Source organism: Sorex araneus, chromosome X (assembly GCF_027595985.1).
Source record: "Sorex araneus isolate mSorAra2 chromosome X, mSorAra2.pri, whole genome shotgun sequence".
In the NCBI taxonomy this organism is placed as follows: Eukaryota; Metazoa; Chordata; class Mammalia; order Eulipotyphla; family Soricidae; genus Sorex; species Sorex araneus.
Window position 1 is genome coordinate 327,635,106 of NC_073313.1, and position 60,948 is coordinate 327,696,053.

Genomic DNA, 60,948 nt, shown 5'->3' on the forward strand with positions numbered 1-60,948 from the left:
TAATGCTTTAAAAATTAAATTTGGTGAGACCAGAGCTACAGTACAGCAGGTAAAGCACTTGCTTTGCACTGGGTTGACCCACATTTGATATCTGACAACCCATGTTGTCCCCAAGAATGCTAATAGTGATCTCAGGGAACAGCGCCAGGAGAAAGCCACAACCGGGGGTAGCCCAAAATAACAAGGAAAATACAAAAGGAAACCAAAAAACCCGAAACCTGAAGTTGATGTGTTAGCCCAAATTTAGGGGTATCTGAAAGAACATAAATGGAAGTTTAAGTTGTTTTGTTTATTTATTTTTTTAATTTTATTGGGCCAGGAGCTAAAGCAATAGCACAATGGGTAGGGCATTTGCCTTGCACGTGGCTGACCCGGGTTCGATTCCCAGCATCCGGTCCCCTGAGCGCCGCCAGGGGTAATTCCTGAATGCAGAGCCAGGAGTAACCCCTGTGCATCGCCGGGTATGACCCAAACAGCAAAAGAAAAAAAAAATTTATTGGGCCATACCCGGCAGTGCTCAGGCAGCTACACAGGTGAGCACTGTGGCTGAATCAAGGACTTAACTAAATCTGAATCCCAAAATAGATTGAACCCACTAAACCACACACACACGTCTCAACCCATTCGCCATGTTTCACGTGTCACCCATGTGAGATATGAGATGTAACTTGGAGAATCAAGTTTGCTCTTTAAAAGACCCTAATGCTTAAAAAGAAATTTTAAACGTTTTGGATGATTTTACCCCTCAAACATCTCACCCATTTTCTTGCCGTCTTAAATAGGTCCTATGGCACCTATTCTTCCCTCTCCATCATCACTTTGAATGTGCCTCGGGACAGAACGGGAAGTCTCCAGCCACTGTCCTCACATGGCTCCATAATGCAGTTCATTCCCACATCCTCTTCCTTTGCTCCCTCTCACCACAGTTTCCCCCTTTTTGATACCCTCCTGTTTTAAGATTTTCTTCTTCCTGTAAGCAACTTAATCAGTCCTTAGGCTTTCGCTTTGTTTGTTTCCACACTCCACAAAACCACAGCAGCCTGTTTTGTTCCTCTTCACTGTAAATGTATTTCCAGGACCATCACCGACTCCAGGATCCTGATGCAGGAGTGGGGTTTGTCCCCGGCTCCATGAGAAGAGCTCACTGGCTTGTCAGTTGAATGGTAAGTGCTTTGTCTGGGTTCCCTATGAAAGGGTGTAGTCTGCCTGATTATCAAATGCCTTTTTTTTTTGCCTGAGTTAAAATCGTATTTATTCCTATATTGGTTTCTACTGCTTCTGGAACAAGGAACAAATTAAGAGACCTAAAGTATTATGTTACTATATAAGACGACTGGAAGTCAGAGGTGAAAAATAGGTCTGACTTGGCTAAAACTGAGGAGTCACAGCAGGGTATGCTCCCTTTTGGAGGCTTAAGAAGAATCCCATCTTCCTGCCTCTCTAACAGCCCTATAGGAACTCCTTTCCAGCTTCAAAGCCAGAACTAAGCTTGTCTCACATCCTTCTGTGGTGTGGAAAGCCCCTGGCATTACCTTGGATCCATGTGGGATAAACTCTCAGTTGAAGATGAACCTATTAGCCTCCTAATTCCTCCTGCTGCTCACCTTTCCCCCCTTCCCTCCTTTTAAATTTTTTTTCACTTCTTGGGTCACACCCAGCAATGCACAGGGATTACTCCCGGCTCTGCACTCAGGAATTACTCCTGGCAGTGCTCAGGGGACCATATGGGATACTGGGAATCGAACCTGGGTTGGCCGTGTGCAAAGCAAATGCCCTACCTACTGTGCTATCACTCCAGCCCATCACCTTTCCATTTTTAAGGCTAAGAGACACAGGTTTTGGAGATTTGGATTCAAACCTACTTGGAGGCTATTATTTAGCCTACCATACTTCTTTTATTGTTTGTTTGTTTGTTTGTTTGTCTGTCTGTCTGTCTTGGTGTTTGGAGGCACACTCCACTGTGCTCAGGGCTTACTCCTGTCTCTGTGCTCAGGGATCATTCCTGGCAAAACTCAGGGAACCATAGGGGGTGCCAGGATTGAATTCAAGCCATCAGTGTGAAAAGCAAACACCCTATCCACTGAACTCTGGCCCTACACTCCTCTTTATGATAAGCATCCTACAATGAACCTTTTCTATAAAAAATAAAATATCGCAAGGGCCAAGTGGAGGGGAGATGTAATGCCATCTTGGGGGGCTACTGAAGAAAAGGATACTGCCCTTCCTCTTCCTCATGGGGAGGGGGGAAGCCAAGCATGTACTGTACTGTAGCAGTTGTCTTTGATCGTCACTGCACACAGCCTATTGATCCCTGTGTATCCTAACAATGTCACAGGGCAGTCAGAGACTGACTAGTCGCCTCCAGTTGCCCTAGTAAGTAAACAGTACCTTGTGTTTCCTCATGCTGGGTCTTTCCTCCACAGGCTTTCTTCGGAATGGGTAATCTCTCTGCACAAGCTCTCGAGATTTTAGCTTGAGCAATGCACCTCACCTCCCAATCAGACTCCACAGGCCCTCATTTGAGGCACCTATGAAATCATTCAGCCTTTTGCCTGTCCTCTCTCAGCAGGAACTTGAAAACAATATGATGCCTGTCAGCCTTTATAAACTTTCTAATTTTCTGCTTTTTAAAAATATTTGATTAAGTTCAACTTAGGAAATCAGGCCATTTATTCTGGACTTGTATAAAAAGAGAGAATAACAGATATTTGCACAATGCTCACGAAGTGCCAGGAGCTGTTCTCAGTGTTTCCTGGCTGTGCGTCCAGTGTCCCCAGCCATGCAGGTAGGTGTGTCAGGTCTGTTTTATAGACAGGGAAACTGACATTCAGAAAGGTACTGCTGCTTATCCATAGTTGTTTTTTTTTTAATTAGCAACAAAAGCACAATAGTCTTTGACAGAAGAACCTTCCTATAATGGCATTCACACTCAACCCATAAACTAAAGTACAGTGAACACAGCTTTGGAGAGAAGCCCAAGTCTCCAGTCCCCAGCTAAGACTGGATGGAGGTGGAGGAGCCCTCTGTCTTCGGTAGACTCTGTTGAGTGACAATTCACCAGCCCACTTCTCAGTCCCACTTGCATTTTCTCCCCAGAGTTTGGTTTACTTCATCCTCCTCCTGGCATCAGGGAATGATGGCTTTGGACTGCACTATGTTTTTCTTTTCTTTAAAAAAAATTTTTTTAAATTTTATTGAATCACTGTAAGATAGTTACAAGCTTTCATGTTTGGGTTACAATCTCACAATGATCAAACACCCATCCCTCCACCAGTGCACATTCCCCACCACCGATATCCCGGGAATATCCCCCCTCCCCCACCCTCCCCCTGCCTCCATGGCAGACAATATTCGCCATACTGTCTCTCTACTTTTGGGCATTATGGCTTGCAACACAGACACTGAGAGGTCATCATGTTTGGTCCATTATCTACTTTCGGCATGCATCTCCCATCCTGACTGATTCCTCCAGCCATCATTTTCTTAGTGATCCCTTCTCTATTCCATCTGCCTTCTCCCTTCTGCTCATGAGGCAGGTTTCCAGCTATGGGGCAATCCTCCTGGCCCTTGTATCTACTGTCCTTGGATGTCGCCTCATGTGATTTTATTCTATACTGCACAAATGAGCGTAGTCCTTCTATGTCTGTCCCTCTCTTTCTGACTCATTTCACTTAGCATGATACTCTCCATGTCTATCCATTTATAAGCAAATTTCATGACTTCATCTCTCCTAATGGCTGCATAGTATTCCATTGTGTAGATGTACCAAAGTTTCTTTAACCAGTCATCTGCTCTAGGGCATTTGGGTTGTTTACAGATTTTGGGTATTGTGAACAGTGCTGCAATGAACATATAGGTACAGATGTCAGTATCCATGTGATAAGGGATTAATATCCAGGATATGCAAGATACTAGTAGAATTGTATAAGAAAAAGACCTCCAACCCCATCAAAATATGGGGAGAAGAAATGAACAGAAGTTTCCTCAAAAAGAAATACAGGCCCATCTGCATATAAATGATCAACATGAAAAGTATAAAGTTGAATGAAATGAGTCAGAAAGAGACAGACATAGAAAGATGGCATTCATCTGTGGAATAAAAAGTAGCAGAATGGGAGCCTAATACTCAAGAGTAGTAGAGATAAGAACCAGGAGGCCTGCCCCACAGTTTGGAAACTGGCCTCACAGTCTGGGGGAAAAGGCAGCTGAGATAGAGAAGGGAACACGTAGTAGAGACTGTTAGGAGGACCCACTCGGGTTGAAAGCTGCATCCCGAAAGTAGACTATAGACTGAACATGATGGCCACTCAATACCTCTATTGCAAATTACAACATCCATCAGGAGAGAGAACAAAAGGGAATGCCCTGCTGCAGAGGCAGGGTGGGGTGGTGGGGGTGGGGGTGGTGGGAGGGATGCTGGGAACATTGGTGGAGGAGAATGGGCACTGGTGGAGGGATGCAAATGAAATGCAAACATGAAAGTTCATAAGTTTGTAACTGTACCTCACGGTGATTCACTAATAAAAAATTTTTAAAAAAGAAATACAGGCCCAGACCAGACCCTGAGCAGCCCCACACAAACGGCTCCTCCTCTCCTGAACGACCATGATCCCAGAGGCCCATTAACTAATTTCAGAACCCAGCAACTTCTTGCAGAAATGCCTCTAGTCTATGAACTAAGATACGGCCCCAGTTTTTGTCCCTCTGCCTTTCCTTGTGGTGGCAGTGGCAGTGTGGCAACTGCCATCTTTTAGAGCCCACTAAATAGAGGTACGAGCTTGCAGTGATGCGACTTCTGGCAGAAATTTCTCTGGAATGAATTACTAAAACACCAGAAATCCAAAATTTCATATGATCTTCATTCTCAGCAATGGAAAACAAATTATCAAATGACACTTTTTTGGCAGGTCTGATTATTGGGCGGAAATTCCAAATAATAAGAGTGAGTTTTCTGTTGAAAAATGAATGTAATCAAAGTAAAGAGAGATTAAAGTGAAAATCATCAGCCACACAGGTGGGGGTGGGGGTGGGGTGGGAGATATACTGGGTTTCTTGGTAGTGGAACATATGCACTGGTGAAGGGATGGGTGTTTGATCATTGTATGACTGAGACTTAAACCTGAAATTTTTGTAACTTTTCTCATGGTGATTCAATTAAAAAAAATACAAATGGCCAAAATGCACTAGGTTTTTCATAGTCAACTCATTCCAAGGTTTCTAAATACCAGGTGTCAAAAGACCTAGATATGATTGGGACTTATGCGATATGCGATGAGGATGAAAGTGTTTCCAGGAAGGTTTTCCCTGTTTTCAGAAAGGAACAGGTGATAGAATGTGACACTTCCTTTATCTGACTTGGATGTTGCTTTAGCACATGTGATCTTGTCACTGAAGAGTCAAGCTCACAAACCAAAGTCAACCACTGAGCAAGGCAGAGTAGAAATACAAAGAGAAACTGGGCTCTGGAAGGTGAGAGGGGTGGGGTGTCGCTGCACTTCTAAGCTAAGGCCAGAATTACCTCCAGAATTCTCGTTATAAAAGAAAGTCATAAAGATCTTACCTTAAAGCCAATTTTCAATGGATTTTCTGTTTCTGACAGTGAACATGAGCCTATAAGTTAATTCAACTTTCCAGAAGCAAAATGTCTTTTCAGAGTAATTCGGTGACTTTTCTGGTACAGAAATGTTCTTGGCACAAGATGACACAAAATGACCTTGATTTAATCACTTCCCAGAAAATTGGTTTGTTCTGCTACCTTGGAGTTCCAAATGCAGTAAAACCTAGCTCCATCGCATTCAAGTTCGAACAACTAGGAATATGCCTTTAGAGTGAAACGCAAGGCTGCAGAACCTTCACCATGACATCAGCAGATTTTCCTTTCAAATGCTGAGTTCACAAAGAAAGATCAAATAAAAGAGGAAGTGATAGGTTGAATGAGCATGGCTGGCATGCACCTGGCATGCACCCGTTCCACTCCTGGAGACTGGTGCGTAAGCTGCAGGTCAAAACAAGATACAGTGCCTCAGGTGGCTTTTGTTTATCTGATGGATCCTGTTACCTGCTCACAGATTACTTTATTGTAAAATTTTAGAGGCCACGAGAAAAGAGCAGAGAACTGAGTGCTTACGTAATTCTGCCTTTAAAACCAACAAAGAAAACATTATTACTGACAAAGAAGCTAGGCTAATTGAAAAGCATATTAGGGGGCTAAGGAGATGGCTCAGAGGGCTGGAGCACATGCTTTGCATGAAGGAGCCCTAATTTCAGTCCTCAGCAATGCATGTTACTCCCAGCACCAGCAGGAGTGACTCTCAAGCACTAACCCCCAGAAGGAAAGTATTTTATAAAATGTCTTATCCAAAGGAATTCTAAATATTCCCAAAATAAACATTGAGTTTATATATCAATTTGGAAAAATGCATGATATGGAAAGTGAAATAAATATAGTTGCAGAAGAATCTATAATGTAGGGTGACCGATGGCCCAAGTTCTGCAGAAGAAGTGCTCAGGATACAGAAATTACATTTTTTTTTCTTTTTGGATCACACCTGGCGATGCACAGGGGTTATTCCTGGCTCTGCACTCAGGAATTACTTCTGGCGGTGCTCAGGGGACCATATGAGATGCTGGGAATTGAACCAGGGTTGGCCGCGTGCAAGGCAAATGCTGTATCTGCTGTGCTATCGCTCCAGATAGCACAAAATTCAGAAATTTGAATTTTAAAGCTGGGGAAGTCCTAGGCAAATGAGAATAAGACCATCAACTTCAAGAAGGGGCTCCCTTTTCTGTTATTTCCACCACCACAACAACAATAGTAATAGCAACAACAATAAAAATACATTGTCTAATGATCATGATGTCTCCAAAAGCAAATTACAAAAAATCTTTGCTTATTTGATTTAAACAATGAGAACATCTACCATCATGTCATAACAAGAATTCCATATTCATCATATCATCATGATTTTCTGGCTCACTGTCCCATGAACAGAGATGGCAGCAGTGGTTCTGAATGTCCAGTTCAGAGAAGGCAATATCTTGTGGAGAAAGAGAAGCTCCTCTACCTGGGGATGTAAGATGTGTACCCGGAGACCCCAAACTGGCATCTCAATGCTCACTGTCCACAACTGAAACAATAAAAAATATTGCTTGATTAAAATACTTGACTAATAAAATTCTTTCAACAAAATGAAGTTGTTTAGAAAAAAAATAGCATGTTGTGCAGATAACAACATATTCTATATATACATTTTTCAGGAGTAGGGGAGGCAAACCCAGCAGTGCTCAGGGGCTATTTCTGGCTCTGTACTCAGGAGTGACCCCTGGGGGTGCTCAGGGATCCTGATGTGGTGCTGGGAGTTAAATTGTAGGCTAAAACTTGTTTTTTGAAGCTAAAAGTGGGTATTATTAAAAGAAATATTGAGATAAAATTTGGGGTTTCTTAATGCAAAAATACCTGTCATTTGAAATAAGTTATTTCTATAAATTACGTCAGAGTTTCCTAAACTGTGCTCTGAAGAAATGTGATATATATAAGAAATAATTGATACAGATGTTTTTTTTTTGTTGTTTTTTTTTTGCTATTTGGGTCACACCCAGCGATGCTCAGAGGTTACTCCTGGTTCTGCACTCAGAAATTACCCCTGGCGGTGCTCAGGGGACCATATGGGATGCTGGGGATCGAACCCGGGTCGGCCGCGTGCAAGGCAAACACCCTACCTGCTGTGCTATCACGCCAGCCCCACAGATGTTATTTTTTAACAAAAATTTATTCTAGAAAAACATGTGTGTAGGAAAATGAACAAACAAATATTATTTTAATTATGTAATGGTCTGCCGTTAGCAGAAACAGCTGGAACAATCCCTGGAGGACATTACTGTGTGCTTTGAGGCAGGGAAGGCCATTTATAAATGGACTGGTCAGGGCACGTTGACAAGCCCTGCCATTATGGCCACAAAATACCCATTTTCCCTGCCTCTCTTACCATAAAACCCTGTTTTGGAACAGAGTGCCTTATGGCCAATGTCCAAGATTTTATTTTTCTTCATAGTAGTGGCCATGTAATGAAGTCTGGGTCAGTGAGATTCAATAAATGGACTTTCAGAAAAAAAAAACACTTTTGAAAACTGGGAATAAACTCAGTTATTGTGCATCTTTTTCTTCCTTGTCATCTTACCTCCTGTCTGAGACCTAGGTTTGATAACTAGAGCTATAGCAGCCAACTCAAGACTTTGAGGAGAAAAGTCTGATTCAAAAATGGTGATCCTCCAAGTATAATGAGGTCGGAGGCCATTCGGGGGAAGGGTGATGCGGGCTGAATGTGGTCTAGAGACTGAACACGGTGGCCACTCAACACCTCTATTGCAAACCACAACACCTAATGAGAGAGAGAGAGAACAAAAGGAATTTTTTTTTACCACAGTGGCAGGGTGGGGTGGGGGGAGACAGGATTGGGGAGGGTAGGAGGGATGTTGGGTATACCGGTGGTGGAGAATGGGCAATGGTGAAGGGATGGATTCTCAAACTTTGTATGGGGGTAACATGAGCACAAAAATGTATAAATCTGTAACTGTACCCTCATGGTGATTCACTAATTAAAAATAAATAAATTTTAAAAAATGGTGATCCTGGGGCTGGAAAGATAGTATAGCAGGTTCAGTGTTTGCCTTGCACGCTGCACGGGTAGTCCTGGGTTCGATCTCTGGCATCTCACATGGTCCCCTGAGCCCACCAGGAGTAATTCCTGAGTGCAGAGCTGGGAGTAACCTCTGAGCACCATGGGTGTGGCCTAAAAACAAGAGAAAGAATGGTGACCTATGTAACCAAATGAAGTTATGGTCCTTGTTAGCATCATAGTAGGGCTCCATTCTTAGTCTCTAACATCCAAATTCCATGCTATGAGGGGCAGATTGGGGGGTAAACACCATTCAGTCAAACTATTGCTGTCAGATTCCTGTTACATGCAGCAATCTTATTGTATTAGTGGGTACTGATATTACCTCATTGATTATCATCAATGTCACATACCTTGGATGTGAGGGTGATCTGGCTGTGACATTTATCACACCATTAATTTTCCTGGTTGACTCGGCTGATCTGGTTGGCTGGGCAGGTGTCCCCTTCATCCCTCACCCCTCCATGTTCATTCCTCCTGAAGTTGCACACTCGGTTGAGGGGGAAGAGGATGGTCTTCCCGGAATAGAGATGAATGCTTTTTAAGTCGAGGGTGTACGAGTAGCTGTGCTCCCCTGCTAGTACCTCCAAACAAGCTCTCGTGGTCACATATCTTGACACAAAACTTCTGCATTTGTGATACTAAGCAGCCTTTATTCAATATCAATACAACACTAACCTGTCTTCCTGTGATCAGTGGCTAAGAAAGCTTTCCATGAAAAGAAGAACCTTAGGCTTCTAAATAATATTTGATTAAACATAAATTTAAAATATTTTAACATGAGGATAAGCAATATAAACTTTAACTTTCTTAAGGAAAAAAGTCTAGATGCATGCTGTTAGAGACAAAACAATAAATACCATTTGGAGCAGACTACCTTAAGAGAGCATAAATAGGGCCCCCGAGAGAGCTCAATGGGTGAAGCACATGCTATGGATGCAGAAAGCCAGCTTTGGTCCTCAGCATCTCACTGTTAGGAGTGAGCCTTGAGTACCACTGGGTATGGCTCAAACACACAAACAAAGGGAAATAAATACTGCAGAGTATATAACTCACACCCCCTTTCATCTTTGCTACAATGCATCCGAGAAAAAGAGACCTTCAAACACACTGGAAAGCCGAGTCGGGGGCCAGATTTTCAGCCATACATAACGAGGCTATTTTCAGGAAAGAGCTGATTTTAAAGTCACAAAATATCATATACTAAATATATAAAATACTTAAAATATATGGAAACTACTTTTAAAGTTTTATAAAAGGGCTGGAGCAATTGCATAACGGATAGGGTGTTTGCCTTTCACGCAGCCAACCCTGGTTCAATCCCCAGCATCCCACGTGGTCCCCAAAGTACTGCTAGGAGTGATTACTGAGCACAGAACAAGGAGTAACCCCAGAACGTCACTGGGTGTGACCTAAAAAAGCAAAAATAATTTTTTTAAATAAATATTTTTAAGAACATACAAGTTTAAAAGATATTTGCCTTTTATCTCTAAGGAAGCATCCACGAGGTGCTTTACTCCTACCATTACTCACACCATCTTGCAGTATAGTGGATCCATGGCATTCCCCTGGTCCCCATCAATATATTACCATTTCTAATGCAATCCAAGATCAGATCACAATTTCTATTCTAAATTGATCAACATTTAGACTAACTTCAAAATCTTAAGAATCATAATTCAAGAATTGGAATTGGTGTGACCTAGGAAGTCTGAGCTAGCATTCATAAGGAGAATATGCCAGTATTCATTTTCATTCAGCTTTTGTTGTATTTTCTTATTCATTAAAAAATCAGACTATGAAAGTAGGTCATATTCATTGGAAGAAATTCCTACAATGCAGGCATAGAAAGCCTGTCTTGCTGGACTGTAGACTTTGGAAAGTCCAGTCAGGCCCATTTCTTTCTACCCTTACATGGTAATGGTGGCACCCCTTTTCCATGGTTAGCACTCAAAGGAAGTTGCATTGCAGACCTCTTTTATGCAGAGGTAAGAGAAATTAACTCTTTATTTTGGATTGTCTTTTGCTTACAGAAAAAAAATGTGAAGATAACATAGAGTTCCCACATACACGCATGCCCTGTCCCTTATTATCAGCATCTTACTTTATTTAGTGGGATACCTTTGTAACAATTAATGGACCAATATAGACACTTTTTTTTCCAGATTTCCTTATTCACTTACTACCTGATGTACTTTTCTGCCCAGGATGCTATTCAGAACACCACACTATATTTATCCCTTCTCTTTAAGCTTCTCTCAGTTGAGTTGGTTTAATCAAGACAGCTTTGAAGAACATTGAGCAGATATTCTGTGGGATACCCCTCTAGTTGAACTGGTCTGATGTTCTTCTCATGATTAGACAGAAGTGATAGGTTTGAAAGAGGAAAACTACAGAAATAAAGGGCCGTCCTCCATATATCATATAATGGCAACAGGACTTAGTGCTATTGATGTTGACCTTGGCTCCTCTGCAGACTCAACAATTCTTCACATGCTACTAATTCTTCACATCCCTCTGCTCTTGTGTCCAGATAGAAATCTGTTATGCTTCAGTTCATAACAATGTCCCCAATTGCCCCTTGGACTTGGGCAACCTAAACCCAGTAATAAATCAGAAGAGAGATGGGTGACCTTGTGTGACTTTCACACTGGCCCCAGGGGTGGCTGGAAAGGGCAGGGTGGAGGGGAATGAGGGTTTCCATACCCATGGGGAGGTTGTCAAGGACCAAGGTCAGCTTCCAAACAGGGCCAAAAGCTCTGTAGGTTCTGTTCACTGACAAAAACTTTTGTGGTGCAGCCTGAATTTTTCAATCCACTCTTGTCTGCATCTGCCTTCTGAGGGGTTCTGACTCATTCCACAGAACTTTCAGAGGCAAAAGAATCCAAAAATTAATGCCAAAGTACTAGGGGAGGGAAAAAAATTAAGGAGTGAGGAACTATGCACAAATCACTTTATTTTTTAATTCAATTTAACTTTTATAAAGTTGTACATAATAATTTATTACATTCAATATTCCAACACCAATTCAACCACCATTACACCTTCTCAGCACCATTATTTAGAATTTTACCACCACCACCCAAGTCTGCCCCAAAAGCGGGTCCTAAATAATTTATTCTGTATTGCTTGTTATGAATACTCTGCTAAAAATGATCCAAAAAGTTTCCCTAGAGGAAACTGTGTGAACATTGTTGTATCTTACCCTGGAGCCAAAAAGCCCTTTTATAAGAGATTACTAACATTTTGTTACAGGTTGAGCCTTGTGTGTTAATATATATTTAATTGAGATCAGTTTCTTTCTACATTATACCCCATCAAATGTGGCATGCTACTCTTGGTACATCAGTGTGATTCACGCCCAAGCATTACAGAAATTCTAAAATTTAAGTAGGGTGATACCGCTGGAGTTAAATTGTTAACTGAATGGTGACTTTGGGGTCTGGAGGTATTTCTGCAGCTTATTGCCCTCTTCCAGGATTTATTTGTGAGTCTCTATCATGGCCGTTAATAAGCATATATGGCACCACAGGCAGTTCCTGAGCGTGACTGTCCGACTCCTGGAGGAACAGGGGGATGAAGGGAAGTCGCTCATCCCCGACTCCATGAGACCCTGGAGATTTCAGTCAAAAAACCCACATACATGAGTTTTTCAGAAGATTTATTTTTACGGACTAGGCTTGTCCCAAGCCTGTGGGAATCGGCTGTGAGCATGGTGGCAATTGTATTCTGGAGGTTTTTGGCTGTTTGGGCAGGGGATAGGGGGACTCACCCCTCCAGGGTGCCTCGGGTAAGACTTTGCCTGGTATTAGGTCTGGAAGTATCTCTGCAGCTTGTTACTCTCTTCTGAGATTTATTTGTGAGTCTCTCCACACATATCTTGAACAAATTCTTTTTGCCTTACCATTTGGAGGGCTTTGGCTTTTCCTCTTCATTTTGACACATTCACAAGTTCAATTAGTTGAACTAGTGACCATACAACTATGCAAGTGATTATTATTTTTATTTGGGAACCATATCTAGCAGTGCTCAGGGCTTACTCCTGACTGTGCTCAGAGATCACTCCTAGCAGGACGCAAGGGAAAATATGGGTTGCTGGGGGTTGAACTCAGGTCTGTCACATGCAAGGTAAGCACTCTGCTCATTGCACTCTCTTTGGCCCCATGATTATTAGTTTAGTGAACATTGACTAAGCAGTTTATAATGTATCAGAAGCTGTGCTAATGATTTTATGAGCATGGTTTCTTTGGTTCTTACCAGCACAGTGTTGTTGTTAAACTAATGTTAGCATGGATGATAAAACAAGGCACAGAAAGGCTAAATAACTCACCCAAAATTGTATAGAACATAAGTTACAAGACAGCATGTAAATGCAGACTGACATCTCACTTCATAAACTGTGCCATTCAACAAACAATAATCCACCCTGTCACATAGTTCAACAAACCACTGTACCACACTGCACCACTTCTAGGGAATAATTCCACCGCGGTCACACAGTTCAACAAACCACCACACCACACTTGCTCAGTGAGCTCTTCAACACCATCCCTTCATAGCCTATTCGTTTCCATGGTGCTCACAGCAACTTGCAATGTGTTGGGAATGGGGGGCTGGATAAATTAGGGCCCCATCCCAAAGGCTCTTTCAGTTGATTCACTCATCCCCCCAAATGCAGGGTCTCCAGAAGTTTTCACAACCCAGGAGCAGACTCACTGGTCTGGAGATCATTCTGATGGTCGAGAGGAGGCCTCGAATTGGACCAAAAACTGTAGTATTGGGCTGGAGCAATAGTACAGAGGGTTCGGAGTGTGCCTTGAATGTGGCCAATCAGAGTTCTATACCTGGCATCCAATATGATCCCCTGAACACTGTCAGGTTAATTCCTAGATGCAGAGAACCAGAAGTAACCCCCGTGCATAAAGGAAGGAAGGAAAGAAGGAAGGAAGGAAGGAAGGAAGGAAGGAAGGAAGGAAGGAAGGAAGGAAGGAAGGAAGGAAGGAAGGAAGGAAGGAAGGAAGGAAGGGAGGGAGGGAGGGAGGGAGGGAAGGAGGGAGGGAAAAAGAAGAAAGAAAGAAAGAAAGAAAGAAAGAAAGAAAGAAAGAAAGAAAGAAAGAAAGAAAGAAAGAAAGAAAGAAAGAAAGAAAGAAAGAAAGAAAGAAAGAAAGAAAGAAAGAAAGAAAGAAAGAAAGAAAGAAAGAAAGAAAGAGAAAACAGAAAGAGAGAAAAGGAAGGAAGGAAGGAGGGAAGGAAGGAGGAAGGAAGGAAGGAAGGAAGGAAGGAAGGAAGGAAGGAAGGAAGGAAGGAAGGAAGGAAGGAAGGAAGGAAGGAAGGAAGGAAGGAAGGAAGGAAGGAAGCATGAGAAAAAGAAAAAAGAAAAAGAACCATAGTCTGGGTTCACTTTGCTAATCTTATTGCAGCGCTCAGTGATTCCTAGCTCTGCGCTCAGGTATCACTTCAGGCGGGGATTGGGGAGCCATATGTGGTGTTGGAGATCAACCCTGAGTTAGCTGCCATGTGCAAGGAAAGCGCTTTACCCACGGTTCTGTCTTGGCCCCTAAGTAAATTCATTTAAAATGTTGGATTAGTTCATTGCCGACCCCTCATAAAAACACATCCATTTGGAGGGAGGAGCATTAGTCAGGACAGTGACCACCACAGCCAACTGAAATGAGCTGTATATTAGCCCTGAGAAAACTCCCAGAAACAGTGGTAGAACCAGCAGCATCCTGATTCACCACAGCATCAAGCCCTCGTGAGGAGCAGTGGCAGGAAGAAGGCAATTGGTGGGTTCAGATTTGACACAGTGCTTTTATGTATGCAAAAGCACCATAGATACTACTTAAGTTTTATTAAGATTAAATTCACTTGGGCTGGAGCAGTAGTACAGTGGGTAGGGTGTTTAGTCCCCACGTTTAGTCCCCAGCATCCCATATGGTCCCCTGAGTACTGCCAGGAGTAATTGCTGAGTACAGAGCCAGGAATAACCCCTGAGCATTGCTGGGTGTGATCCAAAAAGAAAAATATATTTTTTAAAAGATTAAATTAGGACCCTCTGCTCCTAAAGACTTTGATTCCAGAGGTCTCCTAACCCATTCTGGCATCCAGAGCAGCTTCTTACAGCAATGCACTGGGACTGTGAGCTGGGCTATGCAATTTCTGGCAGAATTTTCCCTGGATTTTATACAAAAATCCAAAACCGCACGACCTAATATCTCTTAATTGTCAGCAATGTGAAACGGTTCCTTTTTTAGCAGGTCTGACTTTGGGGGGAAACTCCAAACAATAACAGTGAGTTTTTTGTTGAAATATTGAAGGTAATCAAAGTAGCAGCCATTTCTCTAGACTGTGAGCTAAGCAATAGCCCACGCTGGCTGAGAAGAGGAAATATCCCTCTTTCCAGGTTGTTTCCCATTTTCGGGGAGAAACGCGGCATGGCGTCCACCATACTATGAGGCGCGGGTAGGGGGATGAGAAAAAAAAAAGGAAAAGGAAAAAGAAAAAAAAGAATTATGTACTTGGAGCAGCGGGGCTACATAGCTCTTCATTCTAAGCAATGGAAAACTAATTATCAAATGCTTACTTGGTAGTAGGGCTGTCTTTCTTGGGGGGAAACTCCAACAATAGTGAGTTTTGTATTGAAATATGGAATGTAATCAAGGTAAAGAGAAAATGAAGTGAAATTCATCAGTTATGCAGTTGGGGAGTGGAGGGGTAGGGGCAGGAGGTATACTGGGGTTTTGGTGGTGGAATATGGGCACTGGTGAAGGGATGGGTGTTTGAATATTGTATAACTAAAACATAAGTCTGAGAACTTTGTAACTTTCCACATGGTGATTCAATAAAATTTTTTTTTTAAAAAAAGATTAAATTAGCTTGTATTTCTCTAAGCCTACGGTTTTCCTAAAGCCTCTAAGCACAACATAGATTTACATATTTATTTGTAAATGTGTATTTTGTGCTAAAATGAAAACACTTTCACTTTTTTCTTAAATTTATTCTCAATAAGTGCAGCTTTTTGACAGATTAATTTTCCCTAAACATATAATACATACAAACTTGATTAATTAGATTACTTTGGAGGTTTCAAACTAGTCACAAATATAACATATCTGATTCTCCCAAGAACTTCAAACATCAAACAAGTCTCATAAATATATATATATTTTTAAAAAGCCATAATGTAGCTCATTGGTAGAACATATACTTTGCCTATATGGATTCTAAATTCTGGATTCAAACCCCAGTAGCATAATAAATAAGTAGTAAAATATTCTATTTTATTCAAAATACTCTTACAAATCAGGGCCGAATTTAATAATCTAAAATGTCTGATCAACTTAATAACTTAAAGCATCATAATAATAAACCAAATACAAACATCATAGAAATGGTAACACTATTGTTACCATTTGCACTAAGGTATCAATGTTGATTCAGAACTTCATGCTGGAATTCCAAATTACTCCAAGAGAAGTAATGAAGGGGCATAGAATTCCCACTATAGGTTTGCATGTGGGCTGAAGCACTCGCCTGGGGCTGACCAACCAGGTGGGGTCTCTGTGCTTTTTATTTTCTCTGTCTACTCTCTCTTCCTGCTCATCTCTTCTAAGACTCTAGCCATATGCCCTCCATATGCCAGTGACTCTCATGGGTTCTCTCTAGCTCCAGCTGGCATTTTGTTGATAGTCTTTGGTGCTAACTAAACTTAACTTTATTGTGAAAATGTTAGTACCAGCAGAAAAAGCGGTTTCCATAAAGACTATTGACATTCATACTTGCTTTTCCTTCAGTGCTCTCTGTTTCAGTGACTCTATTGGGAATCATTGTGAACTCAGGCTTTACACAGGTACTTTAACATATTGAATATACATGCATAGGCATTCATATGAAACTGTGTGTTGTATTTTAGTATCTGGGGCCACACCTGTCAGTGCTCAGGGCTTACTCTGGCCTCTGCACTAAGGGATCACTTCTGGGAGGTTCAGGGGACCACATGGGGTGGCAGAGTTTGAACCCGGCTTGACAATGTTGATCAGGTAGCAAGCACCCTACCTGCTGTACTAATGCTTCAACCCCCTTTCAACCCTTCAAAATGTAGTCTTAATTGTGGTAAAATACAAATAAAACTTACCATCTTAGTTTTGGGGGATGGAGTAGTGTTTGGGTTTTGGACCCACACCCTGTAATATTTCACTGGCCCTCTTAGCTATTTAATTCTTATTTAATATTTAATAGTGCTAAGTATATTCACATTGTTGTAAAAAACAGTCTAAAAATTCTCTTAACCTTCCAAAAATAAGACTATATTCCTATTAAACATTAACTCACAATCCCTTCTCCCAGGTAACTGCCCTACCACTTTCTGTCTCGGGATTTTCTAGCTCTACGTACCTCTTTCAAGTTGAATTATACAGTATTTGGGTGTTTTTGTGACTGATTTTTTTTCGCTTGGCACAGTGAAATATTTATCCAAGTTGTAGTTTGTGTAAGAATTTTATTCCTTTTTAGCTTTCCTATCTGATGTGTGTATGTATGTATATGTGTATATGCATACACATTACACACACATATAACCTTTTGTTGATTTATTACTAGCCAGTGGAGAATGGGTCACTTCTACCTTTGTGGCTATTAAAAAATGTTACTATGACCATGGATGTACATTTCTCTTCTCTTGTATGATCCTTTCATATGGCAGTGGTTCTGAACCATGTCAAATCGAACACTCCTTTCATTCTAAAATGAAATTCATAAGTACTACAAGTCTCCCTAATGCATAATTTCAGGAAAATCAATCTAATGAAGTAACTTCTATTTTATTGAAAGTCAATACTTGGGAATGATAGGATATAGTGAAATAATTAAATGTTGAGCATTACTCATAGTGGCCACAAATGCAGACTGTCTCAGAAGCAGTGCATTGCTGATCCAAATACCACAAGTCATATTTCTGAGTGGCATAATTTCCTAAAATGGGTAACCAACTCTTCGTAAAGTTTAAAACAAAGCAATCTTTCTTGATTATTCACATACTTGTGATCTTAGAAATGCAATGTTTATTTTTACTGGGCAATTATGTCTCAAAAGAACTGCTGGGGCCAGAGCAGTCAGTAGGGTGTTTTTCTTGCACATGACCAAACTGTGTTTGACCCCCTGCCTCACATATGTTTCCCTGAGCTCTGCCATACGTGATCCCTGAGAGCAAAGTCAACTGTAAGCCCTAAGCACCACTAGGTATGGCCCCCCCAAAACAAACAAACACAGAAACAAAACAGAACTGCTCTTGGTTCAGATAACTTAAAATGAACTATTCCCATGGGGCCAGAGAGATAGTATAGGTATGGTAGGTATTTTACTTGATGTCCCTGACTCAGGTTCCATATCCAGCACCACATATGGTCCTCTAAGAAACCTCCAGGCATGATCTCTAAGCACAGAGCCAGAAGTAAACCTCAAATACTGCCAGGTGTGACCAAAAAATTTCTTTAAATCATAAAATAAAATAGATTATTCTCTGGTGGTTCTTACAGGACATTGTAAATTAGTAAGAGACAAGGGATGACTAGTGGTGCAGGTTGCTCCAATACACTGCAGGACACCTGCACCGTTGTCCCATGTCCACTAAATACCAGTGGCACCCTCTCAGTCATCACAACAGACAAGGAATGACCCCAGACATTTCCAAAATGCACCCCCAGGAAATAACTTTGCTCTTAGTAAGAGCTGCTTTCTATGGTAAATAGTAACTCCTTGTCATTCTTGGTCAAGTCTTACCTCAATAGAATTGTGTAATCATGGCACCAAGAGGGGGAAAAAATCCTAAATGTCACTGGCTTATTAGTCTAATTATTGTGCTCTGAGATCACTGCCAAGTTTGCACCAAGGCCACGTTTCCCACGGGGTGCTTCAGCTGATGGCTGAGCCTGTGGGGATACTAAGGCTGATCTGTTCCTGGAAGGTTTCACGCTCCTCTGACAACTGTCTTGGGCTTGAGGTTCACGGCAACTTTACTTGACCTGCCTTAGACTGGATGGCACAGTCTGTTGCTACCTTATTTCCTTCTTTTGGAGTCAAATTCGCATTATCTTTGACAGCTCTTCTAGCTCAGACTACCTTCCCTATTTTCTTTCACATAGATACTTCCCCTAATAAAATTCTCGTAATGTTTTATCCCACTGTGGTATATGCTTCTTAGTGTTTTGGACTAACATTAAAAAGAACCACAAAACCTCTGTGGTGTACAATAAGAATCATGTATCAAACAAGGCCAGACTTGAACCTCGACCTCCAGTTGACTGATAGAGGATCACCTCTGCTAGCATGTCTGGGGACTCTGCTGTGCTCTGCGTCTGTCTCCCTCCAGCAGCCTAGCTCTAGGATGTTCTCATGGCCGTGGAACAGGCACAGGAAACATGCTGAATGTGTAAACCTGTTTCAAACTCTGGCTGCTTTGGGTCGGCTGTATCCCTTGAATCAGTAATTGTATATGTCTGAACCCCAATTCAGAGTTGGAGTGCTTGAAAAGTAATATGACAGAGCATCAGAATATAAGGAGAGATAGGAATTGGCTTATGATTGTACTTTATTATTCATTGATGCATCAGCATGCGGGAAGAGATGAAGTTACTTTGACAAGGTCGAATAAAAACACCACTCATATCACTTCACTGGCAAAAATTCACAATATTGTTTTATAAATTAAATTGACTCTTCTTACTAAGGGATGTAACTGTTTTTAAGAATTTGGGGCTGGAGTGATAGCATAGCGGGTAGGGCGTTTGCCTTGCACGCGGCCGACCCGGGTTCAAATCCCAGCATCCCATATGGTCCCCTGAGCACCGCCAGGAGGAATTCCTGAGTGCAGAGCCAGGAGTAACCCCTGTGCATCGCCAGGTGTGACCCAAAAACCAAAAAAAAAAAAAAAGAATTTGACTAGGGACTAAAGAGATAGTATAGTGGGTAAGGCGCTTGCCTTGCATGCAGCTGACCCAGGTTCGATCCCTGGCACCCCATCTCGTTCCTCATGCACCACCAGGAGTGATCTCTGAGTACAAAGCCAGGAGTTAGCCCTGAGTGCCTTGAGCACTGTGGGTGTGGCCCAAAAAACAAACCCAAATAAGAAACATGACTCAACACCAGAAATAGAATACTTTTTAAATTGGTGACGTGGTAGTTTGAATGTATGGTTGGTATAGTTGCAATTCAAGATATTACTATGCATGTAAGGCAACTTCAAATTGCTATAAGCCCCTTTCAGAAGTGGAATTTTATTTTTCTCTTTTGAACTTGAACTGGACCTATTGACTTATTTGACTAAGAGGGATGGACATGATATTCCTAAACTTCTGAGCCAACAGTAGAAATCGTATAGATTCTGTGTAAATTTCCTAGAACACTCTGAGGGAGATAAACTACTGTGCCAAAAGTCTGACTCCATTCTAAGAGGCATGGAAAGCTGAGAAAGTGAGGGGGGAGAGAAAGAAGGAAAGAAAGAAAGAAAGAAAGAAAGAAAGAAAGAAAGAAAGAAAGAAAGAAAGAAAGAAAGAAAGAAAGAAAGAAAGAAAGAAAGAAAGAAAGAAAGAAAGAAAGAAAGAAAGAAAGAAAGAAAGAAAGAGAGAGAGAGAAAGACAGGGAGAGAGAGAAAGACAGGGAGAGAGACAGAGAAAAGGAGCAGACAGGCAGCAGACAGACAGAGACAGAGACACAGAGAGAGAGCCAGAGTGAGGGAGGGAGGGAGACCAAGAAACAGAGGGAGAGAGATAGAGACAAGGACAGAGACAGACAGCAATCAGACACAGAGAGAGAGAGTGAGAGATATGTGCCCTGCCAACCCCAGCTGTCTCAACCACACGAGCCCAGGCACCTGTTGTGTGAATGAAAGATTAATTTTGACGTTCCAACCCCATTAGATGAACAAACAAGGATTGTTTGGGAACAAACAAGGATTCCAGAAGATTTCTAGAACCAAGGCTATAAGTCATAGATTAAGCTATACCAGCCATCTCTAGATATTGAGCTACCCCAGCTGCTTTAGACATCATAAAGCAGAGATAAGATCAGGTGCCCTACTATGCTATGCTTGAATTTATGAACTACAAAATCATGAACATAAGAAACTGGTCATTATTTTACTTTTTTTTTTTGCTTTTTTTTTTCGGTCACACCCAGCGATGCTCAGGGGTTACTCCTGGCTTTGCAGTCAGGAATTACTCCTGGCGTGCTTGGGGGACCATATGGGATGCCGGGGATTGAACCCAGGTCGGCCGCGTGCAAAGCAAAAGCCCTACCCGCTGTGCTATCGCTCCGGCCCCTGGTTTTAAACCATTTTAAACCACTACATTTTGGGGATGGCTTCTTTTTTTATTGAATCATCATGTGGAAAGTTACAAAGCTTTCAGGCTTAAGTCTCAGTTACACAATGCTCCAACACCCATTCCTTCACCAGTGCACATATTCCACCACCAAGAACCACAGTAAACCTCCCCCACCCACCCACCCCCAGCCCCCATCCCGCCTATGTAGCTGATAAATTTCACTTTACTTTCTCTTTACTTTGATTACATTCAATATTTCAACAAAGAACTCACTATTATTGTTTGGAGTTCCCTCCCCAAAGTCAGACCTGCTGGAAAGGAAGCATTTGATAATTTGTTTTCCATTGCTGAGAATGAAGAGATATGAGGTTGTGTGGCCACAATAGCGGCCGTGAGGTTTTAGATTTCTGTATTTTAGTATTTCAGTAACTAAGTCCAGAGGAATTTCTGCCAGAAGTTGCATCATTCCTAGCTCGTATCTTTCTGCTACTTTATATTCCACATATGAGTGCAATCTTTCTATGTCTGTCTCTTTCTTTCTGACTCATCTCACTCAACATGATACTCAGATCTCCACCTATCACCATGTACAAAAGTCAGATAAAAATGGATTAAAGACCTCAACATCAGACCAGAATCTATAAGGTACATTGAAGACAAGGTCAGCAAAACTCTCCATGACGTTGTAGCCAACGGTACCTTCAAAGCTGACACGCCACTGGTCAAGCAAGTGAAAACAAAGATAAACAAATGGGAATACCTTAAACTAAAAAGCTTCTGCACCTCAAAAGATATAGTGACCAAAGTACAAAGACAGCCTACAGAATGGGAAAGGATATTTATCCAATACTCATCCAATAAGGGTGGTATCAAGGATATACAAGGCACTGGTTGAACTCCACAAAAAGAAAACTGCCAACCCGATCAAAATATGTGGTGATGAAATGAACAGAAACTTCCCCAAAGAAGAAATCCAAATGGCTGAGAGGCACATGAGAAAATGCTTGACATCACTAATCATCAGGGAAATGTAGATCAAAACAACAATGAGATATCATCTCATACCACAGAGACTGGCTTCTTTTTTTTTTAACTTTTTTAAAAATTAGTGAATCATCATGAGATAAAGTTACAGACTTACAAATTTTCATGCTTGCGTTTCAGTGATACAATTATGAGTACCCATCCATCCACCAGTGCCCATTTTCCACCACCAATGGTCCCAACATCCCTCCCACCACCCCACCCTGTCCCCTTCACCCCACCCCGCCTCTGTGGCAGGGCATTCCCTTTTGCTCTATCTCTCTTTGGGTGTTGTGGTTTGCTACAGAGGTATAAAGTAGACATCATGTTCAGTCTATAGTCTATTTTCAGCCCATATTCCTCTCCCTAGTGGGCCCGCCTAGCACCCTTTGCTTGGTGATCCCTTCTCTATCAGAGCTGCTTCTTCACCTATCATGTGAGGCCAGCTTCCAAGCTGTGGAGTAATCCTCCTGGTATACTTATTTCTACTATTCTTGGGTGTTAGTCTCCCATTCTGTTACTTCATATTCCACAAATGAGTGCAATCTTTCTATGTCTTTTCCTCTCTTTCTGACTCATTTCACTTAACATGATACTTTGCATGTTGATCCACCTATATGTGAATTTCATGACTTCATCTTTTCTAACAGCTGCATAGTATTCCATTGTGTTGATGTACCAAAGTTTCTTTCACGAGTCATCTGTTCTCGGGCACTAGGTTTTTTTTCCAGATTCTGGCTATTGTGAACAGTGCTGCAATGAACATATAGGTGCAGATGTTACTTTTACTATACTTTTTTTGCATCTCTGGGATATATTCCCAGAAGTGGTATCGCTGGGTCAAATGGGAGCTCAATTTCTAATTTTTTGAGAAGCATCCATACTGTTTTCCAAAAGGGCTGAACCAGTCGGCATTCCCACCACCAGTGAAGGAGAGTCCCTTTCTCCCCACATTGAGCCAACACCAGTAGCTTTTGTTCTTTTGGATGTGGGCCAGTCTCTGTGGTGTGAGATGGTATCTTATAGTTGTTTTGATCTGCATCTCCCTGATGATAAGTGATGAGGAGCATTTTTTCATGTGTCTTTTAGCCATTCGGATTTATTCCTTGAGGAAGTTTCTGTTCATTTCATTGCCCCATTTTCTGATGGGGTTGGCTGTTTTCTTCTTGTGGAGTTCAACCATTGCCTTGTACAAATCCTTGATATCAACCCCTTATCAGATGGGTATTGGGTGAATATCCTTTCCCATTCTGTAGACTGTCTTTGTATTCTGGCCACTGTATCTTTTGAGGTACAGAAGCTTCTCAGTTTAAGGTAGTCCCATTTGTTTATCTCTGCTTCCACTTGCCTGGTCAGTGACAAGTCGTCTTTGAAGATACCTGTAGCTTCAATACTATAGAGGGTTTTGCAGACCTTTTCTTCAATGTACCTTATGGATTCTGGCCTTATGTTGAGGTCTTTGATCCATTTTGAGGAGAAGAAGAAGAAGAAGAAGAAGAAGAAGAAGAAGAAGAAGAAGAAGAAGAAGAAGAAGAAGAAGAAGAAGAAGAAGAAGAAGAAGAAGAGAAGAAGAAGAAGAAGAAGAAGAAGAAGAAGAAGAAGAAGAAGAAGAAGAAGAAGAAGAAGAAGGAGAAGGAGGAGAAGGAGAAGGAGAAGGAGAAGGAGAAGGAGAAGGAGAAGGAAAAGAAGGAGAAGGAGGAGAAAAAGAAGAAGGAGAAGAAGAAGGAGAAGGAGGAGGAGAAGGAGAAGAAGAAGAAGAAGAAGAAGAAGAAGAAGAAGAAGAAGAAGAAGAAGAAGAAGAAGAAGAAGAAGAAGAAGAAGAAGAAGAAGAAGAAGGAGGAGGAGGAGGAGGAGGAGGAGGAGGAGGAGGAGGAAGAGGAGGAGGAGGAGGAGGGGGAGAATGAGGAGGAGGTGGAGGGGGAGGAGGAAGAGGAGGAGGAGGAGGAGGAGGCAGAAACTGAGGTTATTAGTCAAGAGTGAAGCCAGCCTGGAACAGGACTCATGTTTCTGAGTTTGCTCTGAGGTAGGTAGAGTCACTACACAGCAGAGTCTCTGAAAAAAATTTTTTAAAGCTCCAAGAAGGATAAATACTGGGCACAAACCTTTAGCCTTGGGTTATAAAACTGAGATCACCAAACGATGGGAGGAGGGGTGAGATTAAGAGACTAGAGGTGACATAAGTATAGTGGTAGAGGCTCTGATATTGGTGAAGTGCAATAACTTTATATAAGACCCTAAGTGTTAACACTATTGTAAACATGTTATCTAAACTACAGTAATATATATATATATATATAATCCCATTCCAACATTTGTTTGACAAATACTCATAATATTTTTTGGGAATTCACTATGAGAATATGCATATTAAGGGTTCTGAGAAATTTGTAAAAACAGACAAATAAACAAACTAATGGCATGATAATACAGTGGGTAAAGAGCTTATCTTGCATACAACCAGCCTGGGTTCAATCCCTAGCACCCCATATGCACCTGTTCCCCAGCCCCCCAGAAGTAATTTCTGAGTGCAGAGCGAGAAATAAGTCCTGTGCACCACTGCCCTCATGGGTCCCCAAAACAACTTTAAAAAAACAAAATCTCCCAAAAGACCAATGCTTCTTCAGAAGAAATTTTGCTAGTTCAATGGCAGATAATTTTGCAAAACAAAAGACATCCCCAGATACTCCTCTTCCACTCAGTACCACAACTTTGTCCAATGGAAATGGCAATGATGCAGGGAGTTCCCATTCCTGCCTGAGGGCCAACTGTTTGGCATAGCTCTGAGGTGCTTGGGAACAATACAGAAAGCTAGAGACCATGAGCAGAGTTGGAGCAAGGAAGAGTGAGAATGACAGTGGGAGAGAAAGGTTCGCTGAACTGGATGAATGAAGAGGCAGAAACGCATGGGAGGACCACCCAGCCTATTGTTGGCACAAGCAAAGGACACATTAGCAGGAGTGAGAGCTGAGGCAAAGCAGGACCTGTCTTGAAAAATGGTGTGAAGCATGCAGTCTTCATTCACTGGTAGCCGCCAAAACTTTCTGAACAAGAAAGTAATTTGAAGACATTTTCCTCCAATACCCCAATATCCTGCTTCTGTAGAAACAAAGGCTTCAATTTTGGAATGGGCAAGCTCAAGAGGTCCAGGATCCCCTGCAGGCAATTCTTGATCAACGGACTAGGGGGTCAATACAAAGATCAGAGGGTATGGTGCTGCTCAGGCCTTCAATGCCAGGGGTTACCTGATAGGCCAGGGAACTTCGGGGTTGTACCTGATGATGCTCAGGGGACCATGTAGTGCCAGGACTTGACTCGGGATCAGACACATACAAAGCATGCACCTTAATCCCTGTACTATCACTTTGACCCCAGAAGCCTCCATTTAAAAAAAATTGATCCCCTTCTCTTTCCTTTGTTGTGAATACCAGGTGTCACACATCTAGCTTCAACAGGTGCTTGAACACTCAGTCACAGTATTTCCTGGATCACACGTCTTAGCCGTGGCTCACACACATGACTCCCATACAGTGAACATCACATACTTTGTTGTGGCACTGAGGATCCCAGATAGCAGAGCTTCTAGGATCACACTGGGCACCAGCAATTGAACTCATGGCCTTCAACTCATTAATCAGGTGCCTTTAGCCACTGAGCTATCCTGCAGGACCCTAGTAATATTTTATTACTATTTTATTGATTGATATTCTATAGTCTGCAATACTGTTAATAATGGTTTCTCTTGCACATAATTCCAACATCACACTGATCACCAGTGTAGAAGCCTTGATTTTACCTGAGTAAAATAGGTGATATCATATGACTAAACTAAGGGCAGTGAAATAGAAAAAAAATTGTATGTGCAACTTCTAGAAAGAGGTTTTGTTTGTTTGTTTTTAGACCACACTATGTGGTGCTCAGGACTTGATCCTGACTCTACACACAGGGATTACTGCTGGTGTGGCTTGGGGTGGCCATATAGGGTGCTGGCAAAATGCCTACCAGCTGTATTATCTTTCTGTTCCCTAGACAGTATTTTATTTATTTATTTATTTGTTTATTATTTATTTTGCTTTTTGGGTCACACCTGGCGATGCACAGGGGCCACTCCTGCTTATGCACTCAGGAATTACCCCTGGTGGTGCTCGGGGGACCATATGGGATGCTGGGAATTGAACCCGGGCCGGCCGCGTGCAAGGCAAACGCTCTACCCACTGTGCTATTGCTCCAGCCCCTAGACAGAGTATTTTAAAAGAAGGATTGCTTCTCTTGTTATTGCTTCATGAACTTGAACCTAATTCTAACATGTTTGTGATTTATTAGGAACACTGTCCCAGAGCAAGGCAAAATGCTGGGTAGCTGGAACACAAACAGCATGGGAGGTGGGAGGATTAATTGGGAGAACATTTAGATAGTCAAGATAAGAAGGGAGGAAATAAGAACTGAGCCAGTACAGTAGCAGCAGTAGAAATGGATGGGAGGGGTAGATATGATAAATATTGTACAAGGAATGTCTTTGGCAACTTGATCATATGAAAGAAGACACTAGAGAGGGAAGAATAAAAGATCATCTTAAATTTTCTAGCCCGGAACACTTAGTAGTCAGTGATGTAAGTAACAGAAATAACAGTCTGAGGATGAGCAAACCTGAGTATGGCTTTGGACATGCAGGACCACAGTGCCTGCAGAATATCCAAGAAAGAATTAAAATAAGCAATTAGAAGTTCATTTCTGAAGCATGCTTTGAAAGCTTTTTCATACATGAAGTAGTCAAAACAAAGACTGAACTGGTTGGCAAAATAGGATGTCTTTAGAAATTCCTTTTCAGTGCACACAGAAAAACAAACTTTTCTCTAAAATCAGATAAAAATACTTGGTTGTGACATCAGCTCCTTACCTAACTACTGGCCTCTTCTCTCCCTCCTCTCCCCCACCGCCCCCTCAGACCCTGATGTCTAAACCCTACAAGATCCAGACAGTTGCTGTTTTCAAGCAATAAAATCCTTTCTGTCAAATTTGGACAGCTCCTCAAAGTTCCTTGCAAAGGCATTTTGAGTTGCACAAATATCTGTCATAACATGATCTAAAATGACTTCCTGTTAGCAGGAGATCTCTAACAAATTCCCTTTCTCTTTAATCCTGGCTAGCCATGTATGAAAAGACTTCCCTTTCACAGAAATTTTTAATTTTAATTTTTTTTTTGCTTTTTGGGTCACACCTGGCAATGCACAGGGGTTACTCCTGGCTCTGCACTCAGGAATTACTCCTGGCGGTGCTCAGGGAACCATATGGGGTTCTGGGAATCGAACCCGGGTTGGCCGCATGCAAGACAAACACCCTACCTGCTGTGCTATCGGTCCAGCCTCTAATTTTAATTTTTTAATTGAATCACTGTGAGGTAGACCCTTACAAAGCTATTTATGATTAGATTCTAGTCACACAATATTCTAACACCCATCCCTCCACCAGTTCACATTTCCCAGCAGCAGTGACAGAAGTTTTAAAATATATATATATAATTTTTATAGTTAGGTGACATATTTGTAATAGTACTAGTGATTTTGTGATATTGATGTACACAGTTCCTATATATCCCCCCAAAAAAGGGGGCCAAAGACTCTCCATCAAGGTCCTTATGCTACTTCCACCCCACATCATATCCCTTCACCAGTACCCTCTTACTTAGTATTCTTGGTTCTATAATCCAAGATCAAGTGTTTATTATCATTTGATAGGGTCTATCACTTTATTTTGTTTCCTATATACCATAATTGAGTGAGATAGTCAGTATTTGTTCTCTCCCCCCACCCCGTTCATTTTACTTAGCATGATGACCTCCAGTTTCATCAAAGTTGAAGCAAACAGTATGATTTTGTCTTTTCTTATAGCTGCCATTCCATTGTGTATTCCACTGCGTATATGTGCCACAGCTTCTTTATCCATTCATTTATCATTGGACATTTGGGCTGTTTTTTTGTTCCATATCCTGGCGAGTGTACTAAGTACTGCAGTGAACATAGATGTGAATTTATCTTTTTGAATTAATGGTTTTTTGCAGGGAGGGGAGTAAGAGGCCAAGTAGTGGAATCTGTTCATATGGAAGCTCTAGTCTTAGTTTTTCACTGAAGACTTAAAAGGGTTTCTTTCCAAACCTTAATGAAAAAACGTAAAAATCTATTAACTGTGACCTAGTAAAAGGATACAACAAGTTTCCTTATACCTGCATCCCCCCCAGACAAATGTTAAATAAAACTTGAAACAAGGAAAAGAATGGGATGTGACATTAAGGAAACATCTGTGCCAGCTGGCTGTACTACCCTCTGTACTGTTTCCAGTTTGTGGCGATGGAAGAGGTTAAGAGTCAGTGACATGTATTTCAGTTGAAGTTGTGTAGTAGAAAACAGAAGTGGTGGTTGAAAGCTAACTTTAGGAAAGTCTGCGACTGCAGTTCGCTAGGTAACCCAGGGCAGCCTGAGCGCCACACCCCAAGCGTCCTGGTGGCTCCTGCACAGCAGGAATCAGTTTGGTATTAGTCTTAGCGATGAAGTTTTGTCAGAACAATTAATGAGCGAGTGATAATTTCACCATTTCATCCGTGCACTCCTTCATCCTGTCAGAGCCACGTCCTGTCCTGTCCTGGACACCCTGATCGCTTTTGTCACACGGGATCCCGGAAAGGCTCCCCGGGGGGAGGAGGATTTGACGCTGGAGGAGGATGCAGGCAGTAGGTGGAAACCCCAATACAACCACCACTCCTGCGCGCCCCCGATTGCGTGTCGCCCACTGGCAGGACACCAGCGAGCTCTGTGGCCCACCAACCCTCCCTCTCCCAGTCCCCAAGACCCGCCAACCCCGGTGGGAACCCCTTTCCTCCCCCAGCCCCCAGGACCAGGAACGCCGCGGCGTTCCACATTCTCCCGGGTCCTCGGCCCCCGCCGCGAGGGCTCAGACCCCCGGCCAGCCCGCGCGGCCCTGGCAGGTGACAACGAGCCTGGGCCGTCCTTCAGGCCACGCCTCCCCCCGGGCGCCGGGAGCCCGCCCCCTTTAACTGGGCCCGGAGGCGGCTGCGGGCGCCGGGATTGGCCAACTCGCCGCGGCCCAACTCGGCGGCCCCTCCCCCTAGCTCCCGCGACCGGGGGCGGGGACTTGAGAGGCGTGGCGGCAGCGGCTGCTGGACGCTGATTGGGCAGATCGGCGAGGGGCGGGGCAACGGGTGTGAAGGGGGCGGGACCGAACTGCTCCACTCGAGGTTCCTCCTACCCATCCTGGCCTCCCTGGCGGCTCACGCGTTGCATCATCCTCCGGCCCGCGAGAGCTGCGGGAAGACTGGGCGCGGCGCGATCCACTCCGCGCGAGACGCCAGCCGGCAAGGTCCGCGCCTTCGCTTTTGCTCTTCTCGCACCTGCTGCTGCACTGATAGAAGAAGCCCCCCGCGGGCCAGACAGTGGGCTGCGGCGGAGCGCAGCAGGCGGACCTCGTAGCTCTTCCCGCTCCATTCATTTTCAGAACCGATTCTGTTTTTTGTTTTAAATCAGCGCCCAAGTCGCTCGCCTCCTGTAACTCGGGAGTTGCAGCTCTACAGCGCCATGGAGAAGAGCAGCGAGACCAACGGATACCTAGACAGCGTCCAGGCGGGGCCTGCACCGGGGCCTGCCCCGGGGCCTGCAGCAGCAGCGCCCACCACGAGGCCCCGGACCTCGGTGGGTCGCGCGCGGCGCTGCACCGACTTTCTGCGGCGCAACGCGCTGGTGCTGTTCACGGTGTCCGGGGTGGTGGCGGGCGCTGGCCTGGGCGCGGCGCTGCGCGGGATCCACCTGAACCGCACTCAGATCACCTACCTGGCCTTTCCCGGCGAGATGCTGCTCCGCATGCTGCGCATGATCATCCTGCCGCTGGTGGTCTGCAGCCTGGTGTCGGGCGCCGCCTCCCTGGATGCCAGCTCGCTGGGGCGCCTGGGCGGCATCGCCGTCGCCTACTTCGGCCTCACCACGCTGGGCGCCTCGGCGCTGGCCGTGGCTTTGGCCTTCATCATCAAGCCTGGGTCTGGCGCGCAGACCCTTCAGTCTAGCGACCTGGGACTGGACGACTCGGGGCCACCTCCGGTCCCCAAAGAGACGGTGGATTCTTTCCTCGACCTGGTCAGGTAACGCTACCCCACCTCACAGAGGGTGCCAGTGGAAAGGGCAAAATTGGAGTGCCATTCGGTGCACCCCAGTTCTGTCTTTCAAGAGTTAATAGTTCGTTGGCTGCTGCCGGCGTTGAACATTTCTTAAATATCAGGATCATGTCTGGAGCGTTTGCATGCTGACCACACCTTTGCAAACACCCGCCACCGTGCCCCAGACCTTCTTAAGGAGCTGAGCCGCGCATCTTGTAGCAAGAATTCACTTCCATTAGGCGGGAGTGTGGGCTAGGGAAGAAGCTGCCGTCTTCACTTCTTAATTCCTTATTAATTACTTAATTACTTACTCGCAGGCTGCCCCCATTGCCCAGGAAAAACAACAACAAAATTTTTTTTTTTAATCCTAGCAACTCTCTCCTGGGAACTTTGGTCATATTTTGCCTCTGTGCATGTCTCCGTTTCAGCCCCTGAGGCTATTAGGAAGCTGGTGATTTCTTCGAGTTGTCAGTAGATCCAAGAATAACGTGGCACTGTTGATTGGCGCCATTGCCCAGGAACACACCTCTCCTGGGGGCTTGGCAGGTGTCTGGCCCCAGGCAACTGTCCAGCGACTCTCCCCCACACCTGTAGTTGGAACCACTTCAAAGTAATGTGGGTTTTAAGGAGGCTTTATTTGGTGGGAAGGGCTTTATTTGGAGGGAGGGAAAAAAGCATCTGTACAACTTGATCTGTTGTGGGACTCTTGGAAGTTGAGCTTCCCGCCCCCACAGATGGGGAGTGGGTTTCTGGTGGGGTCTCCTCAGTCTCTTTGACTTTCTCTGTTAGTTCAGAGCCCACGTTTGGGGACACAGCTGCATGGAGACACTTGGTCACCTAGCAGGGCTCAGCTGTGGGAGGAACCTCAATGGTTCTCCATCTGGGGTTTTATCACTTAGATTTGGAGCCTGGGTGGGTGGTGATGTTTTGTCTCGAACCACTGAGGCAAAGCTCCTTTGCTGAAAAACAGCAAAGCCTGGGCAGAGTGGCTTGGCTGCCGACTGTTTCCATTTCTCCTTCTGGAAAATGTGACGACTGTCTCCCACTGAACAGACAGTGTTCATTTAAAGCCGCAATAACAAGTCAAACAAGTCCAAAGCCTTTGCCATGGGGAAGGGAAAAAAGAAAATCAGGATGACCAAAAAGTGCTTACCGTAGTTTCCTATCAAAAAGGCAGGTGGACGTGACCTGTGGGGACTTAACATGAGCTGCAGCCCTTGTTCCCTCTCAGTCAGCTTGTGTTCTGGAGTCTTAAAGGTCTTGAAGTTTGGAGGCTAATTTTTAGAATGGTGCTGAAGAAAAATAAAAAAGCCTCCTGAGGCTGAAGGTGCCTTTGCTTATTATATCACGGGGCAAGAATATCAGCCCTTGGGCCAGATCTTTCCAAGAGAAAAGGTGGTTAGAGGGTAAAGGCTTCTCTTCTTCAGGAATTAGTGGCCTAGAGTGGAGTGAGCACGTCTAGCTCAGGTCTGGCAGCACCCCACAAGGAGGCTCAGTTATTGCTTTAGCTGCAAGATATAGGGCATTGGCCCCGAAACAGAGGTCAGTGGTAATTTGGGGGATTCCCTCATCTCCACCAGCCTGAGAGTTCTGTTTTCTGATCACTATTTTCTAGTCCCAGACACAAGATCCTTTAGCCCCTGCAGTGCCTGGTGACCTTGCACCGTGGTCAAATGGGACAGGATCAGCGCAGATATTTCCACGAATGGGACTGCAGCTACGGAGAATCAGGAGAATCTTTTCGTGGCTCCTTGGGACTAGGGAGCAATTCAAAATGCCGCCAATGGCAGGCGTCATTTAATCCAGTAACTTGCGGATAAAGGGAGGGCAGGTGGAATGATTCTGTTTTGTGCCTGAGAAAACTGAGACAGAGAGATTAAGTGATTAGCGCAAAAGTGTTTCTTCCAAAGACAGATAGGAAGGACTCTGTGCAGTGGTCCACTGTTCAGGACTCCGTTTCTCCCACTTTCACCTTCCCCGAGTCAGTGTGAGGCCTTGCTGATCCCAGGCAGCAGCTGGGCAGGGCTGGTGCCCACTTCCTCTAACAGAAGCACTGAACCCTTCCATTCAAGCGTGTGTTCAGCTGCTTGGGCTCAGCTTCCACACTGAGCTGTTGGCAAGAGCAAAGAAACGTGAGTTCTTAGCCATGTGGAGATACCTCCTGGGTTTGAGAGTGTGGGGGTAACATATGAAAAGAGATAAACTTGCTTGCTTCAGAGACCTCATGAGTGTCAATTTGAAAGGTTTCTGGACATGTTCTTAGGCAAAGACAAGGTTCAATCCATTGTGCATGTGAGCATATTAATCAACAGAGTCTCTCTCCGACCCGACCGCCTCTATTATCCAGCCAGCATCGCCTGGGACCAGCCCATAACTTAAACACTTGCAAGAAATCGGCAGCATCTTTGGTGACCTCGTGCAATGAGCAGCAAACATTAAACTAAAGTCCATACCTTTCCAAGTCAGGAAGTGCTTTTAGGGTCTCTGCCACAATTTCCAGTTTTTTTAAAGAGGAAATTCCAAGTTGGAAAGAAATGAAGCTAATAGATCTTCATCATGCCTTTGAGAAAAGTGAAGAATGTCATTACCATGTGGGTTAGAAATAACTAGGTGGGCTGGGGCGTGGGTGTGCGGCGCTGGCACTGCTTGCAGGCACTCTGATTGCTTAGAAGAGACAGGTCGACAGCAATTGGCAAGTGAGAGCATCAAAGATAGTCTTCTGGAATAGCACAGAGCAATGCAGAGCGCTCCGCCTAGGAGCCCCAGCTCTCCAGGGCTCTCAGAACTGAGTGTGACCCAAGTGACTGAGCTGGGAATTTTCAGGCATCTATGAAACATAAACGGGGTATTGGAACCCAGTCATGTTCCCCAATAGTGCTTACAGGTTATCAGGGCCAGAGCCTCTCACTAATCCTTAGCATCCTCTTTGTTTTGGGGGAGAAGAAACCTATTCCTAGCATGTTCCTACCAGGTAGGATTGTTTCCAGGGTTAAGTGAGTTCTGTTGATAAAGCCTTTGGAACAGAGTTGACCCAGGATACCCTGTTCTCATCATGAAAGGAGTAATATTACAAAGCGGTTTGGTTTTTCCAGTTCACAGGGATGGCCCTCTTAGTGTGAATTCAGTGAATGAAAAAGAATGTCTGGGGGAGTTCAAGGTGATTTGAAACATACAATTGTCCTGAGGTTGACTGGGAACCCTAAAGATCCTGGAGAAGCAGGAAGGGAACCAGGACTGTGTTCTGGACTGAGGGGAATCAGGAAAGTGAAGAAAAGTTACACGGAAGCTTCGAGTCTTTATTCGGAAATGGGGAGAAAAACTTCCCAATCTAAACTTGGCTCAGCCTCTCTTATAAGTGGGAAGATGGGAGATAACTGGCTTCTACAGCTCCTTGAGGTGCTGAAACAGGTAGAGGCAATTCTGCATAGGAGGTGGGGGACAGGTGGGGGACAGCCCCTGGTCCCAGGGCTCTGTCTGCTTTGGCCACTGAGGATGGCCCTGCGCCACTGTCTTTTGCAGAAATGCAGCAGGAGACTGCTGTGTGTGGGTAGCCACAGTGAGTTGTTGCCTGTTTTCTCATTTGTTTTTTTGTTTGGTTTTATTCTTTCTCTCGTTCATTTTTTTCGACAGTGGGCAATGCTGTGAACCTTTCTCTTCACAGACACAGACAAGAGAGACTGGACCCCCCCAAGTTGTTTTTTTTTTTTCACAAGCTGCAAAGAATACACTTTTCTAGTATTTGCAAAGATGTCTATCTGAGTCAGAAATCTAATACCAGCCCCTAGATATTAGGGGGCTAATGTCTAGCCAACAGAGGGAAGGGTGAATTCATTTTTTAAATGTTGTACATGGCACCTGAATTGACCTCTGCCTCTCCCTTTCTCTTCTAAAGACAAGATAAAGACTCTTAACAAATTTAAAAATATGTAAATTAATACTGGTTTCTTCGTCTGACTGTCTAAACACGAAAGGGGAAAAGGCAGCACATTAGCTCCAGGATTGTGGCTTGGTGGGAAAGCTTATGCATGAGGCCCTGAGTTTGATTGGTTTGATTCTCAGTACTACCAAAAAAAAAAAATAGGAAGAAGAGAGCAGTAGAGAAAGGTATTTCAGATCTACTCCTTTGATCACCCAGGAGAATACCGGAATAGTTATGATTAGAGCATAAACCCAGTGAGGCAACTTGTGTAGAAATTAAGAGCAGGCCCTGAAATCAGTGTTCAGGTTTGGATTCACAGACTTTGATTAGCCTTACTGTAAATGATAATGATACCCACTCCCTAGATTTGTTGTGAGAGTTGAATGCATTTGTATTGGCATGAACCACTGATAAGCAAGTGTATTCCACCTTTCAGAGATTTCCAGGGCCTACTTGCTACAGAAAATGACTCTTGTTCCGTAGCCTCATTGCAAGGGTATCATCCCAAAAGTTGCCCAACCCAGGGTCTCAGCATTAGTATCTTCACTTAGAATACAACATTGTTATGCCCCTTAACATGAAGGGAGGGAGCCAGGGAGATAGCTCAAAGAACTGGAGCACATGCTTTGTGTGCATGAGGTTCTGAGTTCAATTGATAGTATTACATCACCCACCACCACCACCACCACCACCACCACCACCACCAAATCACTGGGTGTGGCCTTGTTGGCTCTGGTCTTCAGACCTGTCACATCACTAGCCCAAGTATTTAACCATGTAGCTCACATTGACCAAGTATTGCCAGGAGTGATCTCCAGGCATCCTGATTATTCCCCACTACTCCCTCCTTCACCCATAGAGTGCACCATTCCCAGCTCTTCCTCTGTTCCCAGCTCCATAGGAGGTACCCAGATCTGAAGAGACACATGCCTGTTTGATGACTCTAACAACAAACACCAGGGACAATAAATGCTTTCCAAGTATACCATGCCATATCCTGCTCTGAAGATCCTTTGAAAATTTTGTACACTTGGTAAAGGATTTTTGAAGTTAAGTTAAAGGAAATGCTTTAGGAACAAAAATATATACCTAAGCAAAATCAAATTGTTTTACATTCTTATATGGAACAGGGAAATGCATCTCACCCTTGACAATAGGATCAGAGAGCACACCTCCCGGATGTATGAAGAAGGTGCGCGTTTGAAGTCTTCCCTGTCTGAGCTGCCAGAGTCTGCAGTACTGCCTAAAGGTTCTCCTTTCACTAGTTTGGGGCGCATATCAGCTTTGATGTTTGCTTTAAGTAACCATCCAGAGATACTTAGAGCACTCGAAAGACTTGTTCATTCAATCTCTGCAATTTTTTTTCTGACTTGGGTCTCTGGGTTTAGCAGTATCATCTTGGCATTTTTACTTGAATCTACTATAAGAAATACATTTAATACATTGACACCAGCAAGTACCACCAGTGATTCGCACTTAAATATGGTTTAACACAAATTGCAGTGTTGGTATCTATATGTTAAAATGATGGCATCCACATCTAGTACCTCATTCCCACTACCCACATATGCAGTTTCTGCCAACAATATCTTACATGTGAAACATTCCTCTATCTTTTCATTTTTTTCCATGTATTACACCTCATAAAATGCTGCTTAAAACCAGTAAATTGATTTCATGTCCTACTAACATTCAAACAATTTGGTCTAACTTAAATGTGGTATTATGTAAACTTCACTAAATTTCTCAGGATCATATAACAGAAAAAAAAGACATCTGAGAATTTGAATTAGATGGTGAATTCTGTGGTCAGCCTGAGTGCTGTGCAGAAGCAGGCAAGAGGTTTGTAAACTGCATCTCAGACCGGTGTTCTTCACTCTCCAAGCTGACACCTCCCATGCACCATAAGTGAATATACTTCAGTTTGACGTGTTTATTATGAGTCAAGTTGAAAACAAAGATCCTTGAGAGAGAGCTCAATGGACTGATTGTACGCTTTGCATGCAGAAGGTCAGGGGTCTATCCCCAGTATTGAAAAAAAAAAATTCAATCTCTACTAGCCCTCGTTAAGATTTCAGTGCTCATGCCTTCCATATTGGACAGTAGAAATATGGAAAGTCCTGTGGATAGTGCTATTCTAGATGGAACATCAGTGGGACATGGATCAACGCAAATGTCTCTGTGCCTTGATGTCTGCATGTGTTTAATGAGGGGGTTGAATTTGATCACCTCTAAAATCCCTTCCAGGGTCAAAGAGTACAGACATTAATGAGCATGATTTTGGTTTGAAACTTGGTACCACATGTCCCCCCTCCTCTGGCCCAGCATGACCCAGTATAGATTGGGAGACCCCCCCAAGCAGTGCCTCTGGGTACCAACAGGGTGGCCCTGGAGGTTGCAGGCAACATAGGGCCTGAGCAGCACCACATCCTTAGACCTTCACTTGAACCACTAGCCTGCACAGCAAAGAATCACCAAGGGTATCCCTGAGCACTGTTTGGGAGGTCCAGAAAGAAAACTAAATCCCTTCCGGCTCAGATTTCCTTCTTTCAAAATCCCATGAAGCTGTTGTATGAATTTGAAGAGGTTGGGGAAATGTTTTGCAGACAGAAATCTGGAGAGCAAAAGTGCTGGCATGAAGAGCAGTGGATCCCTGAAGACACGAGAGCTCATGACAAGGAAGAGCAACTGTCCACTGCAACACCCGTGTTTGAAAACTGAAGGACAGGGGTCAGAGTGCTGGGCAGAGAAGAGCAAAATAAAAGAGTGCTTCTTTTGAATAGAAGAAGAATGTGGATTATAAGGCTACAGTTATCAAGATGTGCCACTGGTCAAAGAATAACAAATAGATCAGTGAAACAGAGAGAGCCCAGATGTAGACCCTCATGGCTATAGCTAGTGATTTTTGGCAAAGGAGCAAAGATGATACAACAGAGAGCAGCCTTTTCAACAATGATGCTGGAACACCTGGACTAACATATGAGAAAAAAAAATCAGAGATCTCTTACCCTGCACAAAAATTAACTCCGAATGGACTACAGGTGTAAATGTAAAATGTCCAAGTATAAAACTCCCTAGAAATATGGGAGGAGTCCTAGATGAGCATGGGAATGGTGATGATAGTTATACCCCTACAGTCACAGTCCCTGAAGAGGGCAAAGAAGTGTGCTTTGCTGCTATAGCCTCGTCTCCTTGTCCCCTTCTGCAGGCAGGAGGAGACTTCTGATTCTGCTCTCAGCAGCCAAAGGCACCAAGGGAAAGGAAATAGTGTTTTGTAGGTGTGTTTTGCAAGTGCATGAGCTTAAGCATCCTGGTTTTGGTTGCAATAATCTCCATTGCAGTAAAAATGCACCTTTTTTAAACTTAAGCAATGTTGAGATGTGTTTTACATGCAATTTGGTATAGTAGTTTTAGATATACACACCAATGAGTTATGATAAAATGGACAGCTCATTTAACTATCACTGCAGTCCAGATACTGAACATTTCCACCACCCTGACATCTTCTGGGCAATCTCTACTCCACACCATTGGCAGCTTGGGATAGAAAATGTTGCTTTCCATTTCTATAGATTCCTTATGCTTTTCATACAGTTTTCACCAATGGACACATTCAGAATGTGTTTTCTTTTAACTTTTGCTCAGCACAGTGTTGTTGAGATTCTTCCCATCGTTATGTAGGTCAATAGCTGATTCCTCTTGGGGCTGCTACCCTGGTGAGCACAGCAGCTAAAAAGATGTATGAGCAAACACATGTATGAGCACCACAGCAACCCTGGACAAATCCCACAACCATAACTTGTGGAGCTCAAGTAAGAGTGACCCCTGGGCAACCATGTGTGCAAGTATCACAAATAAAGGGGCTCAGACCTTGGTGGTCATGATGACCAAGTGTATGAGCATCATGATCAAGTGTGTGACCTAATGTATAACCTCTGATGATGTCACAGCCAGGCATATGTATGTGTGTGTGTGTGTGTGTGTGTGTGTGTGTGTGTGTGTGTGTGAGAGAGAGAGAGAGAGAGAGAGAGAGAAAGAGAGCAGGAGATACATCCCTCCTCTGTCATAGCAACACCAGTAACAAAAGTAACAATGGAAGAAGGATAGGGGGAGAGAATACAAAAATAAAAGCAAATATGAAAAAGAAAAAAGCCAGCTACCAATTTCATCCTTTTAAACTTCGAGGTAGAACTCCATTGTGTAGATTTATCACAATCTGCTTACCCACTTCTCTGTTAATAGACATTTAATTAGTACAATGGCATTAGGAATAATGGTGCTAAACAACACAGGTCTTTCTTTCAGATTTATTTTTCATTTCTCTTGGGAAAATATCTAGGAGTGGAATTGTCGGGTCATGTAGTAAGCATATATTTAGCCTTATAAGAAACTACCAGAGCACATTCTGTTCTAGGAACTTACTTTGGGAACTTTGTTTGGAAGTTATCATGGGGCCTCTTGAGTTATTTGTCCTCCTGTTCCCCAAATCCCATAGGATTTTGTTGACTATAGTTCATAGCCGGCTTGGAAACAGGTCAGTGTGTCAGTGTCTGTTTGGTCTCAAAGTTCTGGCTTAGGGTCAGGGTCCGTTCTGAGTGGGACCATATTGAGACATTGCTCATGCTAAAGAGGCCAACAGATCTGGGAGAAGAGTTTCAACAAATAATGTGCGTTCTTGGGAAGAGAGTGTGTTTCAAGACTGGGGGTAAGGCTGTTTTTGCACTACAAGGAAATAGTTGGCCCCTGAAGGAGGTGAAATCCTTGTAGAGGAAGGTGGGCTTCCAGTTAAGCGCTTTACTTCATCTACCTGGTCTCCTAGGAACAGAAATCTGTGCAAAACTGTGAGAATTCATCTCTTGAACAAAAACCCCAAAAATGGAATATGCTTCTACATAAAATAATTTAAGTCTTAGAATGCAAAGGGTTTGCACCCAGGAAAGAATAGATGACAAATATCTGTTAGCTGCAAATGTGCCAAGCAAGAATAGAGTAAGACTGGTTAGGGTTTTTAGATGTAGAGGAGAACAGGGGCAAATATAGAATAGGAAACTGTCATGGACTTTATTTTTCAAGAGTGACTTTTGATAAACTATGTGAAGCCCCTGCTCTTTACCTATTGAATGTGCAACTGCCACAAGATGAAGGTTGAAGCTGCCAATCTTATTGGCTTTAGAAACTCTTCTTAGTCTGGAAATTATTGAGAGTTGCATGTGGTAAAGGGCGAACAAGGAAACCTTGGCCCAAGGCTTGTTTTGCTTTTAAATCATAGAGAAAATGAAATGAGTTACCAAACCTGCCCCCACTAGTCTGAACCATGTGAAGTGCTGCTTTGTAATGGAAATAATAGGCAAATATTAGTTGCTGTGAATCTATATTGTAGTAAATAGCCATACAAATTGCTTATTTGCTTCAGCCTTTTTGGGAAATGGGCGGGGGAAGGGCAGGAGGACAGGGAATATGGGGGCCACACTTGGAGGTACTCAGAGGCTCTTCCTGGTTCTGTGCTCCTGAGTAAACCCTGGCAGTGCTCAGGGGACCATCTGCAGTGCAGGGGACTGGACCACATGTACGGCAAGTGACTTACCTCTTTTGCTGTCTCTGGCCCATGCTTCTACATTTTTTAAAAAGTAAATATGCTTAGGACCAAGGATGTAGTCCACATGTTGTACACACACACACATACACACACATACCTACACAAACACACACATACGTATGTACATATGTTTACGATAGGAATCAATTCAAGTTTTTATAACAAATAAGCTTGGGAAAATGCTATGTTAGTGTCTCGTGCTGGTTGTGTTTAAAAATACCCTAAGTGTCGGGGCTGGAGAGATAGCACAGCGGGTAGGGCGTTTGCCTTGCACGCGGCCGACCCGGGTTCAAATCCCAGCATCCCATATGGTCCCCTGAGCACGGCCAGGGGTAATTCCTGAGTGCAGAGCCAGGAGTAACCCCTGTGCATCGCCGGGTGTGACCCAAAAAGCAAAAAAAAAAAAAAAAAAAAAAACAAAAATACCCTAAGTGTTATAATTAAGTTGATTCATGTATTATTAACCCTGCTAACTGGTAAATTGCTACCAATTTAGCAATTTTTATTTTTCTTTAATCCAAATCTCAAAGTGTCTGTGAATCAGGAATCTTTGCATGGTTTATCTGGATCTTTGATTCAGTGTCTCTCCCAAGGCTGCACAAGCCGTGTGACCACTATTCCTGTCATATCTAGAGGCTTAACTGGGGAAGGGTTCACTTCTGAGGTCATGTGGTTGTTAGTTGACTTCAGCTTTTTGACATTTAGATTCAGATCCCTAGTGTCTAACAGCTGTTGGCCTGAAATCTCCCTCAGTTTCTTGCAATCTGGGTCTATTTTAATATGACCACTTTTTCCCTGGACATGTAAGGCCAGTCAAAAAACAGAGTTTCTGAGCAAGGAGTCCACAATTTCATGTCATTGAATCATGGATGGGATAACCCATCACCTTTTCTGTTGTGTAGAAGCAAATCAGAGCCCCAAGCCACACTCAGGGGAAGGTGTTTCACAGAGATCCTAAGGAGGCAACCAGACCTGCCCAACTCTGAAGCTGATAGCACTGCCACCAGCCACCAGCTACCAGAAGCTGTCCCAGTGCTCAGTACTCCACTCAGCACATAAGTAAGAGTTGGTTCTAAGTTTGGCACAAATTGTAAAGGGTGATCCAGAGTATTCAAGTCTTCTAGACTTCTTCTTATACATGTAGTGGGTAGAACAAACAAATGGATTTTCCCTGGGAATTCCTTAAACATCAAGACCAGGAACCAACACAGAGCCTGACCTCCATGAAAGACTGCATGCCAGGGAGAAGGTTCAAAGGGCTGGAGCACGTGTTTTATAGGCAGGAGCCTTGGGTTCATCCTCCCACGTTCCCCCACCCCACTCCATGGACACCCAAACAACACTGAGAGTATCCCCTGGGAACTCCTGAGGGTAGTCTCCCGCCAAAAATCAAATCAAACAAACAAAAACTGTATTAATAGATTTTGGTTCAAAATCTACCCTGTCTTGATCAGCTTGCCGGCCATTTATAATATGTTGTAATGCCCCCCCTTCATTATCCTAAATTACATGAATAGAATTTACCTGCACACATATTTTCTAGACATCAACATGATTTAACGAATATAAAAGACAAAAGGAGAATTAATAGCTCATCATGATGTGCTTCCCTTTGTAAATGTCCTAAAACAGTGTGTTCCGGCACTTGTTTCTGAATTTAAATTTGCCATTCATGAAACGACTAGTGAAGACGGATATTTGATACTGGTGTGGAATCCAGTTGCAACAGTTTGACGTTGATGAGATGATTTTTCAGGAAGAGGAACAATTCTTGGAAATATTCTAAACAAACAAAAGCACGAAGTCTTCCCGCATTTTACAGTAGTTATATTCCTGGAAATTTTAGTATGTGTTCAAATTGTACACCAAACAGCTTGCTGTAGAGTTAGCCTGCGTTTAGGTATATTTATAGTTAGGTGGACAGTGTTGACACCTATAAGCAGGTCTAACAACTTCTATCAAGCCAGGGGGTGTTGCAAGTGCCTGTCTCAGGAGGTTGAGGGGCTGCACCATGGTGCCCCCCACCATCACTCCTCCTCCAGTTCTAGAAACCCCCACCAATTCTTGTGACAGCAGGAACCGCCCCTTGGGTTTCACATGGATGTGCTCTGCTTCCCCCTGACCACAGCACAGGAACTTAGCCTCTAGCAGAGAGGAAAGGGATGCTCTGGTTGGGCAGAGTTATCGGAACATCAAGGAATACCAGGAGAGAGGGGCGGCAGAAAATCCATGAGTCTGCTGTGGCTCAGCATCTGCGGCTCTGCTGGTGCTCAGATCAAACAACAGACGGTAGGAACTGCTGAGGTCCAGAGAGGGTGCCAGGTTGGGTGGTCAGGAGTGGGCATTTGTAAGTGAACACTCTGTGGGTGTGGGTGTGGGTGTGGGTGGGTGGTGTATTGTGCCAGAGATTGAGCCATTGTGTGTGTGTGTGTGTGTGTGTGTGTGTGTGGTGTATGGTGCCAGAGATTGAGCCCATATCTCATGCATGCAAGGTTTGCTTTTCCCCATTGAATCATATCCTCACACCCACAACCCCTTGAATACTCGAATTTCGAATTTTTTTTAACTTTTTTAAAATGTAAAGCACCCTGATTTACAGTGCTGTTCATGATAACATTTCATGCATACAGCATCCCACTATCACACCCTCCAGCAGAGTGCCACTTCCCTCTGCCACTGTCTCAGAGTTGTGTGTCCTCACCAGCCCTGTATCCCTCCTGCCCTGTATCCCTCCTTCGGGAAGCCTAGTTCTATAAGCCAATTTTCAGGTCCTGTTGTCTTTGACGATTTGTTACTCTCCCACCGTGTTTCTTTATATCCAGCATAGAAGGAAGATCATTCTGTCTGTCCCGCTCCTGGTTGACTTCACTCAGTAGATCCATCCACATGGCAAAAAATTGCGTGTTTTTTCCCCCTTATAGTCAAGTCGACTACTCCGGTTTTTAAGAACACTTACAAAATGTTTTCTTTTCCAACAGAAACCTGTTTCCTTCAAATCTGGTGGTTGCCACTTTCCGTACGGTAAGCCTTGCTGCTTTACTAAAAATATGAAACTTCAATGGGCATTGGATAAATAATGCTGGAGTTAGGGAAGATGGAAGAGATGGATGAATAGATTGGTAACAAAACTTGGTAATACTGGCCTAATTCCTGGCATATGGGCCCATATAATAAAAAAAAAGGTAAACATTCAAACAAAAAAATTTTTTTCCTAAAGTATCTCACTGATTTTAGCATTTTCTTCTGTCACTGGAGACATAACCCCAGATTGGGGATCTCTTAAATGTTTTAGGACTACCAAAAAAAATGCACTTAAAGTTCTTTTCTAAGTATGCAAATAATCTATGCTCATTACAAAAATGTTAAAATACGGAGGGAAATTAAAATCCCCCATTATCATTACCTAGAGCAACCTATTAACATGTTGGTACATGTTCTTCAAATAGTTTATTTTTCCCTCTAGGTCTGTTTTAACATGTGCATACCTATGTGCATACATATACTTGCATGTGCACTAGCTGTAGGCCGCTTGGCTCCCAGCAGTCTCCTGAGCTGGCTTCTGGCCTTCAGCATGACCAGTTCTGCTCCACTTGTGAGCATCCAGTTGCATTGTCTCAGCCCCTGGCTGATGGACAACTGTCTGTTTCCAACTGTTCCCTGAGTTTAGCAACATCACAAGCAAACTTCCCTGTGGCCATGCTCTACACCACCACTGCCCAAATGGGCCATACTGCCACCCTGGGGGCGGGGTGAGGGGGTGGAGGGGTAGGTGGGATGGAAGGCTGCTGGAACAATCCAGGGCAGGAGGTAGTAGCCTCAGATGCAATAGGAGGTGAGGGACACTTTCTTTTAAAAGGTAGATTGGGGGAGGGGGACACTTTTTTTTCCTGAAAAGGGTGGGAAGGGGGTTTAGGCCAAATCACTTTGGGAACCTAAGGAATAGACCTGTCAACGTTCTGTAGGCTAATCTGATTGCATTTTCAAGCAAAGATGTTTGCTCCTACATAACCTCTTTCTGAGTATGCACACGGCACAGCTGTGGCTTGCACGTACGTTGTGAGGCCAGAGTGAAAGGAGGCATTTAGGGTGTTTGCAGGGCAGTCCCAGAAGGCACGGTGGTATACTACCCCGTCACAGGAAATTCAAACACCACTGTCCTCCAGCAACCTGGTTAAGCAAATCTGAGGGATATCAGCGCCCCTCAAAGGCAGGCACAAAGCAGACCCCGGTGTCTCTCCCTGCCTTGAGTGGCTCCTGGCAACTCAGAAGCCAGAGAAAGATCCTTAGAAGGCATCAGGAAGAGGGTTTGTCCGCCTGGAGCCCCCTGTGTGCTGCCAGAGGAAGTGAGCCAGGACCACCACAGGCCGAGCTGGTGGAGAGCTCCTCTCTGCCACGGCTCCACCATCAATGTCCTCTGGCGTCCTTGCCCGTATCTGAACCAGGTGCTGAGACGTGGTCAAGCTGAAAGACAATCTGGAGCGAGATGGAATATCAAGATGTGAGTGAAAAGAAAAAAACGGAGATATTGGAAAGTGAACTCGAACGTTTGTGGAATAAATGCCGAAGCCCTCAAGAGCTAGGATCCCACCTGCTAAAATCACAAACTCTCCGCATGAAGCTGTGAACACCATCATCTCCCATCCAGCGCCCGAGAGATCTAGGTCCCTATGTAGCCCAGAGGTTGCTTCGAGCATGCAGGCTGCCTGGATTGTAATGTCATTTCTGTAGCGTTCTCCTGGGCCCGCATCTGGCCCATCCAGGGATGAAAGCCCAGGACAGTGGGAGTGAGAATGCTGATGGGCAGCTGGAGGCCCAGCCACCCTCTGGCTTCCTCTCAGGCTTCATCAGAAAACTGACCCCCACCCTTCTCTTTCTCTCACAGTATGCAACCGATTACAAAATGGTGCCCCACAACAACACAAGCTCTGGAAACATAACCCATGAAAAGGTAACGCTCTTTGTAAGGTTGCTTGTACAAAGTACTTCTCAAGAAAACACTGTTCGGGTGGGGTGGGGTGGTGCATGGGTTGCAGTGCCAGGGATCAGACCTGGGGCCTCACACTTGTAAGGCTTATGCTCTAACTACTTACCCTGCCTTCAGTAATTAATTTATCACACCCCTTCTGCTATTCCAAAATACAACTAACCTTCCGAGAATTCATTCTACATGCATCCTCAGTTATCCTTTGAGTTCCTGTTGCTTGCCACACTGGCCCTCCTGAGTGAGCTGGAAGGCACCCCATGGTGGGTTCAGTATAGCCACAGGGCTATCAATGGAGAAGGGGGTACTTTGCCCTTCTCCACCCCCATTGATATCATACCATTCCTGGGGCTAAGTGGCTTAATTGAAGGAAAAGTCCTCCATTTGTTTTGCCCAGTGGTACTCAGGGCTTATCCCGGCTCTGCGCTCAGGAATTACTCTTGGCAGTGCTCGGGGGACCAGATGAAATGCCAGGGTTAGAACCTGGGTTGACTGCATGCAAGGCAAGTGCCCTACCCGCTGTAGTATCACTCCAATCCCAAAAAAGTCCTACATTAACAATAAAAAGTTTAAAAGTACTTAGATTTAGTCCTAATTCCCTAAATCTAGATGAGAAGTGGAGGCTTGGAGCAGTTCTTTAATATCTAAGCTGGAACTGGATTTCATACGTGTGGTTCAAAATTCTCCTATCTTACCAAGCAGACCTGTTTCCTGTCTAGAATTTTATAATGTTTTTATGGAATAAAATGTGCAACTTCATGCCTGCAGTAGTGAGATTCAACATTACCGGTGGTAGTGGAGGAGGGGGAATTGACTTTATACATTTTTAAGTCAGTGATTTAGACAAAACACCCGGAAACCATCCTAAGGTCACTCCTGACAATCTCTTGTGACATTCATCGCACGGAGCTCACAGATTTGCATTCTGGAGGAACTCTCATTAGCCCGCTCTTTCCAGAGCAGTCTTTGTTGACTGTCCAGCCTCTCTCACACCTGTCCGTGGACTGGGCACTCACTACCTCGTGCTTCCACCTAAGCCAGTTTTGAAACCACTTTTCAGGTTATTGGGTAGATGAACTACCCCTTAACTTCCCACCTCTTTTGAGCCCCTCTCTTGCATTTCTGCCTGCCATTTGCTGTGCACAATCGCTGAAGCTGATAGAAAATACAAAGCTCCTCTCACTGTGGGCGTCGGGTTTCATTCTGGTGGCAGCACCCCGCAAGCGGCTCTCACTCATCGGTTGTAAACTCAGACCCTCTGTCCCCTCTGACCCTCCAGATCCCCATTGGCACTGAAATCGAAGGGATGAACATTTTAGGATTGGTCCTTTTTGCCCTGGTGTTAGGAGTGGCCCTAAAGAAACTCGGTTCTGAGGGTGAAGAGCTCATCCGGTTCTTCAATGCCTTCAACGAGGCAACGATGGTGCTGGTGTCCTGGATTATGTGGTGAGTGTCACCCTGCAGCATTCTCTTCCTCTCTTTCCTGTTGTCACCCCAAACCCTGCCCTCATAGGTTTGCCCTCCTGGGGGCCACCGGGCCCAGCCCTGCCTCCCAGGGATTCATGCCTCACAAGAGCCCCTTCTTGGGTTTAGGGTGTGATGGAGATGACAGTTCCTTCTCTTGTCCAGGACCCCAGGCAGGTGGGTGCCATGGTCACTGCCCGAGCACCCTAGTGACTGCCCTTCTGCCATCAGTGATCTCTGTATGAGTCCCCACCATCACCCACAGCAGATGTTTGATTCAGCATTTTGTGGGGCAATGAACTCCGTGTTTGCTCTCAGTTGCATGAAATAAGGTTCACTTATCTCAAAATGATAGAATCCAAGCTTTAAAGGGACCCACTACCGTCGTATTTTACAACATGAAAAACAACTGCATCTTTACCTGATGGCTATAAGTACGTCGTATGGTATTTTTATATGTTTCTCCGCATAATACAAGAAAAGGGTAATTGTTTTAATAAAGCCATTAGATTGAATTCTGGTTAACAGATCAAAATTGGACACCCTTCCTCAACACAGTTCTCAGAAGCCTGCCACACATCCCTCCCAAGCTTTATCCTGTTTAGCTCAAACCAGATTGTGCAGATTTTAGCTTCAACCTAATTTTGTTTTTAAAGATTAGTTTATCCTTTAATGCACAAAGCATTTTTCTTACTGTCAAGCCGTACGTGCCCCAGCACTTTTCTCTCTCAGATGGCATTGGGATGCCAGCTGGACTGGTTTGAGGCCGGAAGCCTGGAATTTGGTGGGAGGTTGGGAATTAAGTGAGAGGCCAAGCGCAGAGCTTCCATTGGTGGTGTTTGTCTTGTTCAACCAAATTTTCTTGCACAACCAAAAATTCCAGAGTCTGACTCTGGCGTTGAAAACATGACACTTCATATTGAACTTCATATTGAAGTTGTTGTTCTGGAGAGAGAAATATTTTCTGAACGGAAAAGAAAATATTTCTTTTCCGTTCAGAAAATATTTCCAGTACCTGTCAAGTTCTTTTCCTCGCTTATTTGTTTAGTCTAAAATGCTCCCAAAATTGGAATGAAGGAAATCGTGTCCAAGAAAGTGGCATTGCTCTGTTAGGACATTTGTTTTTAATCTGGAAACCAATTTGCAGTCATTCCTTCCATCTGATATACTGGAAACGCAGCAGATATTCAGTAGGGCACCCCGAGTGAGTGTCTGACTGCATTGAGAGACCTTGTTAACATAGTTAACAAGTTAACGTAGAAGTGGGACTAAATGCCTTGACAGAAGTGAGGGAAATGCATGCTGAAGCCCCAGTTTTTTTCCCCTAGCACCGCATAGTCCTCTGAGCACTTCAGGAGGACCGCAGAGCATTGCTGGCTGTGGGCCGCCCCAACCTGCCCAAATCAAAACGATAAAAATAAAATTGTTTTGCTTTCAATTTTTTTCTTTTAAATTAAAAAAGGCTCTCCACAGGTGGGGAAGCTTGGATAGTGGCTCTTCCTTTCATCAATTTTTAACTCTCAGAGCAAACCTCCTACCTACCCCCACAGGATCCACGAAGTGACTTTCAATGTAAGATTGAAAACCTTGCATGCCATCTGGTCCCTATTGCAACTGTCCCTCTGCTATTGTGGAGTAAAAGCAGCCAAAGTTTGTTTGTCAGTGAATCAGCGTTGGCTATGTTACTTTAAAACTCATGATTAGGACCCGTGCAGCAAACTATTCGGGAAAAAGGAAGAAAAGAAAGGATGACAGAATTCCTTCCAGAAAATTAGAAAATAGTGTTATTGGAAAAGGTTTTCCAAACAAAATACAAAAAGCTGCTAAATTTGACTACCCCAGCGTATTAAATTTTGCAGGCAAATGGTATCTTAAACAAAGTTAGCAACAAAGTGAACAAGAAGCTTACTGAAAAAAAAAGTGGAGGGGAATATACTTACATATAGTAGGGGTGTGTGTATGTGTGTGTGTGTGTGTGTGTGTGTGTCCACATACAACCTCAAAGCTTTAGTATCCAAAGAACTGGTAGCAGTTCCCAAGCCATTAATCTTTTGCATTGAAATTTGTGGGGAAATTGAGTCTCAGTGTTTAAAAACTTCTATAGCAATTTAATATTGATGCAATATTTGAGCAGCACATAATTTTTCTAATTTTTTTGGCTGTTATAAGAATACTGGGCCAGAGCAATAGTTCAGCAGGCGGGCACTTGCCTTGCATGCCGCCAACCTGGGTGCCATAGTCCCCCGAGCCCCACCAGGAATGATCCCTGAGCGCAGAGCCAGAAGTAAGTCCTGAGCACTGCTGGGTATAACCTAAAAATCAAAGAAAAATGAAAATGGGGGTCGTTGGGGAGGTAGGGGGTATGGGGGTGCTGTCTTATGCACTCTAGGGTTTGTAGCAGTCTTGCTGTTCCCCACACATTAGCTGCCAATAGACTCCCCTCCCCCACCTGCCCTATAAATAGAACATAATTTTGGAAATAGCCAAAAAGGTCTCCAGACAGTGTCAGTTGTTCCTGGGGGTTAAAATCACCCCCAAAAGAGAACCACTAGTGCAAGGAAAGAATTCTTCTCTAGCCCAAGTGCTTTTTTTTTTCTCTTGAAAAAAATGTTTAAACGTTTGGGCCACACGTGGTGGTGCTCAAGGCTTACTCCTGGTTCTGTGCTTATAGATCACTAAAGCAGCACTTGGGGGACCTAATGTGGTACCTGGGAATCCATCCCAGGTCAGTTCTATGCCAGGCAAAATCCTTAACCCCGCACTATCTCTCTGGCCCTAGCCCAGGACTCCTTAAACTTTAGCCATTCCCATCTCCCTTTTCCCTGGAGAAACACATCGTGGGTGAGCACCGCCAGAGACACCTCAGATTCATTTCACAATTGATTTTTAATTCATTTATGATCATGGTGTGTTCAAAAGTCTTTTACTGTTGCCAATGTTTCATTTAGAGTTATGAAGCTAGGCCCCAGACCTAGTGGGAGTGTGAATTAGAGTAAAAGGGGTCAGTACTTCACTAAAATTAAAATATGCACACAAAAAAAGAAAAACCAAGGGACAATTCAAATGTCTGTCAGCAGGCTGTAAGATAGTACTGTGGGAAGACACTTGCCTTGAGTGACTGAGTTTGATCCCCAGCACTATATATGGTCCGCTAAGCCCTATCAGGAGTGAGTTCTGAGCACAGAGCCAAGAGAAAGCCCGGAGCACCATTGGGTGTGATCTAAAGACCAGCAAAATAAAATAAATATCCATCAATAGGGCAGTGATGCAAAACAAAAGAAAAGGAAAACTATGAGTTCTGAAAAGGGGCCATCGCGATGGATGGGCACCTGACATGCGTGCAGCCAACCCAAGTTTGATCCCTAGCATCCCATATGGCACCCCAAGGATAATTACTTAATGGAGGGCTAGGAGTAACCCCTGAACATCGCTGGGTATACCCCTCCCTCCCAAATAAAAAGAAATTAAGTTCTGAAGATCATATTTTAAAAGAATGAGGTAAAGGTGGAAACAACCCAAATGTCCATGACAAATGAGTGGATAAACAAAATGCAGCATGTAGAAAAGGATTCAGCCTTTAGAAGGGATGATATTCTGATGCTTACTGCAATGTGGATAAACCTCAGACATGCTCTAAGTGAAACAGGCAGACACAAGACAAAGACTCTGTGACTGCATTTACAAGCAGCTTGTAGAGTCGTGAAATCCGAGGAGACAGAGGAAAGTGAAGATTAATGGGAACTTGGGGCGTCGGGAGCCAGAATTATTGCAGAATGACTGCAAAGTTTCAGTATGTGAAAATGGAGGCACTGATTAATAGTGTTGATAGTTACACACATTACAAATACTCAAAGCCAACTTTGAGTATTTAAAAATGGTTAAATACTTAAAAATGGTTAAAATGGAGGTGGGGCTCAATTGGTATAAAGTATATGTCTTGCATAGTGAGACAGACTTAACTTTGATTCTCAGCACCACGTGCCCCCTTGTGGACCTGGTGACCCCAAGCACAACCAGAAGTGACCCCTACAATTAAAATAAATAATTTAGAGTCCAAAGCAATAGGACAGAGGTAAGGTGCTTGCCTTGCATAAGGACAATCTGGGTTTGATCCCCGGCTGAGGTATTATAGTCCGCTGAGCCTGGCCAGAAATAATTCCTGAGTACAGGGCAGGAATAAGCCCTGAGAATCTCCGGGTATGGCCCCCCCAAAAAACCCCAACAGAACCCTTTATTACTTAAAATGGGAAGTCCATGTTATGCATATTTTCTAGAATTTTAAAAATTGATATTGATGGTTGTGTTTTACTAAATAAATATTTCCAAGACATAATGCAACACTGCACATAAATGTACAGATGTAAATACCTACTAGGCATTCAGAATGGTAGGAGGTAGGGTTTAAATCTGTGAAGGGATAAAGCTTGGAACTGATGCGTAACGAGGATTTCCGCCTCCTCTGTGTTTCAGTCTTTGGAAAGGAGAGTTCACTCATGTTTTGCCTTAGGATTTGAAATTAGTAAAACTTCTAAGATGACCCCTGAAAAGAAGCACCAACTACAGACCTGAGCTCTCTCCAGGGAGGGAAACAGTGCTTGGGGGACACTTTTTATACCCTTTGAAATTTGAGCTACAAAACATAACTATGTAAATAAAATGTACAACTAAAGTCAATAGTTAGAGAAACATTCCCCAGTTTATACTAAATTCAAAGCAGCCAACTTGTCCTTTGTAGTTCGCATGAGTTATTCTTTCACTTCCTTCTTCCTGTCCTGCCCTTCACCCTTCCCCATGCCAGGGGCGCCCCAGACTGTCATTGTTAATGCCCTTTTCCTGTGGAATCATGTTTTCCAGACCGCAAAGAACTTAATACCTCACCAGTGTCCCGGCTGTGGCTCAATTCTGTATCACAGCAACACTGAGTGATAGTGGCCAGCCCTTTTCATCCCCAAGTTCTCAGACAAGTCAGCGCCAAGCCAAAGGGAAAGATGTCTAAGTTCTGGTCCTGGCTCCGTTCTCTGTGTATCTGTGCAGAGGTACACCTCACTCAGAGTCACAGCCTGGAAAACGGGCATGAGAGACCCCCAGCCTTTTCCACAGGGCCGCCCTAGGGAGAGGGGAAGAAAGGGAAGAGACGGCCTCGTTGACAGTCCTGTGCTCTGTCCCGGGAAGGGCCTCGTCTCCCGGCCTGGCACCTGTCGTGACGCGCACCCTGTGCTCACCCCTAGGTATGTGCCTGTGGGCATCATGTTCCTAGTGGGAAGCAAGATCGTGGAGATGAAGGACATCGTGGTGCTGGTGACCAGCCTGGGGAAATACATCTTTGCATCCATACTGGGCCATTTCATCCACGGGGGAATTGTTCTGCCACTTATTTATTTTGTCTTCACACGGAAGAACCCGTACAAGTTCCTCCTGGGCCTCCTGACACCCTTTGCAACGGCATTTGCCACCTGCTCCAGGTGAGTGGTTTGGGGGTCCCCCTCACTGCCCTGGGTTCCCCTGATCTACAACCAAGTGAGTCCAGTGGTAGGTGCACAACCCGCACCTTGGCCATTTTATTTCCAATTCTAAATCAGTCTCCTCTGATTTTATTTATTTTGGTATTCGCAGCTTTTATGAAAGTAGATTTCTGGGGTGGATTTCTGTTTCAACCCCTACTCTCTTGAGGTTCCCTCACTCCCATCTCCATCTTGCTTTTTTTTTAGAGGCCACTCAGAGCTTTAGGCCACTCAGCCTCTAGGTCCCCACCCTCACTCATCAAATCTCTGAGTGAAAGAGAGTAGCCACATGCCTCAGAAGGCCCGTCAGGAGAGTTTCTAGAATGACACCTGCCCAGTTCTCCCTGTGGAGGCAAGGATTGGTGCACGACTCTCTGGCTGTCCACAGCACTTGTTATCTTGCTTGGCACAGAGCCTGCACCTTGTCCTTGAAAATCCACCGTCACGAGCATGGTGGGCTTTCCAAAGCTGCTCACGAAACGCTTCTCAGAGCATTGGAAGTAGCATGATGTGTCATTCACGCGTTACATTTCTATGTCGAATGCATCCTTTTTTCCATCTCACATGGCAGCAACAGGGTAAAAGGGATTTAGGGGGGCGAGTTCCTCTGGCCTGGACAGGAGCCAGTCTGCTTCCCCAGAGCACTGTTTCTCCTCTGGGAGCAGACTCGGACAGCAGCTTGTTCTTACAGCCCCGGGCTCCCAGCTCCTCTTCCCAAACGCCCAGAGCCATTTCTGCTTCTGAGCCTCCAGGGAAAAAGAATACAAAACTAAACACCCTGGTTTACCTTTCACTTTGGAGAGGAAAAAAAAAAATGTCAATAGAGGAAATGCACGGAGAGAGTAAATAGTTCTTTGTTTTCTTAAGAATATTTTGCACCAAGAGGTAGTGTGTGGTTCTTTAGGAATTTGGAGCAGGTGGAAGCAGATAATTAACAAACAGGGGTACTTGTAGAGAGTCATATTTTGAATGCTTTGGGAGCTGATAAAACTCCGTGTTGTGATGGAAACCTTGAGACAGTTCTGATTCCCCACCCCATCGCCCCCCCCACCCCAGCAGCCCCATGTTTTACGGGATGAAAGGTGGGTCCGGAGCTCTGCCGCTGTGGCTGCTGCTGTCCCCCAGCCCAGCTGAGTGACAGGAGCCTGGTGAGGGTGCACTGTGCTCAGCACCCGTTGCCTTCCCACCTCCAGCTCAGCAACGCTTCCCTCTATGATGAAATGTATCGAGGAAAACAACGGTGTGGACAAGCGGATCGGCAGGTTCATCCTCCCCATCGGGGCCACCGTGAACATGGACGGGGCAGCCATCTTCCAGTGTGTGGCCGCCGTCTTCATCGCTCAGCTCAACAACGTGCAGCTGAACGCCGGCCAGATCTTCACCATTCTGTGAGTCCAGGCGCCTTCCCCTTGCGTGCAGACCCGGCCAAACCAGGTTGAAAACCACATTTCCCCCTTGATCCAGGCAGAAAGCAAAGGAAGATGGGGAAGGGATCTCCACCGCTCAGGGACTTAACCTGCAGAATCTGGAGCCCTGTGGCCTTCGGTTTCTGAGCCAGGGTTGCACGTTCTGCCTGTTCTGCTGCCCATGCCACGCTGTGTGTGAATGGCTGACCATGCTCTGCTGTCCCCTAGAGTGACCGCCACAGCATCCAGTGTTGGAGCAGCTGGCGTGCCCGCTGGAGGCGTCCTCACCATCGCCATTATCTTGGAGGCCATTGGGCTCCCCACGCATGACCTCTCTCTGATCCTGGCTGTGGACTGGATCGTGTAAGTAGCAAGTCCCGCGAGTACCCAAAGGGTGTGTGTGTGGAGAGGAGGGACAGAAAGAAAGCCAAGTGGTGTCTGATTCTCAGTTAGCCCTGGGGCACCCAAGAAGCGCATGAAACACACCCCCTGCCTCCTGAGAGTGTGGCTGCCCCACCCCACCTCCCCTGTTGCACTTGGTGAGACAAGATTGAGAACAAAGAAAAGTTCAAAGACCCACAAAATGGGAGTCAAAGACCCGTAAGTGGCGGCTGGGAGGACAGTGCTTAGGGTTCGTGCCTGGCATAGGCCCCACCTGAATTCAGTTCCCTGTGTGGTCTTCCTGAGCCGCACCCCCCCCCCCCCGCGCACGCACACACACACACACACACACACACACACACACACACACACAGAGCCTGGGTATCCCTAGCACCACGTTACCGGGCCCCCACAGTGAGCTGTCAGCCTGCCTAGCCTAGGAAGACTCTCCAGTGGGCCCCTAGGCCGCCTACATGCTGCTTGAGGGCACGCCTCCCCTTAAAGCAAAGACCCATAAGTGGCACTGATGACCATAAAATATTGTTACCAGGAGCTTTTCCTGCAGCATCCAGGGATGTGGGGCCCGGGCCCCTGTGTCCGTGAGTACTGTTGCTGCAGGAGAGCCCTCGGGCATTGCAGCAGTGTGCAGAGTCCCCGGGAGTGACTGTTCTTGACCTGGAAGCAGAGGGCAGGGTGCCTGTCTTACATACAGCTGACCTGGGCTCAATCCCTGGCACCCCGTATGGCCCCCGGAGCCCCACCAGAACCAGGAGTAAACTCTGAGCACCTTAGGGTGTGACCCAGATTTCTTTCTTTCTTTCTTTCTTTCTTTCTTTCTTTCTTTCTTTCTTTCTTTCTTTCTTTCTTTCTTTCTTTCTTTCTTTCTTTCTTTCTTTCTTTCTTTCTTCCTTCCTTTCTTTCTTTCTTCCTTCCTTCTTTCTCTTTCTCTTTCTTTCTGTCTTTCTTTCTCTCTTTCTTTCTTTTTCTCTTTCTTTCTTTCTTTCTTTCTTTCTTTTTTTCTTTCTTTCTTTCTCTCTTTTTTTCTTTCTTTCTTTCTTTCTTTCTTTCTTTCTTTCTTTCTTTCTTTCTTTCTTTCTTTCTCTTTCTTTCTTTCTTCCTTCCTTTCTTTCTTTCTTCCTTCCTTCTTTCTCTTTCTCTTTCTTTCTCTCTTTCTTTTTCTCTCTCTCTTTCTTTCTTTCTTTCTTTCTTTCTTTCTTTCTTTCTTTCTTTCTTTCTTTCTTTCTTTCTTTCTTTCTTTCTTTCTTTCTTTCTTTCCTTCCTTCCTTTAAAAAAAAATCATCTAAGGAGTGATTTCTGTGAGGGAAGAGAAAGTGAACCCCCTGATGCCATGGACCCAGGAGATGACATGGGTGGGGGGCAGTGGTCTGGATCCCCACCTCCAGGGCCTCAAGGATCAGTGCACTGTTTCTGGTGTGATGTTTTTTTCCAGGTAGAAACAGTATCTGTTTCATGGGGAGGCCCAGGCATGGTCCTACTGTTATGACAGGGGATGTTTAATAAGATAGTGTGTGCTGGGGGCTGGAGAGATAGCAAAGGGGTCTTGCCTTGAATGCTGCAACCCCCAGTGCAATCTCTAGCACTACAGATGACCCCCTGAGCAACGCTGGGTATGGCTCAATCCACCACCCCCCCCCCCCCCCCCCGCTCACACACACACCCCCCATCCCTCGACTCACTGAGTAAAATGTCAATCCTGGAACCCAGACGCCTGGTATGAGTCGTGGCTTTCCCGTGTGCTTGCTGTGTGACACGAACTGCCCTGTGCTTTGTTCTGCTGTCTGTCAGATAGGAGCGCAGGGCCCTGCCGGAGACCAGGTCCGTTCCCACTGGTAAGGTGGAAGCGGAGGACCTGGTTCTGGAGGAAGAGGCCTGTGGGCAGCAGCAGAAGCTGAGCCCGGTCTGGCCACCACACCTGGGACTAGGGTCTCTGGCCTTTTTCTTCCTAAGCCGGGAAATGCAGCACAGACCCAGACAGCTCAGCAGGTCCCAAACTGGTGAGGGGGACGATGTCAGAACAGAGTCGGGACCCCATGTTCTTTGCTCGCCTAGCGTCACCCCTGCAGGGATGTGGCAGGTATGGAAAGAGTGCATGGCCGGCACGAAGAAAACAGGGCCCAGGGCAGAGACCTGGAGTCACGCCCTCCCCCCCACACCCCCCAGGCCACCCCCAGTCCCTGAGCCCTCAGTTCCCACCCTGTCCGATGACACAGTGTTTCCTACCAGTTCAGGGAGAGCCACGTTCGGGGGCTGTTCCCGGGGAGAAAGAGCCGCCATTGGCCAGCAGCCACAGGCTTGCTATTCAGCAGACGCCAAGTTCTCACGAGAAAAAGAAGGGGAACTGCCACAGGCCGTGAGGTCGAGTGGGAAGGAAGCTGTTCAGACTGCCCGTGGCCTTTTCCTCAGAGGTTGTAGGTCGGTGTTTGCAGGCCCCAGAGAGATGTCCTGGGCTTAGTTACTGCTGCCTCGTCCAGTGCTGGGAGGAGCTGAGATGATGCTTTTTTTTTTAAATTTTTTTTCTGTATTAAATATGAAGACACCATGATTTACAGAGTTATTCATAGTTGTATTTTAGCACATAGTGTCCAGACACCAATCCCACCACCAGTGTGCCCAGGTCTTCTCCCACCCCCGGTCAGTCTTCTTGGTCGGCACATTTTCAAGTTTGATTATTGCAGTTTAGGTCTTCTGCTTGTAATACTGTTGGATCTGTAGTTCACTGTTTTCCTCCATCTCCCACAGGAAGGCGCATTCTTCCAGGAAAGTGAAAAAGATGCTAAGAAAATTGTGTGTGTGTGTGTGGTGTGTGTGTGTGTGTGAGTGAGTGTGTGGTGTGTGTGTGTGTGTGTGTGTGTTTGTGTGTGTGTGTAGGGGGGGCGCTCCCCTGAGAACTCCAAAGCCCAGGCCTCATGCTGCCTCTCTGTGCCCCCAGGGACCGAACCACCACTGTGGTGAACGTGGAAGGGGACGCCCTGGGCGCGGGCATCCTCCACCATCTGAACCAGAAAGCAATGAGCAAAGGGGAGCAGGAGCTGACCGAGGTCAAGGTGGAAGAGGCCGTCCCTAACAGCAAGTCGGAAGAGGAGACATCACCCCTGGTGACACATGGCCCTGGGGCCCGTGGCCCCGCTGTGGAATCCAAGGAGTCGGTTCTGTGACAGGGTTGGCCTGCCAGTGAGGGTGGCCCAGCCTGTGAGTCCAGCCAGACCCCAAACATCTGTCTCCCACGGACCTCCAGCTCCCCCAGCCTCATTTTGGCTCAGTCACCGCTTCAAGGATGACCTCCTGGGCCTTCCCCGTGGGAACTGGTCACCAAGAGCCAGGACACTCACCCTGACACTGGGCCCGGCCGTGTCCCAGGGTGCTGTGTGGGCACCCTGCAGCTGCCCTGCCTGGAGAAAGAGCAACTCCTGGGGAGCAGGTGGTTAAAGCTTGGAAAAATGCAGCTGGATTCTTCATTTTGGCCGGGCAGCTTTGCTTTTGGGTGCTTTCTGGGCAAGCCCCAGGGTGCGGGGTTGGTGGCAGTTTCCTGTCACACTGCCTGGTAAGCTTACATCACTGGGAACCACCCCTCCCTCCAACCCCACAACCCCCCTCACCCCAATCTTTCTTTCACCTTGGCTGAAAGTTGCTGAACTGAGGAGCTTGGACTTGATGCTCCAATTCACTGTGGCTGCCTGTGGTTCCTTGGGGTGGATATGCGGCACATGGTCAATTTTGAAGGAACCCCCCCACCCCTACCCCCACGAAGCCGGGAGCATTGCTGGGGTCTGTGATCAGTAGCATTCAGAAAACAACTGGAATTTTGAGGTCAAAAAGAAGAGGTGCAGGGGGAGAGGCAGGGGAGCACTCTCTCCGGGACAGGACAGTTGTTCTCACTCTCAACCCTATCCCAAGGCCGCTTTATCCTCTGCACTCTGACCTGGCAGTAGGCCAGCAAAGGGCTGCCTCCTCCAAGGAGGGGTGACATGGCACCCCACTCAGGACCCTTTGCTGGTTAACCCATCTATTTAATTCAGCCAGAGACACCCCCCCCCACAATATGGCAGGAATCCCACCGCGCACACCCCACCAACCCCTGCTAAAGAGCCTCCAGATCTAGCTGCAGTCAATTTCCATGATGAGGTGTTCCCCTTGGCTCTTACTCAGAATTGAGAAAATCTGCCAAAGTCTGTATTGCCCCAGACCCCTGCGGGTGCAGGTTGAAATCAAGGTGGTGGCAGAGGTGGTGTGTTTGTGGGGTGGGGGGGTCACCCCAGAGCCCCAGGGACGCCCTAAATGCACTTACCTGCTCCTTCAGGGGGGGCGATCTGCATCTGTCCTTATCTGTGGGGTGATCTGCAGCCAATCCCTGGCCCCGCTGTACCCCGTTTATGAAGTGGGGGCAGATGTCACCTTCCTCTTAGCTACCTCAGAGGGATTGGGTGAGGTGAACAGAGAGGATCCCCGGAAGCAACCATTTCACTTCGAGGAGAGCCAGTGCAGACACCCCCCCACCCCCCAGCAATTCATTTTTTTTTTAATTTTTAAAATTTTTATATGAATCACCGTGAGGTACAGTTACACTTACAAACTTTCGTGCTTACATTTCAGTCATACAATGATCGAGTACCCATCCCTCCACCTGTGCCCATTCTCCACCACCAACAATCCCAGTATCCCTCCCACCATCCCCACTCCTTCCCCTCCCCCCAACCCTGCCTCTGTGGCAGGGCATTCCCTTTTGTTCTCTCTTCTTTTGGATGTTGTAGTTTGCAATATAGGTATTGAGTGGCCATCATGTTCCGTCTATAGTCTACTTTCAGCTTGCATCACCACCAAGTAACAGGTGCTTGGAGGGCCCGCTCTGGATGGGAGATGCGAATTCATTTCTTATTTCTTACCGAAGTGAGGCCTTTTCCCCGTATCCTGGTCGCGGGGCTCAGTTCTCCGCGCATGCTCACACCCAGGTTCCTCGGTGTCCTTGGATCAGCGGCAGCCTCTTCCTGCAAGCCCTCGGGTCTGGGTGCATTTCCTGCCCCTCCTTCCTCCACAGCTCCGGGCATCTACTCTCCCATGGTTCCCAGGCAGCTTCTGCCCCCAGCAGGCCATTCCGGTCCCCTGGCTCTCAGCCTCCCTCTCAGCATCCCCTTGTTCCCTGTAGCGACAGCCTTGTTCTCACCAGGCCCCGCAGGACAGATGGTGAAGCTTCATCTGTCTGAGGGAGGAGCCGGGACCTGCTTGGGGAAGGTGGGAAGCACCCAGGGTACTCTGAGCTGAGCAGAAAAGTCCAGAAGCCTCAGCCCCATAGCCCAAGCCTGAGGCTGACACCCAGCTGCTCTCGCAGGGAAATAATCCATATTTGAATCCAGGCCGCACTCAGTCTGTCAGGCTTCCGCGCAGCTCTCCTCCCCGCTGTCCTGTGGCTGTACCTACCCACATACACACCGAGCTTCTGTGTGTACACACTTACCAGTAACGGTTTCAGCTCCAGTGCGAGCAAGTTGGAGCTTGGATGCAGGGGACCAAATTGCCAAGTGGTGTGGCTTTAGCGAGTGGGTAATTTTCACGAGGGGCGGGGGGAGGGGCAGGGGTGTATGTGTCTAGAAATGATGCTTCCAGACACCCCACCCCACCCTCTGATGCTCTCCCCCTTCCCCTGAGAGGCAAGCAAAGGAGGGAGAAGGTGGCCTGTTCCCCCTGCTTTTCATCCCATCCCATGAGAGGGATACGACCGGGGACACAGGCGGGTCTGAAGATGTGTCTCCCAGTGCCCTCTGCTAACCTGCTATTGTAAATACTGCTCGTCTCTTGCTGTTTTGTACATGTGACACTTGCCTTAAAACATAGCATTTCTCACAAATGAAAACAGTGTTTCTACCAGCACCTGGCTGTGCCTTTGTTCCTTTCTTGGGTTTTGAAGCGCCTTGACAGGTGGAACTTTGGCTGGTTCTGGGGATGACTTGCAGGAGACCAGATTGTTTCTTGCTGCAGGCAACAGGATCACCCCAGGGGCTGCCCCAGCAGTACTGGAGGCTGCTGGATTAGGAGCTGCCTGTGGCTCTTGTCAAATGTGAGCATTTTGGCCATTTTGTCTCACAAACATGAAGTCTTGTTAGTACAGTGAGGTCTTCAGCCCCAGCCTGAGCATCTGCAGGAAACAGGAGTCCAGCTGGAAGCATGCATGCCGAGTGTGTAGAGTTACAGCAGTGTGGGGCCCTGGCCTGCCAGGCTCCACCATCCTCAGCACTGCCACACCCAGCCCTTTTTTTATAATCTTCCTTTCAAAGGACACTGCATTCCAGCCCAATTGGGGAATCTACAAGTTTCTTATAGGATTACCCTGCAAGCTCACACTGGAAGCCTTCATCTCCCGACCTCGGAGGCCTCTGAAGAAACTCTGACCTGGGTATTTCCTTCTCATCAAATGGTACGAAAACCGGTTTTCGTTTCTGGGCAAGGTCCCAGGGGAGAAGGAGAGAGTTTGCACAGTGAAGGGCCTGACGGGACCTGTCACGATCGGCAACTTGGACTCTCACCCTGGAGTGTGGCTGACTGGTTTCTCTCTCCTGGAGAGTGTTGGTTAATACCCAGTGGTTCAGCTTCTCACGGTAGCCAAAGCAAAAGGAGTGGGAACCACCTCCACCAGGAAGCAAAGCGCAGATCTGTTGGGTCACCCAAGTCTCCTGGGAGACATTTCCGATCCCTCTGTAGCCTCGTTGCTGTGACGTGCAAGGGGAAGACGTGGAGCAGGAGGAGGCAACTGTGCACACCACCGCCTCGCTCCTGCCTGGGTGGAGGAGCAAAGTGGTCAGTGGGTGAGTGCCCGGGTCTGGCAAAGCCTGCCTGGGCCCCCCACTCCTGCCTAAGGCCGCCACCAGACCAGGACCCACTTGCATTCACAGCATGGAAGTTAGCCCTGGGGCCAGAGAGACCGTACAGCAGTCACCTTGCAAGTGGCCGACTGGGCTCAATCCGTAGCAACTCCAGGAGTAATCCCTAAAGTCAGGAGTAAGACCTGAGTGCCAGTGGGCATAGCCCTAAAACCAGAAAAAAAAAAAAGGTCTCTCCCACCCTAATTTTTAGGGATCCCTGTACTGTAACTGTGGGGATAATATGCTCTTCTCAGGAAGAGTTGTCAGTTTCCAACCTCCACCCAGATTCTAGGATCTTTGTCTATCTTGCAGAAAGGAAGTGTAGAAGATGAGGTCTAGCAGAATGATTTTGCTGAGGAAAGAAAGGAAGAGAGTCCTGTAAAGGAAAGTTAAACAGCCGGAGCAGGGGCACGTGGGTGACTCCTGCATGGAGTGGCCGATTCTATGGAAGCGGATTCCATAGGGCCCTTTCCCCAGCTGCCTTCGTTGGGGCTCTCGGTGGTGATGAGTGACTGTGAGGGGCCCAGAGAGACAGCACGGGGTGAAGCGTGTGCCTCACATGAAGCTGATTCCAGTCTTTAGTCCCTCATGTCCCCCAAACATGACCAGGTGCAGCCCCGGAGCCCCATCCCGGCACACCAGAGGGAACTGAGCAATC

At 45.3% G+C, this 60,948-nt stretch overlaps 1 protein-coding gene across 1 annotated transcript; it reads left to right on the forward strand.

Annotated features, from left to right (window-relative positions):
• The first annotated feature begins 29,277 nt into the window (after positions 1-29,277).
• SLC1A4 (solute carrier family 1 member 4) lies at positions 29,278-59,301 on the forward strand. The gene is made up of 8 exons (XM_004609177.2): positions 29,278-30,155; positions 42,664-42,706; positions 44,568-44,633; positions 45,946-46,112; positions 51,359-51,592; positions 52,825-53,019; positions 53,266-53,400; positions 56,369-59,301. The coding sequence occupies exons 1-8, from the start codon at positions 29,599-29,601 to the stop codon at positions 56,592-56,594; spliced, it is 1,623 nt and encodes a 540-aa protein (XP_004609234.2). The 5' UTR covers positions 29,278-29,598; the 3' UTR covers positions 56,595-59,301.
• The last annotated feature ends 1,647 nt before the right edge of the window (positions 59,302-60,948 follow it).

Bases quoted from the DNA above. Each gene is read 5' to 3' on its own strand.
- SLC1A4 (XM_004609177.2), top strand. From the start codon at position 29,599: ATGGAGAAGAGCAGCGAGACCAACGGATACCTAGACAGCGTCCAGGCG. The intron at 44,634-45,945 runs GTAACGCTCTTT...CTGACCCTCCAG, and splicing joins GAAACATAACCCATGAAAAG to ATCCCCATTGGCACTGAAAT. The intron at 46,113-51,358 runs GTGAGTGTCACC...GCTCACCCCTAG, and splicing joins CTGGTGTCCTGGATTATGTG to GTATGTGCCTGTGGGCATCA.